This window comes from Sorex fumeus, unplaced genomic scaffold (assembly GCF_029834395.1).
Source record: "Sorex fumeus unplaced genomic scaffold, SorFum_2.1 ptg000043l, whole genome shotgun sequence".
NCBI lineage: Eukaryota > Metazoa > Chordata > Mammalia > Eulipotyphla > Soricidae > Sorex > Sorex fumeus.
The window spans coordinates 16,550,326-16,605,115 of NW_026606100.1; the positions used below are offsets into that span (position 1 = coordinate 16,550,326).

The 54,790-nt window shown below is 41.9% G+C and overlaps 1 protein-coding gene and 1 non-coding gene across 2 annotated transcripts; one reads left to right on the plus strand and one right to left on the minus strand.

The window, feature by feature from the left end:
• The first annotated feature begins 400 nt into the window (after positions 1 to 400).
• On the plus strand, positions 401 to 39,095 carry UBE2D1 (ubiquitin conjugating enzyme E2 D1). Its single transcript, XM_056120744.1, has 7 exons — positions 401 to 501; positions 21,780 to 21,843; positions 21,936 to 21,967; positions 24,891 to 24,968; positions 30,375 to 30,480; positions 35,450 to 35,543; positions 37,158 to 39,095. Exons 1-7 carry the CDS (start codon positions 478 to 480, stop codon positions 37,201 to 37,203), a joined length of 444 nt encoding a protein of 147 aa, XP_055976719.1. The 5' UTR covers positions 401 to 477; the 3' UTR covers positions 37,204 to 39,095.
• A 4,272-nt stretch (positions 39,096 to 43,367) lies between these two features.
• LOC130030008 (U6 spliceosomal RNA) lies at positions 43,368 to 43,472 on the minus strand. Its single transcript, XR_008793440.1, has one exon. It is a non-coding gene; the product is annotated as a U6 spliceosomal RNA (small nuclear RNA).
• Positions 43,473 to 54,790: the final 11,318 nt, after the last annotated feature.

Below are 54,790 nucleotides of genomic sequence, written 5' to 3' on the forward strand. Positions count from 1 at the left end.
CCCTCCCCGGCCGGGCGGGAGGCCGAGGAGCGGGGACCAGGCGGTCACCCGTGGGCCCCCAGCCGGGCGGGGCGAGGAGCGGGGACTAGGCGGTCACCCGTGGCCCCCCAGCCGGGCGGGGCGAGGAGCGGGGATTAGGAGGTCACCCGTGGACCCCCCCGGCCGGGCGGGAGGCTGAGGAGCGGGGACCAGGCGGTCACCCGTGGGCTCCCGGCCGGGCGGGGCGAGGAGCAGGGACTACACTTCCCAGTGTGCCAGGCGGGCGGGGCGCGGCGGGGAGGGCGCAGGCTCCTTCCCAGAAGCAAAAGCGGAAACAAAAGAGTCTCGCCGGCGTCCCCGCCCGCACACCCCGCGCACCCGCGCTCGGGCACCCCCGACCACCCGCGCCCGAGCCCCCGGGCCCCCCTCGGGCCGCGCGACCCGCCGCCGCCTGTGCCCGCCTGTGCCCGCCGCGTCCCCCCGCGTCCCCGCCGCCCCATGGCGCTGAAGCGGATCCAGAAAGTGAGCGCGGGGCCGGGCGGGTGGGGTTCCCCGGGCCGCCCCCAGCGCGCGGGGTCTGGGGCAGCGCCGGGAAGGGCGGGGGCGGGGCGGGCCCGGGCGCGGCCGCCGGGGGGCGGCTGGGCAGGTGGGGGCCCGGGCAGGTGCCGGGTGGGGGGGGGACCCCGCGCCGGGCAGGGGCGGGCCGGGCCGGGACCCCCGCGCCCCCGGGGCGCCGTCGCGCCGCGTCCTCCCCGCGCCGGGGCTCCGGGGCGAGGCGCGGGGGTCCGCAGCCCCCTCCCGCCGCCGCCGCCGCCGCCGAGCCCGGGCTCCTGCCCACCGGGCCGAACCGGGCCGCCGAAGCCCGTCGCGCCAGGTCGCCGGGGCGAACCTTCCCCCACCCCGGCTATTTCGGTGCCTCGGCTGCTGCCGCCTGAGGTCACATCCCTGGAAGGAGAACATGGTCCCTGACACGCAGGGTGACCTCCTGGCTGCGATTCGCGGCGGCTCAAGCCAGGCGGGCTCCCTGGCCCCCTCCCCGCCACCCCGCCCACCCCTCGCACAGCGAACTTGGACGTGAAGTTTGAGGCCGGGTGGGAGCGGCCCCAGGCGCATCGCTCGCCTCGGCGCAGGAGCCCGGCAAGAGGGGGTGCAGGTCCCCGGCCACAGGGGGGTATGCAGGTTCCCGGCCGCAGGGGGTGTGCAGGTCCCTAGTCCGCAGGGGGGTGTGCAGGTTCCCGGACCACAGGGGGGTGTGCGGGTTCCTGTCCCGGAGGGGGGTGTGCAGGCACTCGGTCCGCTGGGGGGTGTGCAGGTCCCCTGGCCGCAGGGGGGTGTGCAGGTACTAGGTCTCCGTCCGGTCCAGCTCGGTCTCTGCCCGGTCCCGCTCCATGTGGATGCTCCGTCTCTGCTCGTCCGGCCCCGCCAGGCCCTGGCTTCTCTCGCACCACACGCTTGCTGCTGGTCGAAAAGCCAACGGCTTGCGAAGTTGGGCTAGGGGCATTTTCTTTCTGTCCGCTTTGATTTCTCTTGCTGGGCCTGTTACTGACATTGTAGTTTGGGTTACTTCACTGACATTTCATATTGGACACACTGGGAGTTTTTTGTCCTTTTTTTTTCAATGGAGAGAAAGTCTTCAAGTTAAAGCCAACAATGGACAACATGTTTTCAAAACCGATTTCACGCCAAAAAACTGATCCTGAGGGTCTGAGGAGACAGCGTAGCAAGCAAGTAAGATGCTGCAGGGGTCGACCTGGTTCCAACCCGAGCATCCTAGATGGCCCCTGAGCACTGAAAGGGGGTGATCCCCGAGCACAGAACCAGGAATTAGGTTTTAGCACGGCTAGGCCTGTGCCCAAAACCCTCATTCCTCCCAATAATGCTGGCAGATAATTTGTTTTTTGTTTTTGTCACACCCGATGTGCTTAGGACTACTCCTGACTCATTTTCTGCTCAGCGATCATTCCAGGCAGTGCTGTGGGAACCACACATAGTACTGGGGATCGAACCCGTGTTGGCCATGTACAAAGCAAGCTCCTACCTGCTATTCTAACTCTGGACCCTGGCTAAGAATTTTATCGACTTTTTCAGCGGTGAATCGATAGAGCTGAGATAGCCATGTTACATTGTATTCTCGCTTGCCTCTGGTGGCTTCTTCTGGTACAGAGGACAGCAGCTTTTAGACCCAGACACTTATTTTTCTTTTGGTTCAAATGCTTAACCTGCATATCATTTTTGTGTATTGCTGAAGGGTTCTGTCACTGTAAAAAGCATGGCTATCAGCAGTTATTGATTAATTATGAAGTCATGGTTATGAAGATCATGCAATTATATATTTTCCTTTTAGACACGCCTTATTTTGATACCCTATTTAACATCTTTGCCATACCTTTTATTTTTATTAATGACAGAATATTGACTTATATTTGAATTAAACGCATGCATTTTTCAAGGAAGTTTTAAAAATGTTTTTTTCCCACTTATGAGAATTTTTTTCATAAGGCTTATTTGTACATACTGTGACTCTGAAATGGTATAGAATTTATGTATAGAAAGTAGACATTTAGAGAAAATAGGCTCTGCTTAAATGCTACAATGGACTGTCAGTTGTCAGTCACTATTCTGAGTCAGTGTATTTGTTAATATGGCATATGCCCAAACCTCATTTTCAGTAGGGATTATTCTTATTAGTTTATAATAATAGTGTTTGGAGAGTGGGAAAAAGAGCCACATATATAGAATTGATTTTTTTCTTTTCTTTTGGTGGGGTGCCAGGGATTTAAGCCAGATATATATATATATATATATATATATATGTGTGTGTGTGTGTGTGTGTGTGTGTGTGTGTGTGTGTGTGAGACATGTTCTACCACTGAAATACACCCCTGGCCTTACAGGAAATTGATATCAGGTCTGTAATAAATTGAATTTTTTGAAAAAAAATTGGGAATCACTCAACATTACGTCTTTGTGTAGCAATCTTAGTCTTTTTTCCTTTTTTTTTACTTTTTGGGTCACACCTGGCGATGCACAGGGGTTACTCCTGGCTCTGCACTCAGGAATTACCCCTGGCGGTGCTCAGGGGACCATATGGGATGCGGGGAATTGAACCCGGGTTGGCCGCGTGCAAGGCAAACGCCCTACCCGCTGTGCTATTGCTCCAGCCCCCAGTCTTTTCTCTATTATTAGAAAAGTTGGTGTGTACAAATCATCTTTTATTAATCAGATGAGTAAAACCTCCCTTAAACTATCTGAGGTTACTTTGGTTGATTCCCCAATTTTCTCCTTTTTTTGCCAGTCTCTTTAGTGAGAAGTCAATTTCAGACAAGGTATGCAGTTTGCTCTTTGAACAGTTACAAAGCTCTCTTTGACATCACAGACAGGTACACAGATTGTTACTTGAATCTTGCATATTCCAGCAAATTAAGAAATATATTAACGTTGAAACTTTTAAAAAGTGTATTTAAGCTGGATTGTCAGATATCTTAGTCTTTGGGTTATGCTTTTGCTCTATGTAAAGTGGGCAAAATCTATCACTGCATAATCTCAGAGAACTCGGCAAGAGTAGGAAGGGGAATGAAGGCAGGGATTGCGCTAGGTTAGTGTATCACAGTCACTCACTTGTGGGACAGTTCAGACCTCTCCCTTGCTGCAAACTGAGTTCCTCACAGGGGATGCTATAGAAAGAAGATTGAACATCACTGATGAGCAACTCTCCTCATTACTCAAAGGTGAAACCTATGACCTGGGGTGAAAGAGTGCTTTGTCCAAGTTAATTTTTTTGTGGGTGATTTCGCCTATTTGAGGATGCTGAATTGATCATGATAATCACATGAATTTAGTTCAGTGAAAAGAGTAAAAACGGTTGAATTGAAATATATGGAAAGCATATTGTAGATTACTGAGCTTTAAAAAAGTGCATTTGAGTATCCTAAATGATTTAATACTCTAATTTCAACATTCAGTGTAGTTTTGCATTTCAGCTTATAAATTTACACACCACTGCTCTATTTTTAGATACAGTGGAGGATGTTATCACAGTCACCTAAATCAGTAAAGGAGAAAAAAAAGAAATTGAACAGAGTCTGAAAAAATAGAGTAAAATAGGGTGGTTTTTTAGCTGGGCATTTGTTGTTTTCTAGAATTCAAAATGTTTCTTCTATCAATGCTATTTTCAATCTTATGAATTTTAAAATTATTTTTTAAATGATGAAACAGTACTTTACATACTGTTTTAAACATTGAAAGAAAAATGAAAATATTTATTATCATCATCTTAGTATATTTCTTTCTAGACTCTTTATCATTCAAAAAGAAATTAAAGTAATGCTCATCATATCAACCTGGTGTGATTTGGCTGTGTGCTTGTTTTAGGTATCTTTTGATGAACTAAACAAGAGTTTGTTTTTACAGACATAGCAACATAGGTAACTATTCATTAAAATTCTGTTCTCAAAGTGAACCATTTGATTTGGTATAATCAGTTTAACTTAAAATGGAGCAGTAGCCCCTCAAAAAGTACAAAAAATGTATAAGTATAGATTCAAGTGTGAATTTATAAATGTTTTGAGATACTACATTTATTTATTTGTGAAATCTTATATGAAACTGTTCAAACTGTCTGGTAAGCCTTAGAATGCTTTAAAAAATACCCAGCCCTTAGGGGAGAAGAGGGTCTGGATTTGAATTTTGACTCTGTGACTTAGTAGCTTATATCCTTATCTGTACAATAATACTGTGACCAGTATTAACCTAACAACTGTGACCGGTATGTACTGTAGCACTGTCCTCCCGTTGTTCATCAGTATGCTCGAGCAGACACCAATAACGTCTCACAACAAATTGTGAGACTTGTTATTACTGTTTTTGGCATATCGAATATGTCACAGGTAGCTTTCCAGGCTTTGCTGTGCGGGCGAGATAACTCTCCGTAGTTTGAAAGACTCTCTGAGAGGGGCAGACAAATCGAACCCAGGTCGGCTGCATGCAAGGCAGACGCCCTACCCGCTGTGCTATCGCTCCAGCCCGCTGTGACCAGTATGTGTAATAAATAGTTGTTGCCCTTTGTTAAACACTATTCTAAGCGCTTGACATGTATTCACTGACTTATCCTTAGTAGACCAAAAAAGTAGACAGTAATATTATCCCCATTTTATAGATGATGAATCTGAAGCACAGAAATGTTGAGTGATACATGCAGAATCGAGTCTGTCAGGTATCTAGAAAAGGATAGTTTTAGGATTTCAGACCACAGTTGGCCTCAGACTCTGGATGATTTCGTTTTCGAGGGGTGGGTTTAACCCCCATCAGTGTTCAGTAGATTGTGTGGCACCAGGGATCTAGCCTGGAGCTCCAGTATGCGAGGTTTGGGCTCCAGTCCTCGGAGCTCTCTCTCTGACTCAGGGAAAGAAAATCTATCTATCTATCTATCTATCTATCTATCTATCACATTATGTATAATTTTCTGGTTTTGGTTTTTGGCTCATAACTGGCAATGCACAAAGTCTACTTTTGATTCAGTGCTCAGGTCCCTGACAGTGCTCTGTGTGGTTCTAGAGATCAAACTCGGGTCTCCTACATGCAAAACATGTGGTCTAGCTTATTCAGCTATATCTCTGCCCCAGATTCATTCCTTCCTTCCTTCCTTCCTTCCTTCCTTCCTTCCTTCCTTCCTTCCTTCCTTGCCATACCAGCAGTGCTCAGGAGTTATTTCTGGCTCTGTGCTCAAGAATCACATCTAGAAGTAGTGACAGTGTGCATGTGGGAAGATGGGAATGCCCGTGTAGTGTTGGGGATGGACCCAGACTTGGTAGTGTACGAGACAAGCACCTTAACCCCTGTACTGTCTCTCTGGCTCCAGATTCCATATTCTTAACTACTTTGGATTCTCTTATCCAGATGTACTCACATTTAATGTATGCTGAACTTAAATTGAAAGACATAAGGGGGTCAGATAAGTTTATGGATGTAAGTACTTTGCAAACCGGAATGTTTATACAAATGTAAAGTAATATTATAATTAAGACCTTGGCATATTTAATCATTTTCACTGACTCATCTCTCAGTATGTTGATTATATACTGTAAATCTCTGCTTTGAAGTAGTGTACACTGGAGTGTTTGCCATGGCAAATGAGTAAAATAAGTTTGTTCATTTTTGTTCCATCACTTAAAAAATTTTATCCTCCAAAAGAATTTAGAAAAATGAAATGTATCATAAATTTTCTGTCAAGAGTACTTTATGTCATAGTTTTACTTTGAGAAGAAGTTTTCCCCAAGTGCACCTAGAAAACAAGCTTGATGGGGACACCCATCCAAGTAATAGGCTGAATCCTTGCTGTAGCGCCGAGGTAGTGATCATCGGCAGTGTATCAGCCCCGTCTTTTCCTGAACAGTGGGCGAACTGATACTACGTTTCCTTAAAAACAGGTCTTGAAATAACTTGGCCTTCGTCCTCTACCCCTGTGAAATGCTGAAATCAAACCGAGTAAACCCGGGCACGACGCCGCCCGGGGTTGCAGGAAAGGGGAGTAGGTGGTGACCGGCCCTCTACCCACCTGCGGACGCTTGTTTGAAGGAACGACAGGTTCTGTTTCTGGCCACCACCTTGATTGCCTCTTAGAAGCTGATTGCCTCACCAGACTCAGTGAACATAGAGTACTCTATGAAGGTTCAATGAGACACAGTAGATCGTCATAACAGGCGGCTGTATTCCAGAAGTCGTTCTTAGTTTATTTTATTTTTTTTATTGATTTATTTTTGCTTTTTGGGTCACACCCAGCGATGCTCAGGGGTTACTCCTGGCTTTGCACTCAGGAATTACTCCTGGCGGTGCTCAGGGGACCATATGGGATGCTGGGAATCAGACCCGGTCGGGCACGTGCAAGGCAAACGCCCTACCCGCTGTGCTATTGCTCCAGCCCCTTTATTTTATTTTTTTAATTAAAATTTATTTTTGCTTTTTTGGGTCACACCTGGAGACGCTCAGGGGTTACTCCTGGCGGTGCTCGGGGGACCATAGGGATGCTGGGAATTGAACCCGGGTCGGGCGCGTGCAAGGCAACCGCTTTCCCCGCTGTGCTATCGCTCCAGCCCCTCATTCTTAGCTTCGAGAAGAGGCTTCTGGACCCTTCTGCAGCCCCCGTCCGCTGGCCCGCATCATCACGCTCTCAGCTTGGTGTCTTGCCTCTTTCTGGCGTTTCCCTCACTGTGCGCCGTTCCTAGTCTTCTGTTGTGTCTCTCCTCTCCTTTCCTCAGCGGCATTCCGTTAGAGTCCTCGTTTCCTCTCGGGTGGAGGAAGGCCTGTCCAGCTGGACAAGTGGGAGGTTGGTTTCTTCCCCAGTGGTTGTAATCTACCTTCTCTCACTCTAGGGCTACCTGCCTTACACAGATCTGATGAAGGGTCTCTGCTCATTGTTCTTCTCTAAACCAGTAAAATTCTGGCCTGTATTTTTGCGGTTCCTGAACTTTAATATGCTGTATTTTCATTTTGGTAACAATATTTTTAAGATTTCCTTTTGTTTTCTTCTTTCACCCTGGATTATTTTGTTTTGTTTCTTTTGGGGCCAGATGGCAGTGCACAGGGCGGGCTCCATACTTAGGAATCACTCCTGGAGGTCTCGGAGGATTGAAAATCCCCCATATAAACCTGGCTGGGCTGTGTGAGAGGCCTGCCTGCTGGATAGTCATACTGGCTCTTTACCCTTCATTATTTAAAAGTTTTATTTCCTTAATATTTGGTATTTTACTAATAGCTTTGCCACTGATTTTTAACTCCATAATGATCAGAGAACTTGTATTATTATTTGGTTCTTTTTCAACTATACAAAAATTATTTATGTATTAGTTTTGGGGCCATTCCCAGTGATGTTCAGGGGTTACTCCCGGCTTCACACTCAGGAATCACTCCTGACAGTGCTTGGGTACCTTATGGGATGCCAGTATTGAAGCTGTGTTGGCCAGTTGCAAAGCAAGCAGCTTACCTGCCATCCTCTCTCTCTGACCCTGATTCTTTTTAAATTTTTGAGACTTCTGTGGGGTTCCAGAATAGAATAATGAGTCTGTATTTTTTCACTTACACAGTAATAAAATCCTTTCGGTTGTATAAACCTTATTTAATAATTTCTTGGCTTCATTTTGCCAGTTTCTGGTTGGTGTCTGTTGAGCTTAGGTTATTTCTATGGAATGAATGCCAAATGAAGGTCTTATGCCTTACCACTGTCTTAAACTTTTGTAAGCCTCTAGAAAAGGGTTGACAAGTAAATTTAGTGGATCACAATCACAGCTACCTTTTCTTTCCTTCTTTTTCTTTTGGACTTTGGGCTAAGGGCTCAGTCCTGGCTCTATCTTCCAAGGATCACTCTTCGTGGTCCCAAACAATAGCAAAAAGAAATAGAAAATACCTATGAGTGTAATAGGGATATTGCTTATTGAAACTTCTATTATATTTCTACATATATTTTATATATACATCTTTTAATAGGTTGTTATCCAAAATGTTTTTTATTGCAGTAAGGAAAGTTTGAAAATAATTTTTCCGTGACATAAGAACCAGAGGCAAAGTCAATATTGTCAAAATGCACATATATATATGTATACACACAAACACACATATGAAGAGAGAATGAATGAACTTAAATGTGTACAAGCATTCACATATATGTAGATATATACATAAAGTACAATGGTCTAGCCTTGGAAACATTTCTGTTTCCAAGAAATACATACAAGCTACTTGTGCTCGTTGTTTTCTACTACAGATAGCAGTATTTTCGTTGCTAATGTACAGCTATAGTATTCAAAAGTAGTGGTGATACTGAGAGATTAATTTATATGTGAATACTTAAGTGCCTACTCTGTGCTACTATTAAGTGTTTGTAACAAAAAACTGTAAGAAGTAACAAAATGTAACAAAAGGCTGTTAAGAAGTAATAACAAATATTTGTAGAACATAGCCAGGTTTGTTTGTATGTTAAGTAGATTTTAAGAAGTAGGTTGCTCAGGTTGTTGTTTTTTTTTCCTGAAATATCTTTCTTGGTTACTAAGAAATAAATAGTAACTTTTGATAATGTAGCATTTAAAATGCTCTCTGAAACTTGTTCCATTATGTGTCAAAATTCTTTTCTATCTTGTGAATAGTTGTATACAATTTTCTATTATGCTTTTCTTGCTTCTCAGAGTGTCTTTGAACATAGTCTCTTCAAAGCTTCTGAAGTAGTATTCAGAATTAAGGCTCCTGGGAAAAGCTGAAAAGAATTCCTTTTCATTCCTTCACTCATCACACTTTTGTTTTTCTTGAACACCGCTGAAAATGTGCAAATGAAATTAATTCAGTACTCCAGCACCGTTGGCTCCAAGGCTGAAAATAATATGCTCTCATTAGTACAGTCCTGTGGTGAGATTTGCTTGGCTTGGGAAGAGTGCCGGAGTGGAAGTCAGGTAGCCTGCGCCCTTGTCCTATTTTTAACGTTGTGACCTTGGCTAAGAAATTGATTCTTTCATTTATCTGGAAACTCAATGGGTTAAATTAGATGATTTCTCTGGTTCAGGAAGGACTTATAATTATAAGAAAACCTAAATGATTTTATTTGCACTTTGTTTAGCAAACAGGAAAAGCTCACATAAATATGGAGCAGTGACACTGCATCCTACCAGGTAAAGCTTGAATTAATTAAGGTTCTGTTGACTGGGGCTGGAGTGATACTCTGCTTTTGGGAAGCTGATGGGGCATTTGCCTTACACCTGGCTGAGATGGATTTGATCCCCAGCGCTCTGTAAGGTCTCCAGAGTTTGCCTGAAGTGGTCCATGAGCACAGAGCTAGGAGTAAGCCCTGAGTACCGCTGGATGTGGCCCCAAAACAAAACAAAAAGATTGCATTTACAGTGGGGCTGTAGAGATAATAGAATGGGCAGGTCTCTTGCCTTGCATGAGGTTGATGGTGGTTTTTTTGTTTTGCTTTGTTTTGGGCCATACCCAGCAGTGCTCAGGACTTACCTTTGGCTCTGGTGCAGGGATCACTCCTGGTGGGGCTTGGGGGACCATATGGGATGCCAGTGATCTAACCCAGGTCAGCTGTGTGCCAGGTAAGTGTCCTACCCACTGTCCTGTCTTTCTAGCCTTATGGGTTTGATCCCTGGTGTGTCATATGGTCTCCCTGAGCCTTGCCAGGGGTGATCCTTGAGTGCATAGCCAGAAGTAAACTCTGAGAATGGCTGGGTGTGAACCCTCAACTCAAAAAAAGGTTCTATTTATGTTGAGATGTTAGAACTGAAATGTTAGCATCCTAATATATTAGTTTAACAAACCCCTAAAGATGTATTTTCTTTGATTAAAGTGCAATTATCTCTGATGCAAATAAGATACATCTTTATTGCACTGGTAGCATAGCATGTTTATCTAATTTCATTTAGCTTTCATCAGTTTTGCAGGTGTCTTTTGTACATTAAAAGTTGTTTACCACGATCACAGGTTTTTGAAATCAGAGTACATTTTGGAACATGCAAGATGAAACATCTGATTTTTATGGACTCTAATAAAAAATTTGACACATAAAAAAATACAAGTTGTTTACTCACATGTTTAGACAATTGTTTTTTATTGTTGCCTTATATACAGTATGTTTTTTAGATTCATGTTAGTGAATTTATGGAACACCATTCATATACAAGGCAAATAAAAAGTGCAGATCTATAGAAATGTCCGGTATAACCAGTGTTAGTTCAGACATTTAAAATGAAAATGATAAGAAAAGTACCATGCTGGGGGCCAGAGCAATAATATAGTGTGGATAGACTGCTTGTCTTGCATACCACCAGCCAGGGTCTGGTCAAATGTGGTTCTCTGAGCCTTCGAGAAGTGATCCCTGAGCACAGCCAGGTGTGGTTCAAAAACAACAACGGCAACAGCAACAACAAAGAAACGTATCATGTTGACTTGGTAGACTTAAGAAAGTTTTATGGGGAAATGCAACATATTTGAATAAGACACCAGATTAACTTGTGGGAAAATCAGGGGAGTAGGGTGGCAGGAAATCTGTAGGGAAGATGGGAATGATCCATACGCCTGAGTAGCGGATCAGAAAAGAAGAAGAGGGGCCACTCCGGCAGTGCCCCAGCAGGTGTGCGGTGCTCGCAGTCCCCACAGCGGCCAAGTGTGTGCTCCGCTTGGGCCGCATCCCTGACCCAAGCTGGGTGGCAGTTTTTAAAGGCTTAGGGAAGCCAGGAAGAAACTGGAGCTAAAGATACTAGGAACTATGTAACGTACTTGGGAAGGAAGTAAGAATTCTACTTTTGGGAAGCGTGGGCCATAAAAGTTGATATTGTGTTGGAACTTGAGGGTCCAGGCTGAGAAGCATGTACTGAAGACAGAAGCTTGAGGAAGATACTGAACTTCTTGGGGGTGTGGGGAAGAGACGGGGATTGGATCATACCCAGCGATGCTGCAGGGTTACTCCTGGCTCTGCAGTCAGGAATTGCTCCTGGCAGTGCTCCGGGGACCAGATGGGACGCTGGGATCCAACCTGGATAGGCCATGTGCAAGAGCAAGCTGCCTGCTCTCGGTATTATCACTCCAGTCCCAGCATTGTGTTCTCTTCGTAATGATTAGTTTGATGCATGCCATGGAAAGGGAGGCAGAGAGTACTGTGGAGATACAGCAATTGCCCTTGGAAGGATTCAGGAGAAATTTCGTTAAGGAAATAATGATTAGGATGAGATTTGAAGTGAAAGTAAAGAAGTTGAAGTCATTGAGGGAGGGAGCTAGAGAGGGAAGGGGGTGGGAGGTAATGACAAGTCTTCGGTATAAATGGCGTTCAAAGACCAGAGGCAGTATAGTATTTTGAGGAGGACTTGAAAAACATTAACACTTGTGTATAGATCAATAAAAGAAAGTGGTTGAAGATACAAAGCTAACAAAGAGGTCCTGGAAGGTCTGGTAAGCCATTGGAGGATTTTTAAATCTTTTTTTTTCTTTTTGGGTTTTGGGTCAGACCCGGTGATGCACAGGGGTTACTCCTGGCTCTGCACACAGGAATTACTCCTGGCGGTACTCAGGAGACCATATGGGATGCTGGGATTTGAACCCAGGTTGGCTGCGTGCAAGGAAATGCCCTACCTGCTGTGCTATTGCTCTAGCCCCAGGATTTTTAAACCTTTAATAAAAAGATTAGAGGGTAAGGAAAACCATAGAAAAGGTGTGACTTTCTTTGGAAGGTTATTTTGACTAGTGCGTATTAGTAGGGATACTAACGGTTTAAGATGTCATTGCACTTGTTCATTGTAATTCAGAGAATGTCTAGGGGTACTGGACAAGGACAATTAAAAAGAGGGGCATGTGGCCTTCTTGAGTTGGACTGACTCATCTATGCTTTCCCACACGGGCCCTTCAAGAAAAGTCTCAAGGACTCAGTGGACTAGGTCCTAGTTATGGGAGCTTTAACTGACTGAAAGTGGGGTCATTTAGAAATGACTATTTTTCTTTTCTTTTTTTTTTTCTTCTTGGGTCACACCCAGCGATGCACAGGGGTTACTCCTGGTTCATGCACTCAGAAATTGCTCCTGGCGATGCTCGGGGGGCCATTTGGGATGCTGGCAATCAAACCCGGGTTGCCCACGGGCAAGGCAAACGCTGTGCTATAGAAATGAGTATTTAGGATTTATTATCAGTGCGTGGCTGATTTATTATTCTGTATATATTTGTATACCTGTTTCATATGCTTATGAATGGGGGGGCTGGAGCGATAGCACAGCGGTAGGGCGTTTGCCTTGCACGCAGCCAACAAGGTCGACCCGAGTTCGATTCCTCCGGCCCTCTCGGAGAGCCCGGCAAGCTACCGAGAGTATTCGATATGCCAGACACAGTAACAACAAAGTCTCCAATGGAGACGTTACTGGGCCCGCTCGAGCAAATCGATGAACAACGGGAGGGCCTTTATTTTTTTTTTACTTATGAATGAGATCATGTGAAAACGTCGCAGGTTGAGGAGGGGTCCCAAGTGGAAAAAGGTTTGAAAAGCCCCACTCCGTTCGTCTCTCCAGAACTCTTCTCCTGCTACCCGTACCCCAGTCTGCCCAAATATTTAAGCGTGTCTCCCAGCTGTCACCCTTATGCTGCAGTGGCTCTCCTCTAACTTTTCCCAGGCTTTTCTGCTCTTTGCACGTATTTTTCTGTATGGTTGGCCTACTCCCCAAATCATTTATTGGGAGGAATTTTGATTGAAGGAGAATAGGAGCAACCTGGTACTGATTCATGTGGCAGAGGAAAAGGGCATGGAGGGAAAATCGAATTAGGTGGTGATTCTAAAATTTCCATCTGAGTTGTTAGAAGGAGTGAGTACATTTTTGCTGCAAGACTTCATAAAATAGACACAAATTTCATTTCTGCTGAAATATGTTGGATTTGTCTAATACATATTTGTGTGTGATTCTTCTGAAGGTAATCTGTGGAAAGGGAAGTGAGCAAAAGTCATTCACTTAATTCCATCCTCTTCTGTGCTTGAAACGTCTCGGGGGCCAGGCAGTAAGTCCTACAGTGCTGCTTCACGGTGCTCACCAGGAATTGCACATTTTGGTTGTGGTGCTGACACATTTGCTTTGCTGCGGGGGGTTGCACTGCTTTAGTTGGGCTCACCGGTGATTTTTATGCCTTTTGTTGCAGTGTTGACACACACTTGGCTGCAGTGCCAGAGATGGCACCCTCTGCCAGGGCACCCGAGGTCCCATACAGCAGAGCTGCCAGTACTGCGCTTACTGCATGAGAGTGGCAGTTTTGTGTCTCACGCTTGCAAGGCAGGACATTTTAGACACCGAGCATCTCCATTTAGAAAGAAACTGTTTTGAACTGGAGACGAGAGAGTATTTTGGGGAACAGAAAATCATCCTGGTTGGCATCAGGAGCACTGGAAGAAAGTGGTATCGATCTGAGGGTTTAAGGAAACGTGTCTAATCCTGACCTCAAATGTTACTCTAAGTTGTGGTCTGTAAAGCTCAGATTCCATGAATAGACTCTGGCCAAGTCAGTAGCAGCAGTACTTGCACTCGTCTTCTTCCTTTTGTGCAGAATTTTGGTGTGACTATTTGACCTTACGTTAATCATTATCTGTCCGAATTATTCTAACAGTAATTGTTTTAATTGCTTATTTTAATAAACAGACATCCCTGACCCAAAGAGCCATGACGCAGTCAGAGCAAGTTTGTTGAAGTTGGTTTGGTTTCTGTCTCTTAACAAATTGAGTATTATCAGGCTTTTAAAAGTTGACACTACATGGTTTAAAATAAAGATGTTCTTTATTGCAAGGCTTACAGAGGTCCTGTATTCAGAAACATTTCTGACAGTTGCTTAACATTTCACTATTGGAAATAGCTCTAGTCAACTGGTCAAGAAGATCAGAGTTTGAACTGTAAGGCCATGAAATATTTATTTACAGATAAGTTAAATATAGCTCATATATCCCTTTAGAGACATAAAAAAGTGCAATCCACTAAGAATTAGAGACTTATTTTAGGAGTTTTGAGGTAAAAATGGTTGTGTAGCATTAATTAGTTGCCTGTGGAGCCAAGGCTGTTTTAAATAATGCCTTCGTTTGCTTTGGACCCAGTGATTTAAATTTGAGGCTGTAAATCACTCCCCATACCCAGGCTGTTTAATGTCCTATCCACACACCCAGTGGAGTATATATTATATCTCTTATGGAGATGCAGACTTTCTGAATGTTGGAGCTGGAGAACAACAAAGCGGTTTCAGTCTGGTCAGCATAATTTTTTAGAGAATATTTACTGCATGGTGTCATGTTAGCTCGGCTGGCAAATAAGGCTGCTCTGACTTGCTAGCTTTCATTCTCTGCTACACATCGGACTGTTCCCCTTTTGGGAGCTGCGAGATTAATGCAGACTTCTTCTCTTACATTCCCTTCTTTGTTTCCTTTTATTTGTTTACTTTCTTTGAATTAGACTGCCTCATCCACTTTTAGATTTTAAGTCCCCTAGAGGCAGGGACTGTGTCTAGGTTGGTTTTATGGAGAACACTCAGCATATTGTGGGGGTGTTATAAACATGCCATCTGTGCCAATTTCAAATTCAGTTTCAGACCTTTCAGTACTTCTCTTTGTGTCTAGTTTGTTACAGAAAACCAAACTCAAATAGAAGTGCTTTACTATATAAGGCTACATAAATCCATTAGGTACAAACATTTTGTGGACTCAGTGTTTTTTAGCTACTGTCAGAATATAGAAGCAATATCTTGAAATCTGACTTTTATTAATATATAACATTGTGTTTTGAACTTTTGCTTTTTTTTCACATGGAATGAAATATCGCTTTATTGACACAGACAGCTTTTGTCTAGGGCATATGGCCAGACTGATGATATTTATTGCCTGATTTCTATGTAGGTTTAAGTTTAAGTGGACTCTATCTCAAAGGAGAAGAAAATTGGAAATTGTATCAGCTGTTTATTTCAAATTAGATTTAGGTCCTTGAAAAGGAAGTAGAAAGGTATACCTATAAAAATACATGTATACGCATGATGTATTTACTGAAGTCACGGTCACGGTCACGGTCCTCCCGTTGTTCATCGATTTGCTCGAGCGGGCCCAGTAACATTGTGAGACTTGTTACTGTGTTTGGCATATCGAATACATCACGGGGAGCTTGCCAGGCTTTGCCATGCGGGCGAGATACTCTCAGTAGCTTGCCGGGCTCTCCGAGAGGGGCGGAGGAGTCGAACTTGGGTCAGCCATGTTGGCTGCATGTAAGGCAAATGCCATACCCACTGTGCTATCGCTCCAGTCCATATACTGCCTGTATATGAATTTGCAATCAGTATCATTATTTGACAGCTAAATTTTGTGTCTTACAAAATTCTTTTTGCCATTTTGCCATTTTATTTTATTCATTTTATTTTATGCTATATTCTCAGCAGGTAGGGCATTTGCCTTGCACGCAGCCAACACGGTCTACCAGAGTTCGATTCCTCCGCCCCTCTCAGAGAGCCTGGCAAGCTACTGAGAGTATCTCACCACATGGCAGAGCCTCGCAAGCTCCCCGTGACGTATTTGATATGCCAAACATAGTAACAACAAAGTCTCCAATGGAGACGTTACTGGGCCCGCTCGAGCAAATCGATGAACAACGGGAAGACAGTGATAGTGATGTTATGTTATTGGCTTGGGGCCACATCCAACAGTGCTCAGGGAATACTTTTGACTCTAAGCTAAGGGATCACTCCTGATGGGCCCAGAAGACCATGTGGGGTGCCAGGATCAAATCTGAGTTGGCTGTTTGCAAGGCAAACACCATTCACCCCGATGCTATCTCCAGCCCGCCTTTTCTGTTATGTGCAGTTTTCTGTATGAAACTTTATAGAGCTGTGTTTGGGGGTGTGGTGGGGTGGGGTGGTATTGCAGCATGCCTTTGAGTTGGTGTACATCGATTGCGTACATGGAGTGAATGGAAATGTGCTGCTGCTATAATGACAGGCATATAAACAATGCCATTAACTATTTCTGTGCTCCGGCAATCCATCTTTTAGTAAATAAGGGTTATTTGTACTAAATATAGTACAGTAGTAAACTGCAAGTTTAAAGGGGACAAAGTAAGAAGTAGACAAAAATCAATGTAGCTTTTTAGAACCTAGCAGATTTTTAAAACTTTGCAGTGTTCCAGATTTTATTGTTTAATTTTGGCCCAGAAGGCAGTTTGAGACCAGAGAGATAGTTCTGCAGGAAAGGTGCCTGCCATGCATGGGATCAGCCTGGGTTTGATTCCTGCAACTCCATATGGTTCACTGAGTATAGAGGCAGGAGTCGGCCCTGAGTGACAAGCAAACAGGCAGAAAGAAGAAGAAGGAGAAGAAGAAGGCAGTTTTTGTCAGTCAGGATATTGTATATCAGTTCCTTACTAGGTCACAGTTCTGTCCTAGGAGAAAATTCATAGGACTCTGTGGAGCTCTTATTTTCAGTGGATTTTGTATCTGGGCAGGCAGTCGTCAGTTCTTGACCTGGTAGTTAATAACCACAGCGTAGACCAGTAGTTTTCAATCCCTTTACTCCTGGAGTCCAGCACTACAGATCAGTGATTGAAAACCATTGCTGTGGTGTTCTACATTTTAATGGACTCGTTCAGAAAGTGATACGAGAGACTTTAGGTACATGTGTTTTCTTAGAGATACAGCTTTTTTTTTCCCCTTTGGCCATGGGACGCTTTTGGACCACATGTTATGATGTTTGAGTACTGATCCTGGAGACATGGTTGGGGTAATTCCTGCTTGGGAGACCCAGCAGTACCAGGAATCAAATACAGGTCTCCAGCATGAGAAGCCTATGTTTGGGCCCCGTGAACTATCTCTGCAGCCCTACGTTTATGCTTCTGAGAAATCAGAGGACTTTTATCATTGAAAATGCAATTTATAAAGTCTTTTTTGTTTTTGATTTTAAATAAGGTATCTTTGAATTTCATGCTCCGGTTTTACCATCACCAAATGTGCCTGAATGATAAGGACTGTTACTAGCATCATAATCTGATACTGTTAAATTAAATCTTTAAAATACTGGGAGGGTAGAGTTGGGACGAGAGTATAAAATTGAAATCATAATTTGATTAGAAAGGATATGGAAGTGCTTAATAAATCTCCGCTATAATTAGCCCAGTGGGTTAAATTGAGAATGAGACAGATGAAAACACTTTTGTCCTTGCTGCAAACTGCAGCTCTGTGTCTGGGCAACCCTGGCACCAAGGATTACCAGCAGTTGGAAGATGACTTAACTTTGAGACGGGGTCAGCACCAATCCCTGACTCCCTTCAGAAAAGCCACCGAAAGCTAATTCTTGAAAGTAGGTCAGTGACGTCCTAAGTAAACAGTAAGGATGTTTAGAATTGTGAGGGCTCCTAAGGGAAACGCAAAAATTTCTGACATGAATTTTGTATGACCTTTGGATCCTTCTGGACACTGTAAACTTCATATTCTGTGAATCAAAACTGTGGGACTGCCACTGTCCTCCCATTGATCGTCGATTTGTTCGAGCAGGCCCGGTGACGTCTCCATCGTGAGACTTGTTGTTACTGTGTTTTGGCATATTGAAGTGGGACTGGCATGTGAGTCAATTTTATTATTATTTTGAGAGGCCTCCTAGGCAGTGTTCAAGAAGTCCAGGGGCACATTTCTGGAGATACGTGAGCCCTGTGATGCAGCGCTGCTTGGACCCGCCAAAATTGTGGACCTTGAGGGCTAGTTCCGGCATCACCGGGGACCATGCAGTGTGGAGGGTCAAACTGGAGGCCTGTGCCAGTGAGGCAAGTACTCCAGCCCTTTGCGCTACCTCCCCAGTCCTAGAGCATGTCTGCTTATACCTTAATAAATAATGCCTTTTTGAGATTTATTTCTCATTATTGCTGTGTTAAGGGTCCTCTAAGTCAGGGATATTGCTCAGTGATAGAGAACATGTTTTTACACACATAAAGTCCTGGGTTCAGTCCCTGGCATCAGTGAGGGGGGAAAAGGCCACCAATTGAAGTTTTGTTTTGTTATTTTATCACAACCAGGGGCGCTCAAGGGTTGCTTGTGGTTTGGTGCTCAGGGGTCCCTCTTAGGACTGATGGGGGACCTTTTGGTGCCAGTGATCAGACTTGGTCCTCTGCCTGCAGAGCTTGCACTCCATCCTAATGAGCCTCTCAGTACTCAGTAATTTGAAGTGATGAACTCTTGGGGCTGGAGCGATAGCACAGCAGTAGGGCATTTGCCTTACACACGGCCGACCCGGGTTCGATTCCTCCACCCCTCTCGGAGAGCCCGGCAAGCTACCAAGGGTGTCTCACCCGCTCGGCAAAGCCTGGCAAGCTCCCTGTGACGTATTTGAGATGCCAAACACAGTAACAAGTGTCACAATGGAGACGTTATTGGGCCCGCTCGAGCAAATCAATGAACAACGGGAGGACAGTGACAGTGACAGTGAAACTGTTTTCAACATGTTTTTAAACGTCACACCAGTGTTTTATTATTATTCTTCACAGTCACTGTCATCCTGTTGTTCATCCATAGCCTCGACCAGGCAGCAGTAACGTCTCCTTCATTCTAGGCTGAGATTTTAGAAAGTGCCACATTCGAGGTTCTTTCAGGGTCAGGAGAATGAGACCCATCATTGTTACTGGTTTTTGGCATATTGAATATGCCACGGAGAGCTTGCCAGACTCTGCTGTGCAGGCAGGACACCCTTGGTAGCCTGCCAGGTTCTCCTCATTATTATTATTATTATTATTGGTTTAGAGACCAACCTGGCAGTGCTCACGGCTTACTCCTGGTCTGTGCTCAGAGATCACTTGGGCAATGCTGGGGATAGACCTGGTCTGCCATGTGCTCGCCAAGTGTCTTAACCTCTGTACTATCTCTCCCGCCTCACCCTAAGACACCTGAAGTGGGACCTGTATGATGGTACCGCAGGCAAGCTTTGCACATGACTGACCTTGATTTAATTCCCTGTACCCAGTGTGGTCCACTGAGCCAAGAACACCATTATGTGTGCACCCCCATCCCTGCCCAAAAAAAAAGGTGACCTGAACAAGTCTCCTTTATAACCTATTAAGATTTTATTTTGCCTCCTATCTCTCCCTATAGATACATAAGGGAGTAATTGATTTCTTACCCTGTTGCCAAATCTAATAATTTTTTTAAATACTGAAATTTGAGATTGTTTTGCTCATCACATTATTCTTAATTTTCTTACTTAAATAATACCAGCATCTACTTGAAAGGCTGTGTACCAAGTATCGTGGAGGAAACTATGAATAAAGTGCCTAAAAGTTCTGGTTTTGGAAAATATTTTCTTAGAAAATAAAAAGGAAAGAAAGAGGTAGAATTTAGTAAGCATCTGGAACTAAAGATGTAAATACCTTGGGGCTAGAGTGATAGCACAGCAGGTAGGGCGTTTGCCTTGCACGCTGCCGACCCGGGTTCGATTCCCAGCATCTCCTATGGCCCCCTGAGCACTGCCAGGAATGATTCCTGAGTGCAGAGCCAGGAGTAACCCCTGTGCATCACCAGGTGTGACCCAAAATGCAAAAAAAATAAAAAGAGATGTAAATACCAAACCATTGGTATTTATGTTTTCCTTTAATTCTTCACATGTTGCCTGTTGCTGAACTGGTTTCAACTACGTGGGAGACCTGTACTGTGGAACCTGTACTATCTCTCCAAACCCCAGAGGGATGATTTAATAAACATGAGCCACAAATGTCTTCTCTAAAGACTGACTTCTGAAGAAGAGCAAAAAAAAGTGGGATTTTTGCTTGTTTGTAATTTTTGTTTTATATTTTCAACTAATTAGCACTTCTCAGAATTCTCTATTTTTTCAATTTAAAATGTTTTTCTTTGCTTTTCTCAAATTTCATATGTGTTTTTAGATGCAAGAGGATATATTTTGTGCCTTTGTTTTCTGTTGGTTACTTTGTATATATGCACCATTGTTTCTGTTACATATTTCTGAACTATGGAGCTTTAGAAATTTAGACCTTCTTACAGAACCTAGGATGGGTAAATCAAAGCATCAGTGCCATTATTAGTAGTAAGCAGTGGTGTCTGCTTGATATTCTGACAGCTGTCTCTTTCCTGTAAGTGAGCTTTAAATAAACTTAAGAACCTGGCCTTTATAAGGATTTGGATGTTGGATATTGTGGTTCTTTTTTAAATTCGACTAATCAAGGAGGTAGGATCAGGGTACAAAAATACAAGAACAAGATAGCTATTATTTTTCATAATATTTTAAAAGAATTTGAAGATCTGAAAATTCAGACATGATTCCAGGTTACTCCGCATAAGATACAGTTTGGGTGGGGTTGTTAGTAAACAATATGTATTTATGGGCATGCAGATCGTTAACTTTTAGATCACAACATATATAATGTATGTAAATCATATACATACACATTATTAACAACTTTACATCACAACTGGAGATGTTGGTTCCTCATTAACTAGTTTTCTAGGGGCTGAAGCAAAAGTACAGCAGGTAAGTAGCTTTGCGTGCAGCTGACCAAAGTTTGATCCCCGGTTCCACAGAGTCCCCTGAGCCTTCCCAGAGTGATCCCTGGAAACAGAGCCAGAGTAAACACTGTGGGGCCAGAGAGGTAGGACGTCAGGTAGGGCACTTGCTTTGCACGTGGTCAGCCGGGTTTGCCCCCGGCATTCCGTTTGGTCCCCTGAGCACTGCCAGGAATGATTCCTGAGTGCAGAGCCAGGAGTAAGCCCTGAGCACTGCCAGGTGTGAGACTCCTCCCACCTCACCAAAAAAGAAAAAGTTCTTTTCTTTAGGGATGCAAGAGAAATAACAGTGTTATCCTTTTGATTTTTTTCAAGTTTTAGAATGGCCACATGGACTAATTTAATAACTTACCCCGTACTCTGGACTGGAGTGATAGCACAGCGGGCAGGGTGTTTGCCTTGTCATGAGTCCAACCTGGGTTTGATTCCTCAGTCCCTCTCGGAGAGCCTGGCAAGCTACCAAGAGTATCCCGCACCACGGCAGAGCCTGGCAAGCTCCCCGTGGTATATTCGATAAGCCAAAAGCAGTAGTAACAAGTCTCACAATGGAGACATTCCTGGTGCCCGCTTCAAGCAAATCGATGAACAATGGTAGGACAGTGCTACAGTGCTGCCCCATATTCCACATACCAAAGTGAAGAGTTCGTTTCATGTTTTCAGAGTTGAATAGAATTGCTTTGAAAGGCTTCAAAATGAAATCAATCATTTGTGTCTTCGTGGCTTATGAGGCTTGAGTCACTGGAAAAGGAGTTAATTTAAGATGTTTTGCTTTGCTTCAGGAGTTAAGTGATCTACAACGTGACCCACCTGCTCACTGTTCAGCTGGACCTGTAGGAGATGACTGTAAGCTTCTGCTTTGTTGCTGGGACTTTGCCATCTTGAATATAGGTTTGAACATTGATTAATGACTCCGAAACTCCTTTGTTTTATTTCAGTGTTCCATTGGCAAGCTACTATCATGGGGCCTGTAAGTATGATTCATATCTGAAGTAAATCCCCCCAGCCATAATTCATTCTTGGCCATTTGACCTTTGGCCAGTTGTTTGTGGCTAATGTTGAATTGTTCTCTGAATCACTCAGGAAACAAAATATAATTAAAGGACTTGTTATGATTGCTCTAGATCACTGGTGATTGCAAATAGCTTGGATCACTATGTGTTTGTTTTCCTTCGTCAAGATCTTAATCGTTATATATGTTAATGGAACACCCAAAATTTGCAGTCAAGCCGTGTATTGCCTTTTTTCTAAATACAAAAATGCCAGTTGTCCAGGATGCAGAAAGACAGTACAATAGGGAATGCACTTTCCTTGCAGGCGGCTGACTCAAGTTGGATCTGCTGTGGGACTCGGTGTGGTCCCCCAAGGCCCACCCAGAGTGATATCTGAGCACAGCACCAGGAAAATCTGAGCGCCACAGATCTGGTCCAAAAGCCACAAACCAAAAATTTAGTTCTGAAATAAGCATAATTGGAAATAAGTCTACTTAATCTAATAAAGGAATTCTTTCAAGTAGTAATATGCAGAAATCGTCATCATGGTTCCTATCTGAAACCAAAATGATAAAATACCACAGTGGGAGGCCAGAGAGATGGTACAGTGGATAGGGTAGTGGGTAGTGGCCTCACATGCAGCCAACCAGGGTTCAGCCCTGGCATCCCATATTGTCCCCTGAGCCTCTCCAGGATTAATCCCTGAGTATAGAGCCAGGAGGAACCCCTGAGTTTTGGGTGTGGCCCCAAACCCAAAAACAAACAGACGAAACAATCACAGTGGGTCTATATTTGCCACTTTATGAATTTGTAAATTTTAGTTTTGTTTTTTCAGTTTAGAATTACCTGTCATTGTATGGCTAGCTTCTCGTAACCCTTATTATCTTTGTTAAGGTTGTTCATTTCTGCACCCAAAAGGTAGTTATAATTTTGGAACAGGATTTTCTTTCTGTGAGCAAGCAACAACAACAAAATCTGATTGCAAAAGAATGAGTACTGATAACTGGAATTGACATTCTAGGTGAGAGTATATTAGTAGCATGTTTATACGGACCTCATGCCCTCCCCCAGAAGAGCTTCGGTAACTTGTGAAATTTCCACTTATAGTGTCTTAGCTTTAATTTTCAGGGACTGGAGAGACAGTACAGAGTTAAGGCACTTAACTTGCCCACAGTCGACTGAGGTATGATCCCCAGCACCACATAGGGTTCCCTGAGCACTTCCAGGAATGACTCCTGAGCACAGAGCCATCAGTAAACCCTGAGCTCTGCCAGGTGTGTCCCCAGAACATGTCATATATCCATCCACACATATATAATCAGAGCTGGAATCCATTTGGTGTCTCAAATGACTAATAGTTATGTTGTTGTCATTTTTAACAGGTAAGATGCAACATTTTAAAGACAATTTCCAAGAAGAATATAGTTGTTTCTATTTGCTTTTTGATTACTTAATAAGAGCCTTTTGGGTACTATCATTTATAGGTCCACCCTTGCCATCTGAATTATAACCATTCACATGGGGAAATCACATGTAATAAGTGGGTTACAGTTATGTTACCAAAATTATGTTACTTCTGCCCCTTTTTGTTTTAATAAAATAAAATGCTGCTCTATATGACATTTGAATTTCTAAGACCATAACTGTTGAATGTCATATTTTCCACATTCCGTATATATGGGAAGAATAATTATGCAAGCAGTCCTCAAACATATATGCAGAAACTAAAGAAGGAAGCAATGATAGTCTTAACATTATCAAGTGTTAATATCAAGTAATTAAAATAGGGACCAAAGAGATAGTCCAGTAGGTAGGGTTCTTGCCTTGCACTTGGCAGACTCAGATTCAATCCCAAATGGTTCTCCAACTAATGCCATGAGCAGTTCCTGAGAGCAGAGCCAGGAGTACGCCTGTGTACCCTGTGTGGCCCAAGAAACAAAATAAAACTAAAAACAAAATAATTAAAATAATTTTTTCTCTTTTTAGTTACCTTTTATTTGTAACATCATAGGTAAAGGTAAAGGCCCTCCCATTGTTCATCGATTTGCTCGAGCGGGCCCAGTAATGTCTCCATCGGAGACTTTGTTGTTACTGTGTCTGGCGTATCGAATACGTCACGGGGAGCTTGCCAGGCTCTGCCGTGCGGGCGAGATACTCTCGGTAGCTTGCCGGGCTCTCCGAGAGGGGTGGAGGAATCGAACTCGGGTCGGCCATGTTGGCTGCGTGCAGGGCAAATGCCCTACCGCTGTGCTATCGCTCCAGCTTTATGATGTTTATGTAACATCATAAACATTTTATAACTACCCTAGAGAAGCATAAGCAAATTTAAATTTCTCGTATGCAATTGACTCCTGTCATAATTCTATGAAAAATGGGTTAACCAAATGTTTTGTTTTTAGGCTCTACAGGCTACTTTTTACATTGTTTTACGAACAGCTAGAAAATGAAAAAATTTGAAGTTTAGGTTGTATAGCATTGTTTCTTAACTATTTTTTTCATAATTTGATTTTTTTCTATTCATTTTAATTTGTGCCTCTTAAAGGGCGTCAAAACTTAAGCCTCACAATTAAGAAGGTAAAAACTAGCCCGATTCTTTTTTCTGTATTGATTGCTGCTGCAGAGATTCATTCTTTTCTCACTGCTACCTTGAGTTTATGGTAATCTTGAAAAACCTGTACTCAGACTTGTTTGCGCACGTCACACTATTGTGTGTATCCTAGTTTTGTTCTAAATTCTGTGATGGCAACATGATTGTTGGAGAACCCTTCATTCCTGCAAAGGGAAAGCTGCTTCAAGGTAAGTAAGTGAAACTTATGACAAAAAAATTTTTTGGACTTATGTATTTGGGGGAAGATAAATCTGTAGTAATCAAACACTGATGCACATGTTTTATCATTTCAGCCTGATAGCGCGTATCAAGGTGGAGTCTTCTTTCTCACTGTACATTTCCCGACAGACTATCCTTTTAAACCACCAAAGGTATTTTTATGCTTATGACTCATGTTATTCCTATGTCAGGGATTTTACTCTCCATCCAGAGATATTTTCATGGTGATGGCAAAGACTGTGAATAGGTTAGCCGGGTTCAAACTGGCTGTGCAACCACTAAATCTAGAATATTCTTTTTTTTTAAATTTTTATTAGTGAAATACCATGAGGTACAGTTGTAGATTTACAAATTTTTGTGCTTGGGTTTCAATTATACAATGATAAATACCCATCCCTCCACCAGTGCCCATTTTCCACCACCACGGGTCCCAGTATCCCTCCCACCCCCCATCCCCACCCTTCCCACCCTGCCTCTGTGGCAGGGCATTCCCTTTTGTTATCTCTCTCCTTTTGGGTGTTGTGGTTTACAGAAGAGGCACTAAGTGGCAATCATGTTTGGTCCATAGTCTACTTTCAGCATTTTTCTCCCATTCTGAGAGGATCCTCCCAACACCCTTTATTTGGTGCTCCCTTCTCTATCTGAGCTCCCTTTTCCCCTAGCATGTGTGGCTGGCCTCCAAGCCATGGAGGAAACCTCCTGGTACTAATCTCGGCCACTCTTGGGTGTTAGTCTCCTATTTTGTTACTTTATGTTCCCCAGATGAATACAATCTTTCTATATCTGTCCCTCTCTTTCTGACTCATTTCACTTAGCATGATACTTTCCATGTAGTACCACTTGTATGTAAATTTCATGACTTCATCTTTTCTAACAGCTACGTAGTACTCCATTGTGTAGATGTACCAAAGTTTCTTTAACCAGTCATCTGTTCTAGGGCACTCAGGTTTTTTCCAGTTTCTGGCTATTGTAAACAGTGCTGCAATAAATAAACAAGTGCAGATATCACTTCGACTATACATTTTTGTCTCTCTGGGATATATTCCCAGGAGAGGTATTGCTAGGTCAAATGGGAGCTCAATTACTAATTTTTTGAGAATCGTCCATACCGTTTTCCAAAAGGACTGGACCAGTCGGCATTCCCACCAGCAGTGAAGGAGGGTTCCTTTCTTGCCACATCCACGCCAACACCAGTTGCTTTTGTTCTTTTGGAGTCTCTGTGGTATGGTGATATCTCATTGTTGTTTTGATCTGCATCTCCCTGATGATTAGTGATGTAGAGCATTTTCTCATGTGCCTTTTTGCCCTTCGGATTTCTTCTTTGAAAAGTTTCTGTTCATTTCGTCACCCCATTTTTTGATGGGGTTGGTGGTTTTCTTCTTGTGGAGTTCAACCAGTACTTTGTATATCTTTGATATCAACCCCTTGTCGGATGTGTATTTGGCGAATATCCTTTCCCATTCTGTAGACTGTCTTTGTATTTTGGTCACTGTTTCTTTTGAGGTACAGAAGCTACTTAGTTTAATATAGTCCTGTTTATCTATCTCTGTTTTCACTTGCTTGGCCAGTGGTGTGACATCTTTGAAGATACTATTAGCATCAATACCATGGAGGGTTTTGCCAACTTTGTCTTCAGTGAACTTTATGCATTCCAGTCTGATGTTGTGGTCTTTAATCCATTTTGATCTTACTTTTGTACATGGTGTTAGGCAGAGATATGAGTCCACTTTTTGCATGTAGCCGTCCAGTTTTGCCAGCACAATTTGTTAAAGAGGCTTTCCTTGCTCCACTTCACATTTCTTGCCCCCTTATTGAAGATTAGATTATCATATGCTTGGGGGGAGATGTCATTATATTCAATCCTGTTGCATTGGGCTACAGCTCTGCCTTTGTTCCAGTACCATGCTGTTTTAATTATTACTGCTTTGTAGTAGAGTTTGAAGTTAGGGAGGTTGATTCCTCCATTTTCTTTTTCCCAAGAATTGCTTTAGCTATTCGTGGGGGCTAATTGTTCCATATAAATTTCAGGAGTGTTTGCTCCATTTCTTTGAAGAATGTCATGGGTATCTTGATACAGATCACATTGAATTTGTACAGTGCTTTGGAGAGTATTGCCATTTTGACAATGTTAATTCTCCCGATCCATGAGCAGGGGATATTTTTCCATTGAAATCTAGAATATTCTTTCTTAAATATTTTATCATGTTTCTAAATGACACAGTATCCGCAGGCAAGAGAGGCAGTCCAGGGGTTTAAGTGGATGCTTGCCTGTTTCTGATCCAGGTTCAATCCCTACATAGCATATGGACACCCAAGCACTGCGAGAAGTGATCCCTGAGCACAGAACCAGAAGTAGTCCATAAGCACTGCTTTGTGTGGACTCTCCCACCAATTTTTTAAATTAAAAATTAAATTTAGAACAATTTAAAAATTAAACTTTCAGGTAAATAATCTTTCGTAGTTGATCTTTTTTTCTCAATTGTTAAGTGCTCAGTAGACATTTATTGAACATATGTTCTGTTACATTGGAGAATACAGACATAAGTATGATGTGGTCTTTGTATTTATTTATTTATTTGTTGGCTTTTTGGGTCGCACCCGGTGATGCTCAGGGGTTACTCCTCTGTCTGCACTCAAAAATTACTCCTGGCAGTGTTCGGGGGACCATATGGGATGCTAGGGATCAAACCCAGGTCAGCCACGTGCAAAGCAAATACCCTACCCACTGTACTATTGCTCCAGCCCTGTGTCTGTATTTCATGTGTTAGGAGAGGTAAAGACATGTTTTTATGAAATTTAGTTTAGATTTAAAGAGAAAACAAACAGATGAGATACCGAGAAAAAAGGATCGCTAGCAAATCTGTCACTCTGAAAATAATTATTTTAGTTTTTTATTTTTATTTATTTATTTTGCTTTTGGGGTCACACCTGGCTCTGCACTCAGCAGTTACTCCTGGCGGTGCTCAGGGGAGCTTATACTGGGATGCTGGGAATCGAACCCGGGTCGGTCGCATGGAAGGCAAACACCCTACCCACTGTGCTATTGCTCCAGCCCCTATTTTAGCTTTTTAAAACACATGGTTAGCATTATATGAAATATCTAACATTTCATCTGGAAGACTAAATCTCTTAGTGAATTTCTTCTGGCAGTTCACAAGCTGAGGTCCCTCAGCTCTCCCCTGGAGTGGGATTGTACCTTCTTTTAGATCCAGGTGTCACTTTCAGTATTATTGATAATTGACTTAAGAAAATGATTGCTGGGGGTATGGTGCCGCCAGCAGGTCAATCTGTACCTGTGAGGCGAGTGCATCAGCAGCCTCATGGCGCCTTCAGACTTCCAGATACCCCAAAATTGCTGCTGTGCCTTTGGCCAGACCCCAAAAACTGGGGGCAAAGTTTACCAAGAAAGTAAACGGCCAAAAGTTAGGTATGTGGGAAACACACCCACAAACCACCTCTGGCTCAGCTATATAATTGGAGGCAAGGCCTCTTTGGTTCCTGATTGAACTGCTTAATGGACATGATCCCAGAGACTCAGAAACGAATCTCAGAACCCAGTGGCTTTAGGTAGAAATGCGTCTGGTCTCTGCAGTAGGCTACCGGTGCTGGGCCAACCCAGGTGGGAATAGGTTTCGTGCCTTGGCCTATTCCCCCTGGCGGCCCAGTGGCCGCCATCCGTCTAAGGCCACTGGATAGTCACATTTGGGCCCCCAATAACAAGACACACAGGGCCTCACGGGATGAGGGTGGAGCCGGGCTTGTCCTCCCCACCCCAACGAGACCCCAAGTCATCGCCCACGAATGGCCTCTCTGGCTCCTGATCAAGCTGCTTAACGGCCATGATCCCAGAGACTCAGAAACAAATCTCAAAACCCAGTGGCGTTTGGCAGAAATGCATCCGGACTCCACAGTACGTTACTGTTGCTGGGCCACCCCAGGGAGGAAAGGGTGTTGTCCCTCCGCCTGCTCCCTCTTGGTGACTTGGTGGCTGTCATCCTCTAGAGGCCATTGGACACTCAGGCTTGGGCCCGCAGTGACAAAACTTGTTGGGTCTCACGGGATGGGGGGGGGAGGTGGAGCCGGGCCTGTCCTCCCCACCCTAACGAGACCCCAAGTCATCGCCCACAAACGGCCTCTCTGGCTCCTCATCAAGCTGCTCTGGCTTGATCCCAGAGACTCAGAAACAAATCTCGAAATCCAGCAGCTTTTGTCAGAAATGTGTCCGGACCCTGCAGTAGGTTACTGTCACCAGGCCACCCCAGGGGGGAATGGGTGCTGTCCCTCCGCCTGCTCCCTCTTGGCGACTTGGTGGCTGTCATCCTCCAGAGGCCATTGGACAGTCAGGCTTGGGCCCGCAGTAACGAAACTTGTTGGGTCTCACGGGATGGGGTGGAGGTGGAGCCGGGCCTGTCTTCCCCACCCCAATGAGACCCCAAGTCATCGCCCACGAATGGCCTCTTTGGCTCCTCATCAAGCTGCTCAACGGCCATGATCCCAGAGACTCAGGAGCAGATCTCTAAACCCAGTGGCTTTTGGCAGAAATCCCTCCAGATTTAAGTGTTAAAATTTCAGAATTTCAAAACCACATGGCCCTACTGCAGCCACACGACATCATATGTTAGTCATAACCAGCAATAGAACACAAATTGTCTATTGTTGCCTTTTCAGCAGATCTAAGTGTTGGGGTAAAATCTTAAATAATGGTGGGTCTGGTGTCGAAGTAGTGAATGTGATCAAAGTAGAGAGAGAGTAATGTGGAGATCATCTGCCCCACAGGCAGGGGGAGGGTGTGGGATGGGGGTATACTGGGATTTTTGGTGGTGGAGAATGGGCACTGGTGAAGGTACGGGTGTTTCATTGTATGACTGAGACTTAGACCCAAAAGCTTTGTAACTGCTCTTACGGTGATTCAATAAATAAAATTATAAAAAATGGAAAAAGAAAAAAAAAGTAAGGTGGAGTTCATGCACAATTCAATCAGCTAATCAGTGGCTGAATAAATAGCAGTACTCCTACAAAAAAAAGAAAAAAAAAGAAAAAAAAATGATTGCTTTAGGATATCCTGGTTGTTTGCCTCAGTTGTTTGTTTAATTATGCAACCAGTTATGCTATTATAAACTACTTGATACTAAAAACTTCCTTGACAGAATGAGGCATGTCAATAAAGTACAGATCCAATTTTTATGCGTCTGTTTTCACATTCCGGCAGCTAAAAATAATGTGTGTGGAGAGCAGAGAGATAGCACACTGGGTAGGCCTTTGCATCCAGCAGACCCAGTTTCAATCCCTGGTACCTCCCATGGGCTCCTGAGTGCCTCTGGGGACTGATCCCTGAGTGCAGAGCCAGGAGTAAGCCTTGAGCACCACTGGCTTGGGCCCCAAACCAAAAAAAAAAAATTAAAAATAAATCTAATGTGTATAATATAGAAGCCTATTTCATTTATATTGAATATATTTCATCCTAAGATCACATGAAATTGAGGACATTTTACCCTAGAGCATATTGATTGGTCTTGTTCATTCTTTATGGTTTGTCATTTTTTTTTCTTTATGTTTAGATTGCTTTCACAACAAAAATCTACCATCCAAACATAAACAGTAATGGAAGTATTTGTCTCGATATCCTGAGATCACAGTGGTCACCTGCTCTGACTGTGTCAAAAGGTAATTTCATTTATCATATTTGTAACAGTTGGTAAAAGTAAAAAAATGCAATAAAAATAGAAGTATCTAGGGACTAAAATTTTAAAGAAACCATCTACTGTGTTCTTTTCTGTTTCAATTTCACATTGCTTTCATAGCTTCATAGCTTTCCTTCGTTAGCAATTAATTTGTAGGGAGGGTAAAATGATGGGCAGTTCTAAATGATGAGGAGAGAGAAGTTTAAAATGTTAGAACTAGGGGCTGGAGCGATAGCACAGCGGGGAGGGCGTTTGCCTTGCATGCGGCCAACTCGGGTTCGATTCCCAGCATCCCATAGGGTCCCCCGAGCACTGCCAGGAGTCATTCCTGAGTGCATGAGCCAGGAGTAACCCCTGTGCATTGCCGGGTGTGACCCAAAAAGCAAAAAAATAGAAATAAAGTGTTAGAACTAGAAATTTGGGGCATATTACACCTTTAGATTGCACATTGTCTTTTGCTTTTTTTGGGTCACACCCAGTGATGCTCAGGGCTTACTCCTGGCTCTGCACTCAGGAATCACTCCTGGTGGTGCTCAGGGGACCATATGGGCTGCTGGGGATTGAACCCAGGTCGGCCGCGTGCAAGGCAAACACCCTACTATCTCTCCGGCCCTGCATATGTCTTTAAAGGGGAAAAGAAAGTAAAAGGGGCCAGAGCAAAAGCACAGCAGTTAAGGCACTTGTCCTGCATGCTGCCAACCTGGGTTCAATCCCAGGTCCCCAGAGCCCATCAGGAGTGATTCCTGACTGCAGAGCCAAGAGTAGGCCCTGAATACCACCAGGTGTGGCCCCCAAAGAAAAACAAAACAAAATTTTAAATAAAAGAAGTAAAAATAAAATTTTTTAAATAGTTGTTCCATTTATTAAATAGAATCGTTAGCATAAGAACTTTGACAATTTTTACTTTATATCTCAAAGTAGACTGATATGGTGATTGAAAATGAAAGACACATTCCACTCTTGAATGCTCACAGAGCATGTGAACCGAAACTTTGAATAAATCACCATATAGCATGACTTACACATAATCCTTGAGAGTCTCAAATTTCACAGATATATAGCATCGTTTGCTTAGTTTTCGCATTTAGAAAAGCCAGAACTCACTTCATTAGCCAATTCTGGGCTGAGCCAGCCCTCCTAGTTCATGTCCTGTTTCTCTAGCAAAGGAGAATCTGACAGTTGGAAATATTGTTTTGAATAAGAAGCATCTGTACCTGAGGTCATTTGTAGTTTTCTGTACTTATAGAATTAAAAATAATAATGTTCTTCTTTGGGGTTCCTGGTCCTCCAGTGAGTCCATATTAAAGCATACTTCCATCAGCCGTTTCCTGCTTGATCCCAGGGGAAGCCTGAGCGTAGCTTTGGGTGCACTCTTTTTTGAAGACAATTTGTGTATATGATACTGATCCTTGAGTCTTGACGTATGAATCTATCTACTGTGACTTCTACTGTTATCAATACTGGCTAGATTTCTTATGGGAATGAGGTTGCTTTTGACGGAGGATAAGTAAGTAAAGAGGAATGAGAAGACGTAATTCAGCAAAATGTAGAAGCACCAAACTGGGGAAAATACTCACTGTCCAAACTGAAGAACCAAAATATAAGCAGTTAAAGGTTATGTGTATCTATACATAGATATATATGTATGTATATATATAGGACACTAATACAATAAGTGCAAAAAGTGATGGAAGAACAAATATTGGATATTCTAGTTCATCTGTGGCATATAAAGAAACAAAAAAGGGAATAGGGTAGAGGACAAGCCCTTGTTATTTTTTGTGCTTGAAATAGCAACATTTACTTTTTATTAAATAGACACATCAAAAAGTTAAAAATGTTTTCCAAATCTGACCATTTTTGACTGAAACTATCAATTAAGATGGTTTCTGGGGACATACATATAAGCACACATACAGATACAAATAAAATTAGTTTTAGCTTGTTAGCATAAAATTCCTACCAAACAACGCTATTAGACATATTAGTTAAAAATGTGACTAGTATTTAAACCATTAATAACATAAAAATGATTTGTATGTTTGTTTTATGGGCTGGAATGATAGCACTGCGGGTAGGGCATTTGCCTTGCACGCAGCCGACCTGGTTCTGTTCCTCCATCCCTCTCGGAGAGCCCGGCAAGCTACTGAGAGTATCCCGCCCATATGGCAGAGCCGGCAAGCTCCCTGTGGTGTATTTGATATGCCAAAAACAGTAACAACAAATCTGGCAATGGAGATGTTACTGGTGCCCACTTGAGCAAATCGATGAACGGGAGGGCAGTGCTACAGTGCTAATGTTCTTCTTAAGAACTTAGAGGGAATCCATGGTCACAATTTAAAAAAAAATGCTACCTAAGTGTAAGGATTTTAAAAATTAAGGTTTATAAGAACCAGGGTCAACGTTATAATTATTTCAGGTACTTGTTTTTTATAAATGGCAATTCTTCTGGCTTAGCATCTTCTTTAAAATATTATCTGGACCAGAGAGATAGTAGAGAGCTGGTGGGGTGCTTCCCTGCAATTGGGCTGACCCAGGTCCTATCCCAGCATCCCCGATGGTCCCCCAAGCATGTGGAGGAGTAATCGTTGAATGCAGAGCCAGGAGTATACCAGGTGTGGCACAAAAACAAAGAAAACAAACGAAAGAAAGTTTTTTGGGCTCTACTGTCCTTTCAAAAATCTTTCATATAGTTTACGGTGAAGCACTAGATATCTGAAAGATTTTAAGGTAAAGGATTATTCAGTTAATATACTCCTTCCTCGAGTGATATCACAGAACGAATGTCGTTTGGCAAAGTAGCTAAGTACTTATACATATAAAAGAAATGGCAGACTGCCAGATGTTGAGCACTTATCTCCAGACATTGGTAGCGTTTTGTAAAGAATAATGAGTATTCCTGGCTTCTGAAAACTGTCCTTTAAGAATGTAATCATCTCCATTTTCTTCATCTAAAATGGGGATTATAATAGTGTTACGATATAGGGTCACTATGCACCTGGCACATAATAAGTGCTCAAATAAGTGTTAAATACTACGACCTTTTTTCTTGTGTTAAAACATTTGGTTTGTGTGCAAAGTAGTCAAACCAGGACAGATGACGAGGCAGCAGGAGTGCAAAATGAGGGATTTTGTTCTCATTTAACAAGACTGCTGCTGCTTTGCTCATGTTTTTGTGTATTTTTTACTTTTATGTATTTTAAATGTTTGACTTTGACTCATAATGAGTTAACCACATTATAAAAGATTCGCAATTCTTTTATAAATTCCTGGAGATATAAGCCTCAATACTATGTAGGTTTAATATACAAGGCTTGACATTTCACTGGAAGATTAATGATGAATGAAATGCTGTCATTTAAGAATCGCTCTTGCAGGAGGGCGTGTTGCTCCAGTCGTGGAACATGTGCTTTGCATGTTCAGTTACTGAGTTTGATTATCCCCCCCCCCCAAACACACACACACACACACACACACACACTATTTTTAAAGTTTGCTTTGGATTTGTAAGAGTAGGAAAATATGAAGGAACATCATAGAAAAGGGTGAACAAGAAAGTTTGTATGAAAGAGTCCATGAAACCCTCAGAACTGGTGCTGCACAGTTGGAGCAAATGAACAACCCAGCTCTTGTCTCCTTTTTTGAATACTTGGGCTGGAGAGATAGCACAGTGGATAGGGCATTTGCCATGCAAGCGGCCGACCCTGCTGACTTGAGTTCAATTCCTCTTCCCCTCTGGGAGAGCCCGGCAAGCTACCCAGAGTATCTCACCCACACGACAAAGCCTGGCAAGCTCCCCGTGACGTATTTGATATGCTAAACACAGTAACAACAAGTCTCACGATGAAGACGTTACTGGGCCCGCTCGAGCAAATCGATGAACAACGGGAGGACAGTGCAGTGCTACAGTGGATTTTCTCCCAATTACTTTTTCTGTTTTTATATGTCTTTTAAAATATGCAAGTTACATAGTGATAACTGTTCACATCCTCCTTTTTTTAAAATGAATTTAATAAATGTACCAGATGACATAAAAAAGTTTATTAAAAAAACTTACAAATTAAAAAACTCTACAAATTGTTATTCTCTGTAGACATTTTCTAGCACTAAGCCAGAGTTTAAAGATAAATAAATAAACAGCACAGTGCTGAAAATGTTTTTACCTTGAGTTGATTAGAACACAAATTTTTTTTCAGCAAGTAGACTTTTAAATAGACATTTAAAAATTATTATTAAAATACAAAATTGGATGTTGGGGAGAGTTCAGTGGGTAGAGTGCTTACCTGAAGTGGCTGACCTGGGTTAGATCCCAACATTCCATATGGTTCCACACAACCTACCGGGAGTGATTCCTGAGTGCAGAGAGAGGAGTTACGCATGGGCACTGCCAGGTATGGCCCCAAACAGTACTTATGCCATTTCTGACATATGTGTGTTGTTCCAAATACTTCTTTGGAGAACTCTTGAATTTAAAGATATTTCATAGTTACTTTGGGAATAGTAGACTTCGAATAGGACTTCAACTTCAAAAGGGATTTTGGGTAAAGTGAAATCCTTTTTGTTGGAATTTATTTTAAAAGATGTGAGGGGAGAGAAAGAGAAGGGTGTGTTTAGGACAGAACGCAGGCTTCTCCAGAGTGGAAATAGGCAAGCAAGGGAGCAGGGACAAACAGAAGAGGTACGTGTTCAAGGAAGAACACGAGCTTGAAGAGCAAGCCAAGACTTCAGAAGTTTTGATAATTTTGTATTATATATTGTATGCTAATTTTATAATTTGAAAAAGAATTGCTCTATGCTATGAGCCAGTGTTAGTCTGCAAAGTGATTTGATCTGTTATTCTGAGTTTTCCTTGTAAATTCATTTTTATATGCACAGTAGAATTATTTTCACATGTGTATTTTGCGTAAAGTAGAATGATTGTTATCTAATATGATGTTCTCTTTTAAATCTAGTTTTATTGTCCATATGTTCTCTACTTTGTGATCCTAATCCAGATGACCCTTTAGTACCAGATATTGCACAGATCTATAAATCAGACAAAGAAAAGTAAGTGTTTACTTATATTAGTTTCTGTTAGAGTGCATTTCTGTATAACCAAAGCTAATTATCAATATATTCAAGTACATTTAATTACACTGATTGTCCTCCTATGGGTGGGGCGATAGCACAGCAGGTAGGATGCTTGCCTTGCCCGCGGCCAACGTGGGTTCGATTCCTCCACCCCTCTAGGAGAGCCCAGCAAGCTACCGAGAGTGTCTCGCCCGCACGGCAAAGCTCCCCTTGGTGTATTCGTACGCCAAAAACAGTAACAACAAGTTTCACAATGGAGACGTTACTGGTGCCCGCTTGAGCAAATCGATGAACAATGGGAGGACAGTGCTATAGTGACAGTGCTATCCTCCTATAATTCCAATGGAAAGTCGCTCAAAATGTATCAGTCTTATTTACTTGGTTTGGGGGCCACACTTGGAAGTGTGCAGGACTTAACTCCTGACTCTGTACTCGGAGATCACTCCTGCGGGGCTGGAGTGCCAGGTCCCCTGGGGTGCCAGGGACTGAGCTGCATGTAAGGCGAGCACCCTGCCAGCTGTACTCTCTCCAGCCCCCAGTAGTTTTTTTGAATAAAAAGTATTATTTTCGGGGCTGGAGTGATAGCACAACGGGTAGGGCGTTTGCCTTGCACTCAGCCGACCCGGGTTCGATTCCCAGCATCCCATATGGTCTCCTGAGCACCGCCAGGAGTAATTCCAGAGTGCAGAGCCAGGAGTAACCCCTGTGCATTGCCAGGTGTGACCCAAAAAGCAAATAAATAAATAAATAAACGCCATAAAAAAAATCCAGGAGTTCTATCTGAGAAAGATCAAGGCCCAAAAGGGAAAAATAAAAACCCTCTGTTCATGTAAAAAAAAAAAAAAAGTATTATTTTCTTCACTGTTTAATCTTTTAGTAAATAACTTAGTAGTATGCATTCTCCCTTTGCACTGTCTGTCCTATTTTAATGATATGAAAGAATTATACATAACTTTGAACGTTAGTGAATTGGAAATGATTATTTGTATTCATTGTTTTCTTCCAGAAAAGAAGTCATCCCTAAATTTCCCTAAAAACTGCCATAGTTTTCAACCTGTTTCATCTTGCTGATACTGTTCATTCATTAATTACTTCTTCAGAGTAGACTCAGAGATCTGGATTAACTTGTTTCTTTTTGTTGTTGTTTGCAAGTTAGGTATATTTTCCTATAGGTTGTAGAGAATTACATTAGTTTGAAAAAATGTCTTTGTTGGGGCTGGAGAGATAGCACAGTGGGTGGGGCGTTTGTCTTGCATGCAGCTGACCTGGGTTCAATTCCCAGCGTCCCATATGGTCCCCTGAGCACCTCCAGGAGTGATTTCTGAGTGCAAAGCCAGGAGTAACCCCTGTGCATCGCCAGGGGTGACCCAAAAAGCAAATAAATAAATAAATAAATGTCTGTTTTAAATGTGCATGAGCCAAAAGTTACATTGACCCAGTTATTCACATGTTTGTGATTGTTTCAACTAATCATTTTTTTGTTTCAACTAATCTTAAGAGAATATAGATAAATGTTTTCATTTTATAAAGATAACTCTTACAAAATATTTTTTAGTATATTTTTACTATATTTCTTTTGTGTGTTTACAGATACAACAGACATGCAAGAGAATGGACTCAGAAATATGCAATGTAAAATAAAAAAAAAATCATATATACCAGAGTACTGTAAAATCTAGGTTTCTTCCAACATTAGCAGTAAATTGAGTACTGTTTACTGTTTCATTGTACCATGAAATCCTTTGACTTTTTAACCCATTTTAAATGTATTTCCGAAGCAAGACAAAACAACCTTCCAAAAATATCCTAAAGACTGTGATGAGAGCATTTATCATTTTGTATGCATTGAGAAAGACATTTATTATGATTTTTAAGATACTTGGACATCTGCATCTTCAGCTTACAAGATCTACATGCATCTGAAAAGCAACCAAATTATTTTTTGCTGAATCTAGATGTTTTTACATGAGGAATACTGTATGTGTTGTCTAAGATATGTTTTATAAATCTACATTCAGATTTCATTCTTTGTTAGTTCACTTTATAATTTGTATTTTTTTATTGTATAGACTAAATATATTCTATTTACATGTATGTCAGTGTATTACTTTTTTTCTTTGAACAGTATTGAAAAAGTCCAACTGTTGATAAATAATGGTCTTCCTTGTCTTAGGGTATTCTGTAGATCAGTTACAGATTTCTTAAACCTGAATGATCTTTACACTGTAATTCTCAATATATTGACTATGGAGAAACACTTGTTTTTGATCTTGTTATACTTGACTTTATGGCAATGTGAATTAATTGCACTGCTAAGTAGGACAATGTGTAAACTATTTTGTTGCTCTTCACATATGAATTTTTTTTGTATAGGCAATATTGACACCTTTTACAGATCCTAATGTAGCTTTTTTCCATATAAATAAAATGCTTTTTCTACTATTTGTCTTGATTACTTAAAAAGTTAAAAATTATCTATCAGTGAGAATCAAAGCACTATATAAAAAATTGCATGAAATTTAATTCCAAATTGTCAAACTGTTTATTGTATTCGGTATTAATTATAATAATATAAATATTATTGATTTAGATTTGTATCTGCTTACAAAATTATCCATCTACAGGATGATAGTCTTTGATCCTTGTTATGGAAGAAATTAGAATTAGGGCATTTCTTGTATCATGTCTAAAATAGAATGTTTGCTATTTTGAGGATAAGGCATTGTTGAAGAAAAGTGTCAGGCCTGTAGAATAATTAGACTTATTAAAATGCCCCTCTAAGTATAACTGACCTTGTATTTTTTAACGTTTTAAAATCTAGAATTTCTAACATAGAATCTTAGTGTCATCATAATTTGAAAGAGGGTGTCCGTTTTTTACTAATAGAAATTATAAAGAAAATTCTAAAATGCTATTTCCTCTGTTTTTATCAATTGCGAGTTAAAGTGATTTAAATAAGTAGGTTATATTTACAGATTGTAAAAAAATCTAGGACGTTCTTTGTTTTGACTTGAGGAAAAATGCATCTCTTCAATTATTAGCATGTTTACCAAATGAGTGAATTACGTTATATTTAAGAAGAGTTGTAGTTCTTCTGATTATCGCAGTAGCTGACTAAGTGTGCAAGAATCTGTGATGGGTGTAGTCATTAGCAAATCACGGAAGTATTTTACCATGGTTCATTATTATTAAAGCACAAAATAACCCATTGTTAGTAAATATGTGTTTCTTAATGAATGTAAAATAATTAAATGAATTGTGAAATGGATGTTTAAGAAAATATAGACTTAAAAATAACTATATTGTGATATCTCGAAACAGCCATATGAAAAACACTACTAGCTATATTATTATAAGCTCTTTTGCCCAGAATTTAAACACTTGACATCATTAGATTAAGTATTTAGTATATTTTGAGAGTGAATGAGTTTTGTTTCTTGAATATCGCCCTTTTTTTTTAAACTTTCATTTGTGTGGCATTTATTTTCGGAAGTGTCTTTTTTCCTTTATTAAAGCTTTTGAAACTTGCCTAACTCTTGTTTGCTTTTGCCTATATCTGAACTGTAAAATCAGTGCCCACGGAGTGAGCACAGATTCTCATAATTAACTAAAATTTCTTAAAGAATTTAGTGTTGGCATAATCAATAAGATCACTGTTTTGGATATGTAGTGTTTCTCTTAATCGTGACAAAGAGGTCATCAGTTAAAATTTGAAGCCAGGAGCTTTAATCTTTATAGATTACCAAGTTAAGGACCTACTTAAAGTGAAGAAGTAGGAAAACGTTTGTAGATTTGGCATTATACCTCTTGGTACACAGTTGGAAACCCTGTCCAGATTGGATTCTGGACATTTGTAACTGCCAAATGCAATAAATCAGTGTGATACTAGCTGTAAGGGCATTTCATTCATGGCCCAATTATCTCAAGAGTCAGTCAGTTATTCCTGAAGTACAGGTTTTCCAATTATCCTTTGTTGTTCTAAGTTCTTCAGCATCACCCCTCCAGGGAAAATAAAAGTTGGAAAACATTTACAATTTCTTTCTTCAATCAACCACTTAATAAACTTCAGTGTATCGAAAGCTGTTAGGTGATAAGGGTCGCACGAGGGCAATACCAAGTTAATATTCAAGAGTGATTTTTTAAAAATACCATAGTAGTTTTTTTATTTATTTTACCATAGTGGTTTGTTCATTCATTGATACTTCGTAGCATTTCTAAACTACTCCCACAGTTTTATAAGGTGGAAAGTGGGGAAATAAACTTTCAGATCACAGGAGATTCTTGGTCACAAATGATATAATCTTTATTAGTTATTTTGAACTAGACCTGGGTCCATTTATTCAATGATAAGTTGAATTTTGAGTTCTGTAGTAGAATCATCAGTGTTTATTAGCTATAGAAATGTGATTAATGCTTTAGCCATGTCTTTTGTATATTCAGATATTGAATTTTGTCTGTTACACACACACACAGAATTGCTTATCTAGTTCAAATCTTTTGTGATTATTCATATTAAATAATAACAAGTCTGAATTTTAAAAGTTTATTCCATTGTGTTGTTCTTTCAGAGGAGTTCTCTCTCTCTCCCTCTCTCTCTCTCTCTCTTTATCTTTGTGGGTGTTTGGGGCCTACCCTGGTTGTCTTCTGAGACCACACTTGGTTCTGTGCTCAGAGACTGTATTGCAGTGGCAGAATTTCAGCCAGGTGGTGGCTGTACCGCCCTGCTAGGCAAGCACCTTGACCTTTGTACCACCTGGCCCCAGAAGATTTCCCTTTAAAGCAAATTGAATTTCAAAGTCATAGTCCTAAAATGCAATACAAGTTAGTGGTGAAAGTTTTCCCTTTTAAAACAGGACTCTTTTACTGTCCTGATAGCTGTATTTGCCAGCTGAATGGTCACTATCCGATAGCAAACAAGGGAGCCGGCTGAAGGTAGGTCAAAGGGCTCCCTACAGGCTTTGCATGCAGAATACCCCGTTCTGAGCACTGCTGGGAGCAATCTAGGGAATAACCTTCCTCCTTCCCCACCCCCACTCCTCATCCTCATCCCCCCCCCCCCCCAGCCTCCCCACCACCACACCACTCCCCCATGCTGCCAGATGTGGCCACAAAACAAAGGCAGATCATGCAGCAGGTAGAGATTTCTCTCATTTCATTTGTGAAAAACAATGTTATAGTCTTTTTTGCAGAGCGTAGTGGTGTCGAGGAGGCAGTTATAGAATGATGTTTGTGACTATGTGAGTGATAGGCTTTCACAGGGTCTTTTAAATGCCACTGGTAACATTGTGGCAGCTGATGATTTTGGCTGCAGAAATAAATTATACTGTACAAGTGTTCAGGTCACAACCCAGTAGTATTTATTATATCACTTATTTGTATTGTTGTATTTAAATTTCTTCTGTTACGTGAAATTGTGATTTTACTTATTGATTCATTTTTGGATCACATCCAGCTGTGGTCATGCTCCTAGCCCTGCAGTCAGGGATCACTCCTCGAAGGGCTTGTAGAACCTTGTTGGTGCCAGGCTTTGAACTCAGGTCAGCCACGATTCCAAGGAAAGCGCTCAGTCCACTACACTGTCTCTCTGGCCGCCCACTTAAGTGATTTTCAATTGTAACCGAACTAATAAGAAGATGGAATATTTACCCAAAAGTATCATTGGTGGCATTTCAAAAGTTGGCTTAGCACTCTCTTAGTTCTTGCTCATATAGGTAGAATTTTGTCTTACCTGGGGAAGAAGTTGCTTTTATTACACTAGCACATGTATAAGTCTGAGCTGTTCTTTCCTCGTATCATTTACTTGAGTGGAAAATACAAGAACTCTTTAGTGCAATAAACCACAGTGGGTTGCATATGAACATGTATGCGTATTATAAACTCGTACACATGTTGAGGGAACAGTTGTGATACCATTTGTGTTAGCACTTCTGAGACACTTGTTTAGCGGTCCCAGACCATCATGCATTCAGTGTGTCAACAGAAGAATTCACACCTAAGGTTTATTATAGTAACAAGGCCAAGTTACAAAGTTGAATCAGAAGTAAAGAGTTTAGGCAGAATCTGGGGGGACGGGGGTCCTGTGGGGGGGAGGGGATTCCAACTTCCTATCGCTCTTCCTGCAGGGGTCATATGACACTAACCTCCAATTGTTAAATGCAGTAACTTGGGTAGTTTCTACCTAGGAAAGCCTGTTGAAATGCATAAGCCTCATTTAGTTAGTGGGTATTAAGTAATTATGTATACTGACCGCAATTCTGGTCTCCTAGAAACAAAGCAAATGTTGGTCATTGATTACATTGTTTATTTTATAAACTTAGGCAAGCTCAGCAGATTGATTTACCACTTTGGGAGAATTCCCCAAGCCACACTGGATGCATGCCGAGAGAGCCCACTCTGTAAGCAGTCAGGTGGGCACCATGTGTTGAAAAGACCACTCTCTTTTGGTGATCTTGGTACCCTTCTTGAATATCCTGCCTATGGAGGTTTGTTTCTAGACTTCCAATTATTTTCTCTTGGTCTCTTGATTTAAATATGCCAGTTAACTATTTTGATGACTATAGTCTGTTCCCTGCACCTCATCCCCGCACGTCTGTGGTGCTGGGGATTGAACCCAGTGCCACACAAATGAAAGAGGTAGGCAGTCCCTGAGCCACATCTCCTTTAGTAGCACTGTGATTTGCTCGAGCGGGCACCAGTAACATCTCCATTGTGAGGCTTGTTGTTATCGTGTTTGGCATATCGAATACGCCAGGGGGAGCTTGCCAGGCTCTGCCCTGCAGGCAGAATACTCTCGGTAGCTCTCCGAGAGGGACGGAGGAATGGAACCCGGGTCAGCCACGTGCAAGGCAAATGCCCTACCTGCTGTAGAGTTTAGTAAGTTTTGAAATTGGGAAGTCTGGATCTTACAACTTGTTTCTTTCCCACAATGTCTCTTTCATAACTCCAAATATACTTTAGGATCATTTTTTCCCTCTCTCCAAGATTTTAATTGAGATTACACTATCTACAGTGCGATTTTGACAAAGTTGCTATCTTTTATTCTGATTATCAATGGCTGGAGTTGCTTTATTGCACTGATGGGTTCTGTTGGGTCAGTAATGGGAGTGGAGCAGTAGGGATGGCTTGTCTGGCCCACAATACTCAGAGCCTTGGCTGGGAGTGACTCAATCAGTGAGGGACTGAAATAATTTGGAGGCTTCTTCACCAGGATTTTGGCACCTGAACTAGAATCGCCTGTTGGAACATGTAGTTGTGGTTATTCTGTGCAGTCTGAGTGCCTTGCCGTTAGGTAGAACACCGGGATAGCAGATGTTCCCGGAGAATGAGGGGTAACCTGCATGGCTTTTGGTTGGTTTTTTTTTTCCTTTTTAAACTAGCTTTTATTAGGATCTAAGGTTTACAATATTGTTAGCCGTCCTTTTCACGGACCCATCCTCCCAACACCGCCAGCGAGCGCTTCCCCCTGTGCCTGTGCCCAGGAACCCTTGTTCCCCTGTGCAGTCTCAGCTCTGTGGACAAACTCTACGGTTCCAACTTTGACCATCTGTTGTTCCCTTACTGTGTTTCTTTTTCATCTCCATGTTTGAGATAGATTTCTCTTTTCATTTTATTGTGAAGGTGGTGATACACATGTAGATAAATAGAGCAAATCGCCTGGAAGTCCATTGATAAAATCGTAAATCAATGACAAATTGATTTTAAAAAGTTTTCAAAAACTTTTATAGGTATGTAATTTTTTTAAAACATTACAAATAATTTGATGCTAATATGTTTTAAGATTTACATGAGATAGATAAATTGTACTAATGTAAAATTTTCACGAATTTGCATGTCATCCTTGCGCAGGGGCCATGCTAATCTTCTCTGTATCGTTCCAATTTTAGTATATGTGCTGCCGAAGCGAGCGATAGCACAGCGGTAGGGCGTTTGCCTTGCACGCAGCCAACATGGTCGACCCAAGTTCGAGTCCTCCGCCCCTCCCGGAGAGCCCGGCAAGCTACCAAGAGTATCTCGCCCACACGGCAGAGCCTGGCAAGCTCCCCGTGACGTATTTGATATGCCAAACACAGTAACAACAAAGTCTCCAATGGAGACGTTACTGGGCCCTCTCGAGCAAATCGATGATCAATGGGAGGGCCTTTACCTTTACCTTTACCAATGTAAAATTTACTAAGAGTGAAGGGAGTTAAGGAGAATTTAAGAGTAGACTCTAAATAGGCTTGTGGAAGTATAAAAGTGTGTTTTATCCTCAGGGAGTGATTATTGGCTTTAAGTTAGAAATATTATAGAAACTGTGTGTGTAAGCTGCATGTTTTTCTTTTCTTTTTTGTTTTTTGGGTCACACCCAGCAATGCACAGGGGTTACTCCTGGCTCATGCACTCAGGAATTACTCCTGGCAGTGCTCAGGGGACAATATGGGATGCTGGGAGTCGCACTCGGGTCGGCCGCGTGCAAGGCAAACGCTCTACCTGCTGTGCATGATTTTTTATAATCTAGCTTTTAAAATCACAGTATGACTTCTGTTATAGTATGTTGGTTGAAGCAGCCACAAGCCTGCCTCAACCATAAGTTATAGATGCCCCCAAGATTCCAGAAGAAAAAAGTTGATGTCACTACATCTTTTTTTTTTTTTTTTTTGCTTTTTGGGTCACACCCGGTGATGCTCAGGGGTTACTCCTGGCTTATGCACTCAGGAATGACTCGTGGCGGTGCTCGGGGGACCCTATGGGATGCTGGGAATCGAACCTGTATCGGCCATCTTGGCTGCGTGCAAGGCAGATGCCCTACCCGCTGTGCTATCGCTCCAGCCCCTGATGTCACTACATCTTATTGAAACTTATATTCCATAAATATCTCTATCAATCTACCTATTTACCTATCTGTCTATCTATATCTCATTCAATGAACTTAGAGCATCTTTTTTTATTTTGTTTTTGGACTACACCCAGTGGTTTTCAGCTTGCTCCTGGCTCTGTATTCGGGAATCACTCCTAGCTGACTCAGGGGGCCATATGAGGTGCTGGGGATTGAACCCAGGTCAGCCACATATAAGGGGAGTGTCCTACCTATTGTACTATAATTCCAGCCCAAGGCAACTTTAATTTCTAATTGGTTGTAGGTTTTGTAGGGGGGAAAACCCCTGTGTAGCAAGCAGCCTTGTGTATTTTTCATTAGACTACTAGGTACTTATTTTTTCAAATTTATAAAAGCTATATATCCTTTTCTATTTGCGTTATTGCTATGAAAAACATTTTTGCTTTATTCACCTGTTATCTAACAATGCTTCATTCATGTTTGTAGATTTTTAAAAGTCTTTACAGTTATAATCATGTTACCTACAAGTAGTATGACTTCATTTCTTTATTTTCAATCTTTCACTTTGCTTGAATTATATGTGGCCTCTGGCATCATGCTGAGAGCGATAGCACAGCGGTAGGGCATTTGCCTTGCACGCAGCCAACTTGGCTGACCTGAGTTCAATTCCTCCACTGCTCTCAGAGAGCCCGGCAAGCTACCAAGCTACCTAGAGTATCTCGCCCTCACGTCAAAGCCTGGCAAGCTACCCGTGATGTATTCGATATGCCAAACACAGTAACAACAATTCTCACAACGGAGACATTACTGGGCCCGCTCGAGCAAATCGATGAACGATGGGAGGACAGTGATAGTGACTGGTATCATGTTGAATAGAAATAGTAGCCTTTGTTCCTAATGGAAAGCATTATTTTAATTATTGGTGTTTACATGACAGAAGCTCTCTTTTATTCCCAATGTATTAAATATTTTTGTTACTGAATTTGATCGAATGCTTTTTCTTCATCTCTCAAAATAATTACTGTGAGCTAAGGCAAACAAACTGGCAAAAAAAAAATTAACTCCTAGACTTAGTAAAAACTATGGTGGTTACCAGTGGGAATGGGAAGGGTAGAAGGAATGGGTAGAGAGATCTTATTAGAGATCTTATTACAGGACTTTATAGTAAGTGCAGTGAATCTTATACACAAATAGAAGTGTTAAGTTGTACCCCTGAAATACTATGGTATTATAAGCCAATGATGCATTAATAAAAAAGAAAAAATTATTGTGATTTTCTTATTTTTATCATTCTTTTTATCAATACAGGAAGAATTACATGGACTGAAATGCAAATATTCTTGCATTTCTGGGAAAAACCTGTTCTAAAATATTCTACCTTTTCTAGAAATTACTTTTCATCTAAAAGGTGCCTTACCTATACTCACTCTGTCTCTCTCTTTCTCTAGACTTCTCTCTGGAAAAATTTCTATGTAATATTTTGATGATTTCTTCCTTAATTGTGTTGAAGGATACTCTGAAAACATCTGTACTAGACTCTTCTTCGTGGAAAGACTTTTATTAACAAATTTGTTCTCATAGTATACATGAGACTAGGTATATTTAAGGTGGCTATTCTGTTTCAAGTTTTTTTCAGGGAATTAGCAAATTTTATTTAAATCGCCCATCTAGATGGCATAAAAGCATAATGTTCTTTTTTAAATATACTATTTACCTCTTGCATTTTGTATCTTTTTCTTGACTGATTTGTTATGGATTTTCAGTTTAATCCTCAGGAACCAACATTTGATTTTTCTTTTGACCACACCTGGCAGTGCTCAAGAGTATCCCCTGGTGTTTAGGGGACTGTGCTGTTCAGGCCCGGAAGTTGGGGCTTTCACATACGAAGCGTGTGCTCCAGTTCTTTGAGCCATCTCTCTGACCCCCAACATTCAGTTAAAAGAATGTTCTCTCCAAGGGGGAATGCCCTGCCACAGAGGCAGGGTGGGACAGGGGGAATGGGGGGTCGGGGGGATGCTGGGACCCGTGGTGGTGGTGGATGGGCACTGGTGGAGGGATGGGTACTTGATCATTGTATAACTGAAATCCAAGCACAAAAGTTTATAAGTCTATAACTGTACCTCATGGTGTTTCACTAATAAAAAGAAATGTTCTCTCACATACTTGCTTTCCATTTCTTTGACTTCTGTTTACTAGTTCCTATTTTTTGTAGCTTTTATTTTTTTAAGCTTTGAGACTCACATCCAGCAATATTTAGAGGTCACTCCTGGCTCTGCACTCAAGAATTACTCCTGGCAGTGCTTGAGGGACCATATGCAATGCTGGGGATCAAACTCAGGTCAGGTACAGGCAAGGCAAGTGCCTTACCTGTTGTGAATTTTTGTAAATGTTACACTTGCAAAGAATATGAATAATTATACCGTATTTCAATTAAATCGGCTGGAGCAATAGCACAGCGGGTAGGGCTTTTGCCTTATATGCAGCTGACCTTGGTTTGATTCCTCCGCCCCTCTCACAGAGCCCGGCAAGCTACCGAGAGTATCCTGCCTGCATGGCAGAGCTGGCAAGCTCCCCGTGGTGTATTCAATATGCCAAACACAGTAACAAGTCTCACAATGGAGACGTTACTGGTGCCTGCTCGAGCAAAATCAATGAACAGCGGGAGGACAGTGCACTTCAATTAAATCAAGTATTCATTGTATCTATACTATTTGTTTGTTCCCCATTAAGAATGACATATGAAGAGGCCAGAGGGATAGTATAGCAGCTAGGGCTTTTACCTTGCATGCAGCCAACCCAGATTTGATCTTGGCACCACATATGGTTCTCTGGGGCCTACCAGGAATAATTCCTGTACAGAGGAGTAACCTCTGAGCACGATCAGGTGTGGCCCCCAAAATAACAAAACAAAAAAAGAATGATTTATGAATGCTGTAAATCTGGGTTTGATCTCTAGTACCACATGGTCCTCCAAACACCACCAGGTGTGACCCAAACAACAACCAAAAAAATGGGCTTTAAACTTTTCTCTTTATGATTGTGGATACACACATACTATATACACACCTAAAATTGTGGTTTCTTACTGGCAGACTGACCCTTTTTTAAGAAAGAAATGTTTACAATAAAGCCTTGTTTTAAAGTCTGCTTTAATATCAATATTACACATATTTTTTGGGGGGTCTCGTTGAGTCACACTTGGCGACGATGCAGAGGGGTTACTCCTGGCTCTGCACTCAGGAATTACTCCTAGTGGTGCTCAGGGGACCATATGGGACAGTGGGGATCAAACCTGGGTCGCCCACTTGCAAATCAAATACCCGACCTGCTGTACTATTGCTCTGCTCCTGACACTTATATTTTTGGCTACTATTTTCAATGTAGTTTTTTGATTTATTAATGCCAGATTATTTGTGACTTTTTAAATGTGTTTCTCCTGTACTCATTATCTGAGTTTTGTTTTATTGTTTTCCATATGTTCTATTGGGCTGGAGCGGTAGGGTGTTTGCCTTGCACACAGCCAACATGGCCGACCCCAGTTCGATTCCTCCGCCCCTCTCGGAGAGCCAGGCAAGCTCCCGAGAGTATCTCGCCCGCACGGCAGAGCCTGGCAAGCTCCCTGTGATGTATTCGATATGCCAAACACAGTAACAACAAAGTCTCCAATGGAGATGTTACTGGGCCCGCTCGAGCAAATCGATGAACAACGGGAGGGCCTTTACTTTACTTTTATGTTCTATTACTCTTTTAATTGGAATATTGAGTTTTTTGCATTTAATGGATTGACAGACTCTTCCTACCATGTTTCTGTGTTAGGTGAGCCATATTTTATGTTTTCCCTGCTTCATGCCTTCTTTTGAATCAATCTATTTTAATAAATTATTTCATTTTGTGTTTGGTTTGGGGCCACCCCCCAGTGTTCAGGGGTTACTCCAGGCTCTGTGCTCAGGGATTATTCTTGCTGGAATCAGCAACCATACAGTGCTGGAGATTGAATCTGGATAAGCTGCGTACAACTCAAATCCCCTACTACCAGTATTATTTCTTTGGTCCCTGAATTAACCAATTTTTATAGCAGTCCTATTTCTCCCTTTTATGTCTTGTTGGATGTTTTTTGTATTGTTTTATGTCTGTGATTATCCTGAACTAAATAACCCATCTTTCACTTATAGTTTAATCCAAAGTACTACAAATACCTTTTTCCCCGTAGTGAAAGAGCTTATACCACTTGAACTCTTATTACCCTTTTCCACCTTTTGCATTATTATTGTTATGCATTTATTTCTTGGCATATGTTAAATACCACACGACATTCATGCTTTTATTTTGTGTGCCACTATATGTATACTAACCTCTGCATTTCCTTTCTCTACTGCTTTCGTGTTTCCATCTGCGGTCATTCTTCATTTCACTAAAATAATTTATCTACTAAATCTTTTAGCACAGGTTTGTCAGTGGAAAATAGCCTTTTTTCCTGGGTTTTTAAATTCTGCTTTTGTTTTCATTGGATAATTTTACTGAGAGTGAAGTTCTAGCTTAATATGTTCTTTCTGCATTTTAAAGATACCATACAATTATGCTCAGATTCTGCAATTCTGTTGAAAAATCAGCTGTTTTACTGTTGTTGCCTTAAAAATAGCATGTCTATTTTCTCTACTTGTAAGATTTATTTTTATAGTAGCTTTGAGGTGTTGTTCTTTATATGTATTACGCGTGAGGTTTACAGAGCTTCTGAACCTATGACTTGATACATTTTCTTCAGTTTGTGACAACCTGTGGCAGTCTTTAATCATGTACAGCTTTTGCACTATTCCTTTCATTCGCAGTAGGTCTCCACTATAAAATGCATTAGATCTTCCGACTGTATCCCACACACTTCCCAACATTTTCTGGGGAGGGAAAGATATTTATGTGTAGAGTGGACATTTTGTGTTCACTTTTTTCCCAGTTCATTATTCCTGTCTTCTGTATCCAGTTGCTCTTAAACCTGTCCACGCAATTGCATTTATTGTAGTTAACTTTAGACATATTTTTAACTATATATCTTCTTTTTTTTAATTTAAAAATGTTGATTTTAATGGTGCTGGAGAGACAGCAGGAGGGTACTTGCCTTGCATGCACCTCGTTTGATTCCCAGAACTCCGTACGATCTCCTGAACCCAGTCAGAAATGATCCCTGAGTGCAAAGCCAGGAGTAAGCACTACAGGGTGTGGTCCCAAAACAACAAAAAAAGGTTTAGAAAAATGTTGACTGTAGTTTACAAATAGCATTCATTTTTATGATATGCATTTGACCCAGAAATACCACTTCTGGGAATATACCGTGGGGGCCCAAAAACACACAGCAGAAACACCCGCTGTGCTCCTATGCTCATTGCAGCATGATTCACAGTAGCCAGAATCTGGAAACAACCTGAGAGCCCGAGAACAGGTGAAGGGATAAAGAAATGATGGCACATCTGCACAATGGAATACTGCATAGCTGTTAGGAAAAATTGTCATGAAGTTTGTCTGTAAGTGGATGGACATGGGGAGTCTCATACTAAATGAAGTGAGTCAGAAGGAGAGGGACAGATACAGAATGACTATTCCCTTGTGGTAACATATACGTGTATACATACACATATACATACATAAATATAGACGTATACATACACAATCTGTATTGGAAGACTAATATCCACAGCCAGGGAAAAGGGGGTCTAGTGGGGCTGTGTGGGGGGAGGAGGGCAGGCAAGAGAGAGAAGGAAACAGTATGACAGAAATAGCTGGACAAGAACTGAATGCTGAAAGTAGGTAAAGGGATATTCCTGATAATCTTTCAGTATCTGTATTGCAAACCACAATGCCCCAAAGGGGAGGGGGGCGGGAGACAGAGACAGAGACAGAGACAGAGACAGAGACAGAGAGAAGCGCATGTCATAGATGTGGGGGTGGGGATTGGGGGGTGATGGGAAGGAAACTGGGGACACTGGCGCTCAGAAATGTACACTGGTGGAGGGATGGGTGTTGGAACACTATAACTGAAACCTAATCATGAACAGCTTTGTAAGGACTTCCTCTCAAAGATTCAATAAAAAGTTTTTCAAATAAATAAACTAAAATACGATAAATAAAATAAAAATTTTCATGGTCAGGAAGAAATCTGTAGAACCATCACCACTACCAAGTGTCCAAGTCCCTCCAGCATCCCTGCTCACCCCTCTGCGTGCACGCCCGCTCTCCGTTCTGCCCAGGTAACCTCAGCTTTGCAATCAAAGGACAAGATTTGACCTCAGTTTTTTTTTGTTTTGTTTTGTTTTTGGGTTTTTTTTTTTTTGCTTTTTGCGTCACACCTGGCGATGCTTAGGGGTTACTCCTGGCTTTGCACTCAGGAGTTACTCCTGGCGGTTCTCAGGGGACCATATGAGATGCTGGGAATTGAACCCGGGTCGGCCGCATGCAAGGCAAACTCCGCCCTACCTGCTGTGCTATCACTCCAGCCCCCTCAGTTTTGTTTCTTAATGTACTATATAGGACTATATTTTGTTTCTAAAAAATTGGGGGGGGGGTTCAAGTAGAGAGATGGTACAAGGACCATGTCTCTTGCCTTGCATGTAGCTGACTCTGATTCCACCACGGGCACCACCCATGGTCCCCTGAGGAGTTGAGCTAAGCACAGAGCTAGGAGTAGGCCCTGAGCACCCTTAGGTATGGCTCCAAACAAAGAAAGAAAACAACCATTTAGTTTTTGGTGTTTCCTAAATTGATATTTTTCACCTTTGTAATTTTCTATTACTTGAACACCTTGGTTATTTTAGAGTGGGCTGGAGTGATAGCACAGCGGTAGGGCGTTTGCCTTGCACGCAGCCAACATGGCTGACCCAAGTTCGATTCCTCCGCCTCTCTTGGAGAGCCTGGCAAGCTACCGAGAGTATCTTGCCCGCACGGCAGAGCCTGGCAAGCTCCCCGTGATGTATTCGATATGCCAAACACAGTAACAACAAAGTCTCCAATGGAGACGTTACTGGGCCCGCTTGAGCAAATCGATGAACAGTGACAATGACAGTGTCCGCTAACTTCAGTAACTGAATCATCTCTGGGTGTGCTTTTATCAAAAGCTAAATATTATGTATAAAAAAGTTCGAAATTAGTCTAGAAGCTGTTTTCAACCAGAGAGAGCTTACCTCCCCCTGTGTTGGTCAAAAAAGCACATGACCTTAAAGCAACCAGAAGCTGCACTGAGTTGAGGCTGGTTTGCAGGTTAATCATTGAATCTGTGTGTAGTTCACCCTTCTTCATCATGCACTGCCTCTAGACTGTCACTGTTTCTTCAGTACAGAGAAACTCCAAGACATCCTATGCTGCTTTTCTGTATTGCACAGTTTTATCCTCTTGCTTCTTAGAGCTGCAAAATGCGACAAACACCTGAGAGGGAACAAACCGTATGTTTGAAGTCACTATCACTTTTGATCTCTGAAACACTGCTGAATTTTTTTGTCATAAGCAGTTGGTCTCTTTAAGAGATCAAGCTTGAGTTCTTTGACTTTCACCACCTTAAGAAATTGCTGCAGGGATCAGAGCCATAGTACAACAGGTAAGAGGTTTGCCTTGCAAGTGGCAGACTCAGGTTTGATTCCTGGCACCAGTTATGGTCCCCCAAGCCAACCAGGTGTGATCCCTGAATGGAGTCAGGAGTCAGGAGCAACACTGTGCACTGCTGGGTGTGGCCCCACCCCACCCCAAAAATAAACCCAAGATTTGTGCTCTGGTCAGTGGCCGGGTGAAGAGAAGCAGGACTCTACATAAATCGGTGTCTAGTCCTCACTTGAATCTTTTGGGGGACCTTTTACTACGGTAGAACTTTGTCCTCTCAACACTTCACGAAACTATAGTTTTCAGATATTCAGAGTATTTTTGTTGTTTGGTTGGTTTTGGGGCCAGGTATGCTTAGGGCTTATTCCTGGTGGGCTCACGGAACCATATAGGGATTGAATTTGGGTCAGCCACATGCAGTGTGAGGGCCATACCCACTGTACTATCTCGCTGGCTCCAAGAAAATAATTTTCTATGGAAGTTAAAAATTTTTTGGTCTGTTTTTTGTTTTGGGGCCAGACCCCATGATGCTCAGAGGTTGCTCCTGACTCTGGACTCGGGACTCATTCCACCCCTAAACTTTTTACTTTTATCAATATTTTTTATTTTGCATAAAATTTTTAGTATCTGTCTCATGCAACACTGTTTCACATCTATTTTGTGTTTTGAAGTACAATCATGGGGTCACAGTGAGAGTACAGTGTGTAGAGCATTTTGCCTTGCACTCAGCCAACCCAAAATGGATCCCCAACATCACACCCCCTTGGGCATGCCAGGAGTGACCCCTGTAAGAACTGAACACCTCCGTGTGTGGCACCAAGAAAATGGGAGAATAAGCATGACCTTACGTATCTATGAAATTTGCACATGTTGTTTTCTTTTTCTGAAAGCACCTCCACTCTTCCCCACTTGAAAACACAGTTCAAATGTCACCTGCTCGATGAGCTTTGCCCTACTATCCTTGGCAAATTTAAACAGATGGATCATGCCTTAGTCATCCCGATATTTTTAGACTCTGCAGCATCTAGTAATGTACTGCCTTCAATAGCACAGCCGTAGGGCGTTTGCCTTGCACGCAGCCAACATGGCCAACCCGAGTTCGATTCCTCCGCCCCTCTCGGAGAGCCCGGCAAGCTACCGCGAGTATCTTGCCCGCATGGCAGAGCCTGGCAAGCTCCCCATGACGTATTCGATATGCCAAACACAGTAACAACAAAGTCTCCAATGAAGACGTTACTGATCCCGCTTGAGCAAATTGATGAATGGGAGGGCCTCTCTACTAGGAACTCATTAAAATTTATTACAAAGGATAACATTACAGTTGTTTTTTTGGGCAATATAGAACAATACGATAGAAATATATATAAAGAAAAAAGTGAATAGATAATAAAGCAAAAAGTACCACTCACTCCTGCTTTGCTCAGGTGTAACAACCATTAAGTCAACATCACATATACTTTTTTTTTCTTTTTGGGTCACAACCGGTGATGCACAGGGATTACTCCTGGCTCTGCACTCAGGAGTTACTCCCCGCCGTACTCAGGGGACCAAATAGGATGCTGGGAATCAAACCCAGGTCAGCCGCGTGCAAGCCCTACCCGCTGTGCTATCATCTCTTCAGCCCCAACATCACATATAATGAATTTAAATTTGAGTGTTTTTAGTTTACAAAATTCGAGCCTAAATAATTTGGAATGATTGGATGAGTGAGGAAATAAAAGAAATTAAGATGTAATTTAACACTTTTACATGTTAATAAAGTCATTATTCATAAGGATAAAAAAATAGTAATTGTTGAAAAAATCTAAAGCATCATGATTGTTTCCCAATATTGTACTTACATAAATTCAAATATGATTTCAGGGCCAGAATGATAGTACAGTGGGTAGGGCATTTGCCTTGCATGCAGCCCACAGGGTTCAATCCCTGGAATCCCATGTAGCACCGCCAGGAGTAATTCCTGAATGCAGAGCCAGGAGTAACCCCTTGAGCATTTTGTCAGGTATGACCCAAAAAACCCAAAAGCAAAAAAAAAATTCAGTATCATTTAAAAGTCTAAAGTGGCTTCAGGGTGGGACATTTTGTTTTATTTTGTTGGGTCACACCCAGCAATGCTCAGGGCTAACTTCTGGCTCTAGGCTCGGGAAGTATTCTTGGTGGTGCCTGGGCGGGAAACGTGGGTTCCCAGGATCAAACACGGTCAGTCACATGCAAGGCAAGGGTCCTTTCCACTCTATGACCTCTCCAGCCTTAGAGATAGAAATGTCCAACAGATGTAACAAGGAAGGGAATCCTTCCCATGCATGCACATAGTTGTACATATGATCTGGATATCAGTTTTCACACCTGTACATTACAAATAATTTTCTTATGATTTATAAAAGTATTAGAGATAACAAAATATTTGCTGTCTAGTTGAGTAAAATAATCATTTATGTTGCTCATGTGTTTTACAATGTCAGAACACTAGATCATCTTTTTTTCTAGTAACATTATTTCATCAATATAACGATTCTGCTTCTCCTATCCGCTTTTAGGAATATCTAGCAAGGCAAATTTGGGTTTTATAACTATGCATAAAATTACAGCTGTCCTTTTTGCTTGTCTTACCTTCTGCTGACTCATAGAATGAGCTCAGAAATAGAAAAGCTATATTTGTTTTTGCGTACTGCTGCTACAGCAATGGCTAAAAATAACTGATATGCTCTTAATTAAGGCTGCATGCAGATTTTCTTCTAATTGAGAAATAAATCATGAAGTAATTTGGATACATGGGAGCTATTAACAAGTAATAGATCTTCCTGATTTCTTTCCCCTTCCTTTTTGTATTCTG

Bases quoted from the DNA above. Each gene is read 5' to 3' on its own strand.
- UBE2D1 (XM_056120744.1), top strand. From the start codon at position 478: ATGGCGCTGAAGCGGATCCAGAAA. The intron at 30,481-35,449 runs GTAATTTCATTT...TTTTAAATCTAG, and splicing joins TGCTCTGACTGTGTCAAAAG to TTTTATTGTCCATATGTTCT. The intron at 35,544-37,157 runs GTAAGTGTTTAC...GTGTGTTTACAG, and splicing joins TATAAATCAGACAAAGAAAA to ATACAACAGACATGCAAGAG.